The 69,709-nt window shown below is 52.2% G+C and overlaps 3 protein-coding genes across 8 annotated transcripts; 2 read left to right on the forward strand and 1 right to left on the reverse strand.

Annotated features, from left to right (window-relative positions):
- The first annotated feature begins 13,263 nt into the window (after positions 1–13,263).
- FOXF1 (forkhead box F1) lies at positions 13,264–17,336 on the forward strand. The gene is made up of 2 exons (XM_081118617.1): positions 13,264–14,269; positions 15,706–17,336. Exons 1-2 carry the CDS (start codon positions 13,297–13,299, stop codon positions 15,864–15,866), a joined length of 1,134 nt encoding a protein of 377 aa, XP_080974743.1. The 5' UTR covers positions 13,264–13,296; the 3' UTR covers positions 15,867–17,336.
- A 7,334-nt stretch (positions 17,337–24,670) lies between these two features.
- On the reverse strand, positions 24,671–53,310 carry MTHFSD (methenyltetrahydrofolate synthetase domain containing). Of its 6 annotated transcripts, XR_013997514.1 has the most exons (9): positions 53,223–53,265; positions 49,371–49,474; positions 47,902–48,015; positions 44,961–45,074; positions 42,753–42,843; positions 39,053–39,165; positions 38,640–38,765; positions 32,263–34,848; positions 24,671–30,004 (listed from the first exon to the last, which is right to left on the reverse strand). XR_013997514.1 is itself a non-coding variant. In XM_081117878.1 (8 exons), exons 1-8 carry the CDS (start codon positions 53,236–53,238, stop codon positions 34,360–34,362), a joined length of 1,167 nt encoding a protein of 388 aa, XP_080974004.1. In that variant the 5' UTR covers positions 53,239–53,310; the 3' UTR covers positions 24,671–34,359. The 6 variants fall into 6 exon arrangements, 5 of the variants coding, with proteins under 5 accessions (XP_080974004.1, XP_080974003.1, XP_080974005.1 ...); XM_081117878.1 differs by lacking the exon at positions 47,902–48,015 and adding an exon at positions 48,048–48,161 and having other exon boundaries at positions 24,671–34,848; positions 53,223–53,310; XM_081117877.1 differs by having other exon boundaries at positions 24,671–34,848.
- A 12,536-nt stretch (positions 53,311–65,846) lies between these two features.
- Positions 65,847–68,450, forward strand: FOXC2 (forkhead box C2). Its single transcript, XM_081117696.1, has one exon. It carries the CDS (start codon positions 66,096–66,098, stop codon positions 67,599–67,601), a length of 1,506 nt encoding a protein of 501 aa, XP_080973822.1. The 5' UTR covers positions 65,847–66,095; the 3' UTR covers positions 67,602–68,450.
- Positions 68,451–69,709: the final 1,259 nt, after the last annotated feature.

The raw sequence follows: 69,709 nt of genomic DNA on the forward strand, positions 1-69,709 counted from the left end.
TGGGTGGAGAAGAGCCGTGATGGGGGCGGGGGTCTCCGAGGTCCTCAAAGGCGCACGCGGTAACTGCCCCGCGCTCTCGTCGGTGCGCGGGCCTCCGGAGTCGGCGTTCACGCAGCTCTGGCCCCGGGTTCTCGCCCCACCCGCCCCGCACGGGTGCGTGTGCACGTTCCCAGGGTCCGCAGGGTCATCCAAGAGCCCTGGGTCTGAGCTTCGCTCTCTTCTGCGCGTCTCTGAACCCCCAGCTCACCCTCCCGCGCCCGCCCGAATTAAAAATCGGCTTTTGGGGACTTGAATGGGTATCAGCCCGACCCATCCAGGGACCCGGCTCCAGGTTTTGTCTTATCGGGGCACAGGCAGGCGGAGAACGGCGCGAGTTTCCCGTGCAATTCAAGGCCCCCGGCAGCACAGCTGGAGGAGCCGAAGCGGCAGGCGTCCAGGGGCCTTTCCCCCCTTTGCGTTACCGCGCAATCTTCGGCGTCCGCTCTTTCCTATTGCCCGTACGGACACGTCCCAAGCAATCCCGCCCTTTAAATGTCCCGGGTTTGCAGAGAGGGGAAAAAAGCGGTTCGAGGCTCCCCAGTTTCACGGGCCTTAGATTCCGGTCTAGGCGTCACCCTCTAGCGGCAACCCGGGCTGCATCCGGAGTCCAGACCCTTCCTACCCTCCCCTCTCCCTCGGATCGAGCCCCTGAGCTGCGGCGGTGTCCGAGCCTGGGCATCCCCACCGCGGGCCAAGGAGGGCGTCGGGGCCCGCGGCGCTCGCGGACCTGGTTTCCAGAAGGCGCGTCTCCAGGAGCGCGAGGCCGGGGTGCGCCCGGGCGCCCCGAGGGCCTCCATCTCTCTGCGCAGACACGCGCGGGATGAAGGCTGAATCTGCGCCGGCCGAGGCAGGGCCAACGGCGGGAGAAAGGGGCCCTCGCTGCCCCCACCTCCCAAGACCCTTCCCCAGCCTGCGCGTTTTTGGATTTGCAGCCCCAGCGTCTTTCTCCAGGCGCCCAGGAGCGCACCCCTCGCCGGGTAAAATAAATGCCGCGTTCGCGCCCGCAGAGCCCATCACGAGCCCAAACCGCGGGTTGAATAATTGCTCCCGTCGTCGCAGAACCAGAGCGGCAGCAACCAGCGGGGTTTGCCCGGGACCCTCTCCGGTTGCCGCGCCCGGCGCCGCCCGGGCCTCGGTGGGCGCGGAGCCACATCACGGCCAGGGTGCGGTCGAGGCACCCAGAACCCCGCGGGGGCCTGGCCACGCGGAGAGAAACTTGTGCGGTGCTTCCCGCGAAAGCCTGAGGGATGCACCGCCCGCGCCGAAAGCCAGTCCCTCGCCAATCGTCTTTTGGGGGGCGACGTCAAGGAGGCTCGAGTCACACCCCAGAAACCCGGAGTGAGTCCCGGCTGCTTCTGAGAGACAGAAGCGAATAGTGAGGGGCAGGTAGGGGGGAGGGGCAGGTGGGGGGAGAGGCAGGTAGGGGGAGCGGCAGGTGGGGGGAGCGGCAGGTGGGGGGAGCGGCAGGTGGGGGGAGCGGCAGGTGGGGGGAGCGGCAGGTGGGGGGGACGGGCGGCCGCCCTGAAGCCAAGTCCTTCCAAAAAACGCTGCTTTGCAAAGTCGCGGCTCCAAACGCGCGGGCGGCGGAGGGGGTGTGGGGACACTTACTACGGGTCTCTCTACAAAGCGAACTTGATTCCTGATGGAGCTCGTTCGCCCGGAGAAGTGAACCGGCCTTACTTCGCCTCGCTGGGGGCGGCGGCGTGCGGCCCCGGGAGCCCTGCCCGCCGCCGCCGCGTGGCCCGCGCCCCCTCCGAGCCCTGGGCAGCGACGCGGGAGGTGGCAGGAGAAGCGAGATCAAAGGGTAGACCTTGACCTTGGGACAGAACGAAATGTTGGAACTGTTTTGAGGTTTCTACCCCTTCAGGTAGCAGGTCTTAATACGTCTTCGCACGTGGGGGATAGAATTCTGCAGGTAATTCATTGATCATTATTAACAAAACAATACCCAGCATAAGAATTCATTGGTCCTCAGGTAGAGAAACGAAGTATATAGATGAAAACGAAGTGCCCCAAGGAAACTACTTTTTAAAAACGAACCCAACGGGGAGCTGGGTGCCATCAGCGTGTTCAAAGGGTTGCTGTGGGGCCCTGGCCGGGCAGCTCAGTTGGTTAGAGCGCTGTCCTGGGAGCCGAGGTTGAGGTTTGATCTCTGTTAGGGGCACATACAAGGACCTACCAGTGATGCGTAAGTAAGTGGGGCCACAAATCCACGTCTCCCCCCCCCATGCCTCCCTTCTTCCCTCTCCAAAATCGATAAATAAATAAAGTTTTGGTATATCTCCAGCATAGAGAAAGTATTTTTCAAAATAGAACGACTGGAAAGTTTGAGTGTCGGTTTTATGTTTTCACCTTTATTTGATATTTAAATTCTACAGGGCGGAAAGCTGTTTGTTGGTCACAAGTTGAACACTGAGCAAGGGGCAAAAATAATAATAGTGAAAAGGGACCGAGCCAAGTTTTAAACTGCAAGCTCATTAAGCCTAAGGTGTGAGGAGCAGCAGCCGGGTGGGGGCTCTGGAACCGCCCCAGGTAGAGACCTAGTGCCTGGGGGGCAGCGGCCTTCACTCCCGAGGAGAAATGCCCTGGAGGCCCGCTCCCAGGGACAGGGGCCCCTGGGCCTCCAAGGAGCTAAGTCAGGAGCTGCTCCAGTGCCTGCATTGGTACAAGTCCTCCTGCCTGAATTTTATGCCACACACACAAAAAAGAGCAGCAATATAGATTTCCCCTGAACACCCTGGGTGGGGGCAGTCTAGGGACTAAATGAGCCCCCCACCCCCCGCAAGTGGAAACCTGGCTGGAGAGTCCAGTCCACCACCCACCCTTCCTGGCATTTCTCAGAAAATAGACTGTTGGGGAGCGGTGCCAGGAAGCTGGGGTGCAAGCAGGGAGGCCTCGGATTCTGCACCCCACCCTGTGTGAGGTTATAGGGCGGGACTCGTTGCAGGTTGGAGGCTGCTATTTTGTTATTACTCGTGGTGGAAAGCTGGGTGCACACTAAACAGAGCCTCTGAGTTTGGGGGGAGTGACGGCCTCCCCTCTTCTTCCTGGATTTGCCAAAGGGAACCCAGAGTTGGGACCCTGCACTTGCCCTTGGGAGGAGGGAGGCAAGTGTCTTGCGTGGGTCCCACATTTATGAGCCCTCGCTGTATGCCATGCTGTGCCTTGCTCTCCTCTGACATGGGCTCAGTAAGAGCAGCTCCTTAGCATGGGGCTGGCACATAGAGCTCAGCGGTTCTCTAAGGACAATGCTGTCCTCGGTTAGTCTTCACACAGCCCTAGAGCAGAGATGCCTATATTTCACCATCAATCAAAGGAGAAAGGTGGCTCAGAGAGGTTAAGAAGCTGCAGAAAGTCACAGAGCAGATGGGGCAGGGAGGTGGGATTCTAGCCCAGGTCTTTGACAGGCTGGGCCCTGGTTAGGTGGCCACCCCACAAGCAGCTCTGTTGATGCAGGGGCCAAGCCTGGCGGGCAGGGGCAGGCAGGGCACACCTGAGACTTCACCATCCCGCCCAGTGTCTAGAAGCTGCCGCGAGCCATCGCATGGCCCAAGGAGGCTCCCCTCCAACCCTGCGCTCTACCGGCTGAAGTTGGTGCCGGATTTGAGCGACTTTCCTGTCCACACTGAGGAGGGGGAACTCACTGGTGGCAAAAACAGAGTCTACAGAGGGAGAGACTTATCCCCTAATTTTCTTCACTCCACCAAATCCTTGGTCCTGTCAAGCCAAGTCCACAGGCTAGATCCCCACAGGCTTTGGGGGACTGCCAGGAGAAAGGCAGGAGAAATCTCACTCCCCAGCATCCCAAACTCCAGTGTGGAAGCACCCCCAATTATATCAGCCAGGCCAACAATTACTCATCTGTGGAATCCTCTGGACTACCCAGAAGGAGGTACTCTCACTGCTCTTGTTCTGCCACTGAAGAAGCCAGGGCCCAGAGAGGTGAGGCCACCAGCCCAGGCTCACACAGCAGTGGAGCCAAGTCTCAATCAGACAGGTCCCACACTCCTAACCACTCTCTGGCTGGCTGGTTGGTTGGTCTGTTAATTCAACAATTCTGCCATGGACTACATTGGTGGCCCTCACACACCTAACCCCCCCCCACCAGACTCTGCGCAGAGTTCTCCCGACTTTACTCCTCTGGGTGGGTGATGAACGTACCATCCCCATTTTAAGGCAGGGAAACCGGCACCTAGAGGTTAAATCACTTGCCAAGGCTCTCGCTCCACCCTGCCCGTGGCCTCCTAGCGCTTCACTCGCCCGCCCTTCCCTGCTCTCTTGGGAAAGCCCCACGCCCGGGCTGAATGGGAGCAAGCCTGGGGCCCACTCCCAGGAGAATCGGATGCAGAAAAGCTTCAGTGTCTGAGCAGCCGCTGCCCGCCAGAGTGCCTGGAGCCCGGGGAGAAGTGTGCCTCTTCCTGTCCTCTCTTTTTCTTTCTCTCCCTCTCCCCCTGTGTCTCTCCCTCTCCCCCTGTCTCTCCCTCCTTTCTCCACCTTGCACACGCTCCTTCCTCCAGTCTGAGGCTCCCTGACTGACGCTGTCCACAGCCCATGGCTCTCTAGGTGCAGCCCCCACCCCCCAAGCACCAGACCTAAGAACTCTGTCCACCCACCTAAGACCTCTCTTTCTCTCTCTCTCCTCCCCCCTCCGCTTGCTGGCCATCCCTTTGTGTCTCTCTCACCCCCCTAGGCAAAGTCGGACTCTCACCACCTGTGTGCGCCTGTCTCTCTTAGGCCTCACCCTTTGTGTCTCTGACTCTAGGTGTCTCTGGGTTCTGATGACCAAATATTGGGCCTCTCTCTGGGGAGAGGGAGGGTCTCGTGGTCTCCAGGCCGCCAGTGCCTCTCTGTTCTAGCTCAATGGGCAGGCTGCCCGGCACCCCACCCAGCTCTGACTTCCCAGGATCTGCGGCACCTTCACCCGTGTCACATACACACGAGAACCGGCTCTCCAATAAAGAGCGCAGAACACAGGTCCAGCAAAGCCGTGTGTCCAGTACATCCAAGCGCAGACTCTTCCAGGGGTTTCCTGAGGCAACCCGGCTGGGACAAAAGCACCCAACCCAGACCTGGGGGAGGCGCGGGAGAGGGTGTCACTTCCATTTTCTCAGCAAACCCTGGGCGGTGGGCCGCGCCCTCGGGCAGGTGAAGCCCCTCCCTTCCTCCCTCCCTCCCTGAGTGGGGCAGGCGCTGAGTGCGTTTTGTTTTCTCGATAAAAATAACACTCGTTTGCAGTATCATTTTCAACGCCCTCTAAGTGGGAATAGACGGGGAGCATTACCAGCTCGAAAAGGAGACCAACGGGGACATTTTGAGGGCTCACGCGAGCAGGTTTCTGGGAGCAAATTGCTGCTTTTGATTAAGAAACAATCTGAGCACGTTCCCCTTCACCTCCCTGCTCTGCCTGGCCCTCAATTCCCAAGTGAGATCCACTCGGTTCCAACTCCCTCTTCCCCACGGGCTGTGTGTGTGTCTGTCTGTCCGTCTGTCTTTATTTTCTCTCTCCCTCAAATCGGACAAATAGAAAATACGTAGCCCCTGAAATGTACATTTTCCTTTTTTTCTGAAACTCAGACAGAATTCACTTTCTCCATCTACACTGCCCCCCATCTCAGAAGGATTTATTTCCACAGGGGGCTCCCCCCGCCCCAGCGACAGCCTTGAGTGACAGCCTCCTCTGTGCCACCGCTTAGAGGCTTTCCTCTCTCTCCTTCCGAGGATCCTTTGCTCAGAAACAAAACCTGGCACCACACACACACCCACACACACCCCACGCTGGAAGGAGCGTCCGGGGCCGTCTTTCTGAGCGCGGCCGTCCAGGCAGCGGTGACCGCCGGGCTTCAGAGCCTGCCTCCGTGGGAAGCAGGGCCGCAGCCGGGATGGCAGAGCCAGGACGCTCCACGTCCCGGGGCCGTCTGTTTCTCAGGGCAGCTCGCACTGCTAATGCCAGAAAACTCCCAAAAATCTCGAAGGGGAAGAAGGCTGTAAATTCCTGGGCTGCAATGTTGTCAAATATTTCATTGAAGAACGTCATGGAAAATGTGTGCTTTTGGGTAAAAGGGCCCAGTGAGGGGGCAAGCTCAGGGCTACAGCAGCGCAAGCACGGGCCTTTTTTTTTTTTTTTTTCTTGACCAAAATATGAACCTCTCCCTAATGTACAGCTGACAGGGAGATGGACTGCCAAGGACTGGTGCAGGGATAATCCCTCCCCTGCTGCTCCCCCAGCGTGGCCCCCGGTGGTCCAAACAGGTGGGGTTTTGTTTCTGAGCCCCACGTGCGCCAAGGGGGTGTGGCAGGGCTCTGTAGGCCAGGGGGTGATGCCTCTCTCTCCTTCTCACTTTGAGGTACCCCCCGTGAAGAGTCTCAGGGGGACCCAGAGTCCGGCTTCCTACCGACAATGGGACTGCCTCCGTGTGGAGTTGAGTTGAGCAGCAATGGGCACAAGTGGGCATGGCCCCCCAATATGTGGGCGTGGGCTCCGATCAGGAACTTTCTCAGTGGCCCCGGCACACCCAGGCATTGGGGCTCCTTAGCACACACATCTCTTGTTCCTGCATCGGCTCCGTGCCAGCTGCGGATAGAGGATCACAGGTTCCCGTGCTCGCAACTCCTCCAAGATCCACCAAGAAGGCTCCACAGCACTTCAAGAGCCGCCCACCCTTCCGGGCACAACCAAATTCTCCAGTGCAAAATGCAGTAGGGGAGTCACTTGGCTTCCCTGGGACCTGAGATCAACACAGAACCTGCGTCACAGGGTTATGGTCAGGCTTGCAGGAGCTGGGGATCACCTTGAGAGGCCTCAGAAGAGCACACCGTCAGGCCTCGATGCCCCCTGGTTGGGTGGCCTTTGCATTTTTCTCATTGCCTGTTAGGTTGCACGCCAGCCTAACCCGACAGCTTTCTGTTCACTGAGCCACCCCCTCCTGTAAACGGGCTGCCTGCAGCTCCAGTGGACGAGCTTCCCCGCCTAGAGCCCTCTCCTTGCCACATGCCCTCCCCAGGACGCACTGTCCACACACGCCCCATGACATTCTGTGGGCATACGCGTCGAATTGAACATATTTTACAATGTTCGTGTAAATCCAATATCCCCTGTCCATGCTATAACCCTTTATATCACACACACACCCTCCAACTGCCTGTATAGTTCTGTATTATATGGTCCTCCGCGCCTCCGATATTCCGTGTCTGGAATGCATTACGCTGAACATGCCCTCAGAATGTTCCGTGCGCCTAACTTGCCATACTCAACATATTTTACAAAGATCTGTGTCCAGAACACCTCCTATTGCGCTCGACTATTCCGCACGCGTGCACTCTGTTGTTGGGTATTAATGGCACATGCAGACGCCACCCTGCGCCTGCCTCCTCGGACGTTCAGCGCAGCCGACGCGCCACAGTGGCACCCGCGCGCGCTCCTGCGCCCAGCCCCGGCGGAGCACCCACCTGACACCACGGTGCCCGCCGACGCCGCCCGTGCCCCTCTAGTCCCACAGCTCCCTCTACAAATGGGCGCGCGTGATGTGTGCGCACAGCCAGAGTTTGCAGAGAAACAGCCCACTTCTTTCGTACACAGATCATTTTATGGGTGGGGGAGGAACGACGCCCTCTCTCCGCACAGTCCCTGGCCTCCGAGGTGCATTTTCCCCCGTGAACATCCCATCCGCGCCCCTCCAGCCTCCCTACGGAGGCCCCCCGGCCAGCCGGCTGCCCTCGCTGCCCAGCGCCTGCCTGGGGTCTGGGGACCAGCCCACACTACCTTGGGTCGCCTTTGGACGTCCTCTGGAAGGGGCTGGAGGGCGCAGGGCAGGGGAGGCGCTGGCCCGGCGCTAATGCGGAGCAGGGGCGGCGGCGGGCGCGGCGGCTGCCCTCGCGGTGGGTGGTCGGCGGCTGCCCCGCCCCCGCCCCCGAGGCCGGCGCGGGCACCATCCGAGCTGGATCTGGTTCCCTGCTCGGGTTACTGCGCGCTCTCCGCCCGGGCGGCTTCACTTAAGCAATTAGCCAGTAAAAATACCTTGGGTTTGGGGAGTGGGAGACATGGCAGGCGTGTCTGTTTTTACACCCCCGCCCCCCATTTGGGGGATTCCCGGGGCTAGCGCTTGGGCGCACAGTTGACTTAGGATGGGAAGGGGGGGGGGGTGTCTTTAAGGATCTTTAAGCTGAGAGCAGAAAGCTGCCACATCCCAGCCTGCATTTTCTCCAACTGCCCCTCAAGCCGATTTTGTTTGTTTGTCTGTCTGGATAGCCTAAGCCTGTCTCTGCACAGTCCTGTCCAATGCTCCCAACAGCCCTACGAAAAAGGTGCAATGGTTCGTACCATTTTTTTAGGTGAAGAACCGAAGTTACAGCATGGTGATACTATCTACTAATACTGTATCACGTCTGAGAATGTTGCTGACAGAGATTTCAAATGCTCTCACCACACTGTAGCTGTGTGGGGGACCGGAGGTGGCCGCTAACTTTATTGTGGTAATCATTTCGCAACATATAAATGTATTAAATCAACACATCACACACCTTAAACTTCAACAATGTTATGCTTGGTTTCTATACCAATAAAGCTGGGGCAAAAATAAATCCGCAACAAACCCTTCTCCCCCCCCTCCCCAAAAAAGTGAAACTAAGGCACAAACAGCTCATGCAGCATCCCTCCACGCTGGAGGCTGGATTCACATGCCCACGATGCTCTCAAACCTGCAGGCAGAGGGTCTCCCTGTCCACCGCTGACCCTCACCCGGCTTGACCCCGATCCTGCAGTTGGACCTGGATTTATACCCTGGCTCTGCAGGGTGACCAAGGACACAGAGTAACCTCGCTGAGCCCCATCTATAAAAGGAGGGGTAATATTGACCTGGTAGGGGCTTCTGTGAAGATTAAACAAGTATCTTTGGGGCGTTTAACCAGGGTCCTGGGGTCGTGAATAGGAGGTCCCAGGTTCGTGGTTGGGCTCCCATCTATGGACAATGGGTTCAAGGTATTTGGTAAAAACCGTGAAAATCATTCTACAAATGTCGCAGGTATGCCTCTTCTGTGTGTGGGGGGGTGGGGGGGTTGGGGGTAAGATGTAAGTTTCAACAGTTGGTCAAAGGGATTCACAGCCCAGAGAACATCCAAGGGGGTGTTAATAAGGTGGTGATCAGTACTTGGGCATGATTGGCAATTGATAAGTCCTATTGACATTGTTTGTGGTTGTTATTAATCACTGTCAATTTTCCAACAGGTCCGTCTCTCAGGGCCCTTGGCCCTCGGAAGCCAGGGGCACACCGGGAGGTAGAGCATTTCTAAGTCCCACTCTCGCCAGGTCTGGCCTGCGACGAGGCATCTGAGAGGGTAAAATGCAATGACAGTCTGTTCTTGGGCGTGGAGAGGAAAGATGAAGAAATGTTTATCACCACTGGCTGACCCAGCTCCTCACTGAGCCTCAGTTTCCCCACCATAAAAATGCAAGGTGAGTTGGGATTTCTCAGGGGCATCTTAAGACACTAGAGCTTAGTTCTTGAGCATGTGAAAAAGCCCTCCTTGCTTTGGCTGTGGTTTTTTTCAGAATTGAGGGGGGTTTTCCCCAAATTACAGAGCTAAAAGCTCATTCCTCCTCCCTCCTTTTCATGTCCCCCACCTTTACGTCCTGACTGGGTGGAGATCAAGGGTTGGGGAGAGCCTCCCTCTGCTACATTCCTGAGGCCCCAAGGCCACTGGGGCCCCTCTCCATGGGCATGGTAACTGCTGTCCTTCCTCTACAGAGTCTGGTTTGCTGTCAGAACCTGAGGGGTAAGTCGAGGCCAGGTGGGGCCCAACTCCACACTTCTTGCCCAGGAAGGCAAGAGCTCCCCCACCCCAAAACACTTAGGGGCCCCAAAACAGAGCGGTTGAGAGACAGGATGTGCAGGAGGGAGAAAGTGTCACATGGGGGTTAGCCAAATGAAATGTGCAGCCCCTCCCAACTGGAGAGGCCTCCGAGGAAAGGAGCATACTGGAAAAAGAGCCCCCCAACTTCACGCTCTATAGAGCCCCCTCACTTTGGAGGCGCCAGGTCAGTGGGGGAGGAGCGAGAGAAAGGAAGGCGTTCCTATCACTTTTTGGGAGCCGTGGGGAGCGCTGCACCCCTCTCTGGCTTTCCAGCAGCAGCCTCCCCCGCTCTTCTAAAGGCCAGATGTGCTCCCAGCAGCTGGTGGTAGCGACCCCTTCTCAGGGAACTTCCCTCCGGGCGCCGCCTGGGCCTCCTTGACTGCAGCTGCCGTTTGGCGGAGGCGGAAAAAAAAAAAAAAGTGGCGGAGAGAATGCGAGAATGCGGGAATGCGGGTGTTCGTGGACCTGTGCGTGCGCACGTGGAGCGGCTGTGCGTGCGAGTGCGTGTGCATGTGCGGCTGGCTGCGTGGGAGAGCGTGCAGCGCAGGAGTGTGTGCATTTAACCCACCGGGTGTCCTCAGCGGTGGGCAGGCCTGCGCGCCCTTGAGAGAGTGGGGGCCACGGAGCTGTGCGCGGGGTGTTCGCTTGCGGAGACGGCGTGTACTGGAGGCGGGCGAGGCGCTGAGGGTGCCTGGGGTGTGTGGAGGCTGGCTGGGGCCGGGGCAGTGGAGGCGGGTCTGCCACTGCGCGTCTACCTGCGCCAAGATGCAGGGACACACAGGCAACCGCGTCCTACACTCACCCTTTCCCCAGGCCGGCTGAGCTGCCTGCGAGCGGAGCCCGGCCGCGGAGAGCCGGGAGGAAGCGCAAAGCTGGGAGAGTGACTCTCCTGTCTCCAAGAGCGCGGCTTCGCGGGATCGGGCGGCGATCGCTGGCCAGACAACGCCAGCCAGCCCCCCAGCTCCTCGCAAGGACGTGCCAGGCGCCCCGGTGGCGACGAGGCGTCTAAGGCCGAGCGAACGAGGAGGGGCATCGGCAGGAAACAAGGAGGCCGGGGAACCGCGAGAGGCGGGTGGGCTTTGAAAAGCGCCGCGGGCCGCTCTCCGAGCCCAGCACAAGCCTCTCACCCCAGCTCGAGCCGGGGGACGGCGTCTTGGCTCCTCGCGAGGACGCGCAAAAACACCCCTCGTCTCCCTCCACCCGACCCAAGGCCCGGGCCGGTGAGGCCGAGCCTGGTGCCCCACAGTCTGCTCGCAAATAGCACTCACCTGGGTCCTTGTGTGCCGCCTTGCGCCCGGCTCCTGCGCCATCCAGCACTCGGCGCCACCGCCCCTCCACCCTGGTCCTGCCCACACCCCAGTGCTCCGAGGCTGGCGGGGGGAAAGGAGTGCCTGCGAGCCCCCTGCTGCGGGCAGCCCAGCGCTGTGGAGCAGCCGGAGCCCGCGCTCCCCGCCCGCGCGTCTTTCCGGAACCTGGCGGGGCGCGCAGTGTCAGAGGCCCGGTTGCGGCTGCAGGCCAGCCCACAGGGGCATTAGGCCAACTCCCCCCGCGCACGCGGAATTCTCTATTATTATTATTATTAAAGAATCCCTCAGAACATGTTTACATTGAACCGTATAAACTTCCTGCCAGGGCCTTTACCATCCATGAGAAATTGGAACCTGCTCTTGGAAAGTGGGGACATCACGGCTGCGGGGCCAAATAATAGGCGGGTTTTCAGTCTGTGGGGGAGCGGGGTGGGGGGGAATGAGGGAGTCAACTGAGCTACGTGTGGGTTCAGATCCGAGCGTGGCTAATGTACGCGTGAGTGGGAGTTGGTGCAAAGTTAAGCTCCTATGGGCCTATTGTGTGTGCGTGAGTGAGCGCATTAGTGGGCGCGCGCATGCTGGAGCGCCGTGTGCGTGAATGGAAACGCACCGACGGGAGCTTACACATCTGAGCCTGGTCATTGACAGGATTTGCCTGTGCATCGATGTATGCATGTGTGTGCATCGATGTATGCATGTGTGTGCATCAATGTATGCGTGTGTGCATCAATGTCTGCATGTGTGTGCATCGATGTATGCATGTGTGTGCATCAATGCCTGCATGTGTGTGCATGAGCGCAAGAGTGCACGAGTGAGTGAATGAGGGGGCCGCTTGTTCTGGGAGCCTGTGCAGTTTCGGTCCCCGAAGACCAGCCGACCTGACTTGCTCCCGCCCGGGCCCCGCGGAGCCTGAGACAAAAGTGGCAGCGACCCGCCCTGCGCTTTCGTTTTCCGCCGGCGCTCGGCCCCGCGGCTGCCCGCCTGCTCGCGAGCGGCTGGGCGAGTCCGAAAAGTCCCGGGCGCGGCGCAGTCCTTCCCGGGGCGGGGAGAGCGGGGAGGCGGGCCCTCCCGGGAACCCTACGCCCGCCGGCCGCGGGGACCGCAGCCGAGCCGGCTGCGCCGTGATGGCCACGGCCTGGAGGTCGCTGTCGCCGCTGCAGTTGCGATTTGCTACCGGTCGGTACCTGTCCGGGAAGGCCCGGGACCCGGGGCGCGTTCCCCGTGGCGCCGCCGGGGCGGGGAAGGCTGGGGGGGCCTGCGCGCAGCGGGGCTGAACCGCGGGCTCGGGAGAGCGCGTCCACACTTGCTCCCCAGGTGGGGGGAGGCGGGGCGGCGAGGGTGGGGGCCCTTGAAGCGGGGGCCAAAGGAGGGCAGGGTGGGTGGGTGGGTGGGGAGGAAACCGCTGGAGGGTCTTACGCGGGCCCGGGAGACGCGGCCGGGAAGGTGCAGTGAGCGCGGCCTCCGCCGGAGTCTCGCAGCCGAGCGCTGCGGGGGGTGGGGCCGGGGGAGAGCCGCTCCCCGGGAGCCCTGAAGTTGATAGCTCCCCCCCCAAAAAAACCACTGGTGCGTGTGTGTGCGTGTGCGTGTGTGCGTGTGTGTCTGTGTGCGCGTGTGTGCGCGCGTGTGTCTGTGTGCGCGCGCGCGCGTGTCTCTGTGTGTGTGTCTGTGTGTGTGTGTCTGTGTGTGTGCGTGTGCGTGTGCGTGTGCGCGCGTGTGTGTCTGTGTCTGTGCGTGTGCGCGCGTGTGCGTGTCCGTGTGTGTGCGCGCGTGTGAGGGGGGCTCTGGTCCCCGCAGCCCCCGCCCCCGCTGCCAAGGGGCTGCCCTGCGCCTCCGCCCGGCTCCTTCCTGGTGGGTGGGGGCGAGGGAAAGGGGGAGGAGACAGGGGGGGAGGGCGCCGGAGCGAGGGGGGCCCTGCGCCGCCCGCCGGCCGACCCGCGGCTCCCCGGGCGCAGCGGCCGCGCTGACGGCACAGGCGCCGCGGGCCCCGCGCGCGCAGCCCCCTCCCCCCCCGCGCCCTCCCCCTCCTCTTCCTCCTCCTCCTCCTCCTCCCGGCCGGGCGGCCGCGCAGAGCAGCGGCGGCAGCGGCGGCGGCAGCAGCCACCCGATGTCTGCGGCGCCCGAGAAGCAGCAGCCACCGCACGGCGGCGGCGGGGGCGGGGGCGGCGGCGGCGCGGCCATGGACCCCGCGGCGTCGGGCCCGGCCAAGGCCAAGAAGACGAACGCGGGCATCCGGCGCCCCGAGAAGCCGCCCTACTCGTACATCGCGCTGATCGTCATGGCCATCCAGAGCTCGCCCACCAAGCGCCTGACGCTCAGCGAGATCTACCAGTTCCTGCAGAGCCGCTTCCCCTTCTTCCGCGGCGCCTACCAGGGCTGGAAGAACTCGGTGCGCCACAACCTCTCGCTCAACGAGTGCTTCATCAAGCTGCCCAAGGGCCTGGGCCGGCCGGGCAAGGGCCACTACTGGACCATCGACCCGGCCAGCGAGTTCATGTTCGAGGAGGGCTCCTTTCGGCGGCGGCCGCGCGGCTTCCGAAGGAAATGCCAGGCGCTCAAGCCCATGTACAGCATGATGAACGGGCTGGGCTTCAACCACCTCCCGGACACCTACGGCTTCCAGGGCTCGGCCGGCGGCCTCTCGTGCCCGCCCAACAGCCTGGCGCTCGAGGGCGGCCTGGGCATGATGAACGGCCACTTGCCGGGCAACGTGGACGGCATGGCCCTGCCGGGCCACTCGGTGCCCCACCTGCCCGCCAACGGGGGCCACTCGTACATGGGCGGCTGCGGGGGCGCGGCGGCGGGCGAGTACCCGCACCACGACGGCTCGGTGCCCGCGTCCCCGCTGCTGCCGGCCGCCGGCGGGGTCATGGAGCCGCACGCCGTCTACTCGGGCTCCGCGGCCGCCTGGCCGCCCGCGGCCTCCGCCGCGCTCAACAGCGGCGCCTCCTACATCAAGCAGCAGCCCCTGTCCCCCTGCAACCCCGCCGCGAACCCCCTGTCCGGCAGCCTCTCCACGCACTCCCTGGACCAGCCCTACCTGCACCAGAACAGTCACAACGCGCCGGCCGAGCTGCAAGGTGAGTGGGGAGTCTGCCCGGGTCCTAGTCCTGGGGGGGGGGACCTCAGTGAGTGCCCCGCGCACCCAGGGCCCCAATGGGCTGATGGTGGACCTTGGGCGCGAGCCTGCAGCCGCTTCTGCGGGGTGCCAGCCCCACGGCCCTGGCGTCTCTCAGCCCCACCTCTCTCCCTGTGAGGGGTGAATGCAGCTCGGGCCCCGATTTGGGCCAAATGTCCTTGTTTCTCCTTTTGATTTCTGACTCCAGGCTGCTGGCCTTCCCCAGCGCGGCCAGGTCCCACCAAAAAGGCTCGGATCCAAATATCCTGAATCGCTTAGGCTTTCCCCCCCCCTCCTCGCACCTCAGCAAGTTCCCAGGATGGAGATGGGGCCCAGCCCCGGCCAGCTGGCTCACCCTCCCGGGGTGGTCACTCGGAAAGCTGCCGGGAGAGTGGCCTCTGCTCCTTGCCTGGGCAGAACGGAAGAGTTAGGCCCAAAGCCGCCTGGGCCTGGTGCGCGGAGGCTCAGCGCCTTGGCCTTTCGGAGAACCAGGCCTGGTCTCACGGATACTGAGCCGGGGGCATTTTGTGGTGACAGAGGCGGAGGGTCTGTGCCTAGGCCCAGAGCGAGAGTTGAGAATCATTGGAATTGAAGGCCCCGCAGACTCTTGTTTCTCAGGATCCAGGTTTTTGGGTCCCCGGGTACCCTCTCCCCAGCCTTCAGAAAGATGAGAACAACCTTCCCTCCTGAACTCCCCCGTCTCCGCACCCACCAGCAGACTTCTGGCCCAGTTCTGGCCAGAGCCTGGATTGAGCTTAGCAAGGGGCCTCTCAGGGGTCAGCTGTCAGCAGTCTGTGGGAGGCAGGAGCCTGGCCTGGTGGCTGAAAGGCCACTTCTGGGGTGGAGGGGGGGTTGACCTGCTTGGGCAGCTTCAAACTTCTGGGCTCTAGCTGCCCCGTGGCCCTGTTCTCCAAGGGGGGCTCTCTCTGGAGAAGCCGCCCTTCCCTGGGATGGTTCTACGCTTCCCTGCTCCCGGGGCCTGCCTCTCGCTGCACCGAGGCCTCCACAGCCTTTGGGGGTGGGAAGTGGCTGCCCTGGTACCAGGCGGAGGGCTGCCCAAGAGGTGGAGGCCACCAGGACCCTCCTGGCTCTGTGGACCCACCTCGGGCCCTACCCCACCTCTTCCTTTTTGGCCTCCGGAAGCCCCCCGGCCCCGGGCTGGGTGTCCAGGCGGGGAGAGGCCCAAGCGGCGGGTGCTCCCAGGAGCGGGGATGGTAGCCGGGTGTTCCAGGATCTTCCCCTGGGGCGCAGTAGCCCAGGGCCCCAGCAAGGGCCGGGAGCTCTGGGCGTCTGTGCGCCAGGGTGGAGAGCGGGGAGGGGAGGGCCCTGCGCCCAGAGAGCAGTGGGCAGAGCTGCTTCTCCGTCTTGAACTCTGGCCCCTTGTCGCCTCCCTCGCAGGCATCCCTCGGTATCACTCGCAGTCGCCCAGCATGTGTGACCGAAAGGAGTTTGTCTTCTCTTTCAACACCATGGCGTCTTCCTCGATGCACTCGGCCGGCGGCGGCTCCTACTACCACCAGCAGGTCACCTACCAAGACATCAAGCCCTGTGTGATGTGAGCCGGCGGCCTGCGGGGCCCTCCGGGCCCGGGCTGCCGGGAACGGGGACCTGGGAACCCGTCGCATGAAACTGCTCTGTTCTCGAGGTATAACCGTCGGCAGAAGAAAGGGTTTAACCCCTCCCCAGTCGGATTATCTGAAAAGGAATTCCCCACGGCAAAGACGGGGCGCAGCGGTCGGCACCTCCTCCCCTAGGCTCCCTCAAAAGTTTTTAAAAATGGTGGCGTTGAGGCCTAAGCTGACTGCAGCTGTTGGTAAATAAACATCTATTTTCAATCCGATTGAAACCGGCTGAGAAGGTGCTGTGTTGGGGGGAAACTCTCAACATCGAAACAAAAATTCTGCTGAGGTCTCTCCCTCCCCCCCCACTCACCCTTTAACCCTCTAATGGAGAAAGTGGAGGGGGGAGATTGTGTTTTTTTTGGTTTTTGTTTTTTTAAGAAGAAAGGCAAACGTAGGAGACCCTCATTATCAAATACTTTTATTTTTTGGTTGAGTATTTATCTTTTTATTTTTAAGTTCCCTCGGAAAGAATGTCTTGGAATGCGCAAGTCTCTTTTCAGAGCCGTCTTTTTGCAGGGAAGGGGGGGGCGGGCAAGGTCGCCTTGTCCCTCCCGGGCCTCGGAAGCCCTGCAGCAGCCGCAGGTGGATGTCCTTGCGGACGACTTGCGTTTCTGAAGCCACTGTTCGTCTTGAAAAGGAAACCAGTGGAGCCCCGAAGCGGGGCGGCTCTCCGGGCCTCTGCCATCCCTCCCTCCCCGGCCCCTGCGCCTTCCTCCTGTCCCTCCTCTGCAAGTCTCTTCGGTTCTGTTTCGAATTTTACTTGGACTTTTTCTCTGGAGGGTGTTTTTCTCACGAGACCCGGCTGTCTCCCGACCTCTACTGTAAACTGTCTGGTGCGAGAGCGACGCGAGCACAGCGCCCCGCGGGGACCCCGGGGTGGGGAGGCCCGGCTCCCGCGCGGATTCAGGATTGCGGTGACTCGGAAAGGTTAAGGCACTTTTTAAAACTATAGCAAGGCTCATCCTGTTATTTATTCTTTCTTTCCCTAGTAATCGAAACACCGCATAGGCTCCTCCGTTTATCAGTATTAATGGTGTAACTTTGTTGGCAATATTTGCCGGGTAGAATTTTTTTGTTTGTGGTTTTTTTTTTTTTTAGATAGCCATTGTAAATTTGAAACAAAGTGTCCAATTTGTGTAAAAACAAATTCCCATATGTTTTATATAAATATATATATAAAATGAAGGACGACCCCCTTTTTTCTAGTATCGTGGCTGCTGGGGTGCAGCGTTGGTGACACGTATTTTAAAATCTTCTGCACTGTATAAAATGACAAGTTGAGGATGTTTTGCCTTTTGTGTACTTTTTTTTTTTTTTCCTAAGAAAAGAACAAAAATAAAAATGTATAACATTTGTACATGGCCTTTGACATTGTATCAACTAGAAATAAAATCGCATGAGTATTTTATTGGGATTGCAGAATATCTTCCAAACCCCCCAACGTATGGACAGAAACTGGCTTGGGAGAGCTAGACGGTTTTTCGTTGTTGTTGTTGTGTTTTGTTGTGGGTTTTGGTTTTTGTTTTTTGTATTTAAAACATGGGTGATCCTCAATACTATTTCCCTTTTCTTTTTCATTTTTTTTGGCTAATCTTCCTCTTTTCACTCTTCATTTCACATCGAAGTGAAATCTGGACGTGAGCAACTATTTTTCTTGGCTTCTGTTTTTTAAGAAGAGCCCTCTGCCCCTCTAAATGTCATTGCTCTTTTTAAAGAAATAATCAAACGTGCTTAGAGAGAAACGATAGTCTTTCTCCCAGGGAAAACCATATATATATAAAAAAATAGATGAATATATAAAAATTATATTTTTACTCTTTTCCAACTCCAAGACCAATGAGAATTTTACTTTGAGCTTCAGACTTTACTGTTCCAATATTCCAGGGTTATAAATCATGAAAGGACTCTTAAAGTTTTCGGTAGGGGTGCGTGTGTGTGTGTGCGTGTGTGTGTGAGCCCTGCATTTGTTTTTCCCAAATCAAGAAGCGAGTGAAATTTGTTCCAAAAAGCGCCGCGGGTGGGAGAGCCAGGTGATCGTCTCCAATCCCCTACCATTTCCCCCTAAATCCTCAGGGGCCAAAAAAAAAAAAAAAAAAGAAAAAATTTGTGTTTAAAAGCCCGCGTCTCCTGCTGATGACCCTCTTTCTAGACCCACTCCCGCTTTTTGGGAAAACAAACACAATGAAGTTGCATCGTCGGTGCGGCCGTTCGAGACCCACCGCAGTTTCTCTGAACCTGGTTCTTCTCAAGTTTGACATTTTGGACGTGAGGGTAATTTCTCCGGTGCTCTGTTACATCAAAATTATCAATAAACTCGCCCGGGCAATTAATGTCCCAACCTAACAGCTGTCTATAAAACCGAGATAAAGGGGACAGGAAAAGACCGGTGACTCCGTGTCCCTCGGGGTCCGGCGCAGGGCAAAGTGTGGGGCCGGGTCTCCTGGGCGAAGCGCGCGCTATCGTCGCCCGCGCGCCTAGGACCTTGTGCTCCGGGAGTTAGGTTCCCAGGGAGTGGAGAAGGGGTCCTCCCTGGAGAGGCCACCTCTCCGCATCCCCGGCCTCCCATCCACGCCCCGAGAAAAGCCCCCAGGCCTCCAGCGCGAGAACCTCGCGCTTCCACCCAGACAACCTCCCAAGGCAAGAGCGGGGCCTCCTCCCTGCGTCGGAGACTGCGCCCCAATTAGCTCGGAGGCTCCGGGGAAGTGGGGCTGATTAGGAGAAACTCAATGCCAGCCCAGCCGGCGCGCTCCGGGGTCTCCCTCGGCTGCGCCTCCAGCCCCCCGGCCCGCTCGCTGGGACCCTTGGCGCGCCAGAGGCCTAGGTTCCTCCAGGTTGTGCGTGGCTTTGGCGCCGCCGCTGTGCCAAAGTCCAGGGCGCCGGCGAACCCCGGTTTCCTGTTCATCTCCTGGTGGCGCCTGCAGTTCAGCGGGATCTCCCAGCGCCTCCACGTCCAGGGTGCAGGGAAACCGGCCCGAGGGGCCCTGACATTGGGCCCGGTTCCTGGTTTCGGGCTTGACTGAGAGCTTGGGGATGACAGAAAAGTCCAGCCTTCCCAGCGAGGGGAGCTGGGCTCCAGTCAAACCCGAAAGGGCCAGATTCCGCGGGCAAATTTGCCTGCACACCCACGCCCGCGATTTCCCGCCGCCGCCGCCGCCGCGCGGAGACCCGCCTCGCTCTCGCTGCGCCTTCTCCACGGCGCGCACGGCCCGGCGCGCACCGGGGGCGCAGGGCGAAGCTCCCACGGCCTGCGCCGCGAGGAAAGCGTGCCCGTCACGTGCAAGGGGCCAGCTTAACATGTAAAGGCCCCCGTGAGTCTGGTGCGAAATCGCTGGCTCTGCGAGCACAAACGGGCATCGTCCTAGCACAGGGGCATCCCCAACGGGATCAATTAAAAATCTTTGTGCTACCTTTAGGGAGTTGGTCTTGAAAGAATGCGGTCCAGGACATGACCTAAATGTATGTAACCCGCCCCCCCCCCCCAATAATAAAAGGCCCAGAGGCGAGGAAGTAGGAAGAATGTGTGCGGATGCGACAGGGTTTCTGTTGGTGGATCACGAGTCCCGCAGATTTCGCGGTTCTCCACTCGGGGCGATGCCCGGGGCGCACCGGGGCCTCAGCAGCTCGCCCTGTGCACCCTCTGGCAGCAGAAGCGCCTCTCGGGGCCGCCTGCTCCCCAGGCCCAGGCTGACGGGAACTGCAGCCCGGTGGCCAGCTAGGGCCCGGAGCTCGCTCCCAGGGCCCACGGGGGTGGGGTGGGGGTGGAAGCGCCCAGCGACTGGAAGACGCCCAGGGTGTGCTCTCTGATGGGAAGCCGCCTAGCCCACTGAGGTCCCCTGTGTCCCCGCCGCTTTCTTTTCCCTTTGGGGCTGGAGGGCTGGGGATGGCCGGGCGGGGCTGTGGCACCAATGCCTGGCCCCCCGCCTGCGAGTCCCCTACTAGCAGGCAGCTCTCAGAAGGTAGTGGAAATACCCAGCTCGGGTCTGGGCTCGGCCACCACCTGATGGCCACCATTGAAGTCACCCCTGAGCCTCAGTTTTCTCATCTCTAATAATACTGTCTTCGAGGAGCTTTGGGGCGGCCTCACCCTACTCCGCAAGAGATCTGGCGGTGTGTAGGTGTGAGCAGGTGAGTTGGGTGGCGCACTAGCTGCAAGAATCCGTATTTTGTAAGGCCCCCTGTTCAGGGACTTCCAATCAGCACCCAGTTTGGGAACCATTAAGCTCCCCATCTTCTGGTATGAGCCCCTTGGACGCTCCCTCCCTCCCCAGGGAGGAGGAGGGCATCTGTGAGGCTCAAGACACGGAATCTTGATAGTGGGGTTGAGTCTGGGGCTCTGACGTGGCCTCACCGCACCCCCCCTGCCCCCAACCTCCAGGTCAGAAGGCCCCTGAGCCCCATGGCTGCACTTCTTTCTGATGGTGGTTCTCAGAGTGCAGCCCCGAAACCACCCTCATCAGAAATACTTGGGTGGTCTGCTCAAACTGCAGATTTCAGAGTGGGGCAGGGCATGGCGAACCACGGGATTGGAATCTGGAGGGGGTACCCAGGAATCCGCAGTCTCTACAGATTCCCAAGTGGTCCTGTGAGTGCTAAAGTTTAAAATTTCTCCTCCGTGGTCGTTTCTCTGGGCTCCCGAGAAAACCCCAGAGGAGGCAGCTCAGCGTGGCCTCTGCTGCCCCCTCCCGCCAGCAGCCCAGGGCGGCGGGTGAGTGTAAAAAGTCGCTGATTGAGAGAAGGTGGAGCCCAGCAAGCCCACTCCCTCCCGGCTAATGTTTACCAGGCTTACCGGGCCCTTGGTGGGCGCTTTTCTCTCTCTCTCTCTCTCTCTCTCTCTCTCTCACACACACACACACACACACACACACACGCCTGCTCAGTTCATCTCCAGTCTTCAGGTAGGTCCTGTTACTACCCTCCCTTTCTCGATGCAGAAACAGAGCTTGGACGGGTTAGAGGACTTGCTCCAGACACTGCTGGTAAGAGGTGGAATTTAAACTCAGACCCAGGACTTTCTAACTTCCAAGCCCATGTCCCTAACCATTGTATTACTTGGCTCCTCCAGCCACGGGGTCTAGCGAAAAAAGAGGGAAGCTGAAGCGTGGTCCATGACCAGCTTCTGCTGGCTGCCACTGGTGAGATCAGGGGCCACAAAGGGGTCCGGAGTCTCTAAACACAGCGCCTCTCACACTCCTTCCTGCCGTCAAGCTGGGGGGGGGGGGGTCATGCAGATGGGGTGGGGAGACTAGTGCCACAGCCACAGCTCAGACCTCTGACATTCACCTCCTCTCTAGGACAATGGACAGCTTTCATGAGTTTCCACCATGGCCCCTCATGAGCGCTCCCTTGACTTCCTTGGGCCCCCTTAGTCCAGCAGAGAAAAACTCCGAAGTTAAAGCTGACAGTGAGGGAGGCCAGCCGGGGCCGCACCTGTCTGTGCCTCCCTTGTTCTGCTGCTGGGATGTCCTGGGCATCAACATCTCTGGGTTCTGGGCTGTTTAAAGAACAGCCCTTGTTCGGCATCTCCTGCGGGCACACCCTGGGGCGGAGCTCTGCTGGGCGAGCAGTGTGGCCGGTCGCCTGCACAGTGGGGGGAAAGGCCGTGTCCCTTCACACTGGTACACTGACTTATTGTAGGACCAAGACACACCATGGGCCTTTAACAATTATATTATGTGCTTTGGGGATGGGCAGGGAAAGAGGGAAACTGATATTTGCAAGTATGAAATATTATTGGGACGAAAGAACAGAAAGACAGGAAAAACCACCTCAGATTCGTTCACTCAAGAGACACTGCACACCTACTATGTGTCTGCCATTGAACCAGACTGAGTTAGTGGCTGACATACCCCGGTATCATGGGTTGACAGGCCAGTGCACTGTTTCCAGCGTTTTCCAGCACCAGGACACTGGGGTGAGGGAGGGGTTCATGTCCACATCCTGAAAAAACGATGTCACCAGGGCCAAGGAAACCGGAACCAAAGCAGAAAGACCCCGGAGTGGGCACGGTCACCAAGGCGCCCCCTCCAACTCTCACAGTGTAGGCTGGGGATGTGGGAAAGAGTGAGTCTGTCCAGAGTGGACAAAGTCAGTGGGGCCAGGTGTGGGCCACACCCATAGCTTATTTTCTACAATGCTTTGTGTCAGCACAACGGCAGCGCAGGCAGAAACGTAGCCGGTGGGCAGTGGTCTGGGGGAAACAGTGGAGACAGACCTCTCTGAGCATCTTATTAAACTAGTGGCATCACACCGAGGAGGCATGGACCACACACCCGTGTCCAGGGTGCGGGGCCACAGGGCAGCAGGCCGAGTTCTCAGATGTCCCCTGGACAATCAGATGTGTTTGGAAATTCCCCCCAAAGCAAGCCATAGATCAGCCGTGTTTCTGCATGGTCACAGCGTGTGTGAAACAGGGGAGGCCGGGCATCTCTGTCCAAATGGTCAGAGGCTTGGTGAGGCAGTGTCAGACGTGGCCAGGGAGGCGTGAGAGCAGTGGGTCCCAATGAGCTTTCCAGGGGGCTTCTCTCCTCTCCAAGGAGCGAGAGCTCAAGGTCAGGGACACTCCCAGTGAGAGGAGAGGCACCTGACCGCCGGGGCATGTCACAGCCTGGCTGTTTCTATGTGAGGCAGCAGCGCCACCTGCTGTCTGCTTCCCAGTTTGTGTTGGGGCAGCAACAGAGACTGACAAAAATAAAGGGGCCAAGGAAAACCGATTTCCCAACAGCCTCGGCCGCACACCATGTGCGTAGATGAACCTGATTTTGGCGTTTCAGGCCCTTTGACCTTTGTTAAGGGGTAGCTGCCACTTTTGGGGAGAGGGTCAAACGAAATTAGTCTTTTCCTAATTACACAAATGATAGGGCTTATTTAAAATAAAATAAATAAACCTTAGGAAAACGAAAAGAAAGCAAACATTGCCCCCCCCCCCCGAGACAGCTGTGTGGGTCCCGGGAGAAGCAGAAAACAAATGCAGTGGTTGAAAGTGTGGGAGTCAGGGAGCTCAAGTTCGAGTCCTGACTCCACCTCTTCCTGACTTTGTGAGCTTGGGCAGATGCTTCTCCCCTCTGTGCCTCAGCTTCCCCATCTGTAAAATGGGAATAATGGTGGGAGCACTGCCCCCAAAGCACTGTTGTGAAGCTTAAATGAATTAAAATCTATAAAGGGCTTACAGGTGAAACTGAGGCACAGAGAGGGTAAGCAAGCACTCTGCCCAAGGACACCCAGCTTGCACACGTCAGAGCTGAATTTACTGCAAGCTCTGGTGCGCACTGCTTCAACACCACGTTCCCCAATGGTCAGGCATCTCTCTGGTGTTCCCCACAAGCCACTGTGGCTTCCAGTTACCCCTGAGGCCCTGTTGGTGGTCAAGAGATGAGCCATCAGGAGTTTCTCCAGAGGACAGGCTTCTCCCTTGCTGACTGGGAGAGACCCTGGGGCTAAGGCCAGCTCTGCTGTGTGACCTTAGCAAGTCACAGAACCTCTCTGAGCCACATCTTTCTTACCTGAAAAATGTAATAGTACCTGCTTCATGGGGATCTTCTAAGGGTTAAATGAGTTAATCCCTCCCTCTGAGACAGGGAGGGATGTTTAGTTTGCTCACAACTCAGCACTTTCAGGGCCTGAGTTTATTGCTTCCAAACTATCCAAAGTGCAGAATGTCCACATTACATGGTCACATGTCAGCTCCCATTTTAACCTTTGTGATTTATGGACGTTGAAAATAAAGGGGTCCATTCACAGGGAGAAATCCTGCCCTGTTAGAGGAGCAGGAGTGTGGGTTCCACTATTTAGAAGTCTTTGCTGGTTTGAAAGCTCGCCCAGGCGGTCTCAGGTGAAAACCTGGGATTACGGCAAGGCCTGGCAAAGTGATTGGGACTCATGGGGGGAGTGTGGGATGGGGACCAGCGGGGCTCTGCCTCGTACCAGGGAACAAGCCACCACAACTCGGTGCCTCATCTACAGAGGAGGCAAGGCTGGCCCAGTGCCTGTCACGCAGTGGGCTTCCAACAGGGGTAGCTATTGAGGCATGTGCAGATCAGAACTGAAGGGAGCAGGACAGACAAAATGCAGAGTGGACGAGCCGCTGACCACTGCCAGGAGCCTCCCCCGCAGGCTTCTGAACTGAGCAGACCTGGGCTCCAAGGCATCTCTGCCACTGGCATGCGGGCGCCCTGGGGACGTCGCCCCACTCCTGCACTCCTCTAGAAAGTGCCCTGGCTTTTCTGCCTCTTTCTACCTTAGGAGGAAAAGTGAAGACAATCTGCAGCGAAGGGTGGCAGGGATAATTCTGGCTTAGACTATGATCTGCTACAATTTAAATCTCATCTTCATGGCCAGCCAGCGGGGGCACTGTGGGCAAGGTAACTCCTCTATGCCTATGAAATAGGGAGTCCCTCAAAAGTGATTGTAAGGACTGAAATTATGTGCTTGTGCTTCTGTGGATACAATTTTCCATTCATATAATATATCTTCAATAATGTGTATTTATATATACATGCATCATATAATCTACATGAGTATCATTATTTATAATATTAATGAAATTATGCAACTGATTATTAATGAGGAACAAATCATCTTCCAATCTTAAAGCAGCAAAATCATTCATTTCACTCCTGGCAGCAGTGTGGGGAGGGCTCATGGGGAACAGCCTGCCTCTGCTCCAGGAGGCATCACGTGGGCCTTGCCACGGGCAGCTTGGGCTTCCTCACAGCATGGTGGCTGGGTTCCAAGTGTCCCTTGAAGACAAAACAGAAGCTGAGCATTTCCTAGGCTCCTCATGCAAGCGCACAGTGTTGCTTCTGCTGCAGCCTATCAACCAGGCTATCCCAGAGCCCAGATTCAAGGAGGTGGGCATAGGCTCCTTCTCTAGAGGCAGGGAATGTCAAAGCACGTAGGGGCCAACTTTTACTACTCCCACAGCATTTAAAACAGCTAAATAAATCTGAGCTATTATTATAAGGAGGAAGCTTCAGCAGGCCATAGAAGCCAATCCCGCTGAGGGTGTGACCCCCTCCTTCGGCTGCAGGAGAAAAGGGCGGGGTGGTCATGTAGGCAGCACCCATTAAAGAATGCTGTTGGGAAGTGGTTCTGCATCCACCTACACACTAACCTCTCCTCCTGCCTGCACGCGTGGGGTTCTGTGTAAGACTTATTTTGAAGAAAGATGTTCCAGGAACCCCTGCCTCCAAAGGAAAAAACATGTTGAAAATGAGTGGAGTCCATGGTCCATAAGTTTTAGGAGTATCTGTTCTATTTGGAGCATTGGTTAGATTAGATCCAGGCAAAGGGGAAGTAAGTTTAGCAACACCCGTTTGGTTATTTGTGCTGGGGGCAGGGGGAGTGAAAATCAGAATCAAAATTTTAGAGAGTCATCTGCAACCCAGGTGCTTCCTGGGGGGCTGTGGGGGAGGGCAGGTGATGATGTGTGGTGATGCTCCCACAAAGATTAGAGGTGCAGGAAGGAATGCTCATTTTCGCTCCTTTGGCAAAAAGCTTCACCGCCCCATTGCAAATAAGATCACTGGCCCCAGTACATTCACACGCAGGATTGCGGGGATGGGCACTGGTGTCTGCCAAGGGGCTGGCGGAGAGGGGTGCTTACACCACGCTTACCATCCTGGATCTGGCTTTTGCTCTTTTTAAATGTTCCCATCTGACATTTGATTCCTCTCTCCAATCTCTTTGCCAAATGTAAGTTCTTTTGCGGTTTTAGCTTCACTGGCTCTTTTCTTGGGTAGTTGTTCTCAGCCTGTTTGCCACGTTGTGTCATCAGCAGCTTCTTTCTCCTGTGGTGTGTGTGGCGAGATATGTGTGGGTCGATGGCCAAAGGACACTGGGAGGGCAGAGATCCAGAGTGGGGGGCAGGGTCCCACCCCTGGAGCGGGGGGGGGGGGGCAGCTGCTGCTCAGTGGCTTAGGTGCTGCTTGCTGGGCTGGGGAGGACCGTGTAAACAGTGCTATCCTTGCTCTGGAGAAAGTAATGGAGGAAAGCAAGCAAGGGTGGTTTTTCCGGGCAGAGACCAGGACCCAAGCACCAGCTTTCCCTCTGCCAGGTTTTGGAATCTTGAACAAGTCCCTCAAGCCTTTGAGGACAGCCTCATTTGTCATAGTTCATGCAGGTAAGGAATTCTTACCGCAAGGCTGAGCTCTCACCCGCTGGGTCGTGCAGCCCTGGCCTCAGGGCGTCTTCAGCCCAGGGGGCCCAGGTGTGAGAAGTGGGTGCAGAAGAGGGAAGAACACTGGCTTTGCAGCAAGATCTCTAGTAGGTGCGGCTCAGCTCTGCCAGAACAGATCTCTAGTAGGCTGTGGGACCAGGTCGGAGGAATCACTTCATTTTGATCAGCCTCAGTCTTCTCATTTGTAAAAGTGGGGAGGGCACTGTTTCCCACACCACAGGGCCAAGGTGGCGGGGGCTGGGGCCTGGCCCACAGGGGAGATGGGATGCTTGTGCTTGTCCATACTGGGAGCCAGACTCCAAGAACCAGGGCACAGATACGCTCCCCCCTGTGTGTATCCGTGCAACACAAGCACAGCCCTGAGCATTCCAGAGATTGATGTGAGAAGTAGACAAAAAACATTGTGAAGAATGCTCATCCTCGCTATCGTTCCAAAAAAGACTTCAGTAATACTAACTAAAATCACCATGTGTAGTGACAAACATTAGGGAAGCACACACAGAAATCACAACGGCTCTGTAAGGTGCTGGGGCTACTCTTTTTCTTGATCTTTTCTAACTGTTCTAAAATGCTTGTTTTTAGAGTTCTTCTGCACCTTTATATTGGTGGGAATCCTATGCAAATATTCTTTTCAACCAACAGCAGAACTGGGTCTGTCCATGCAATACTTTGATGGAAGAACAAGAGGTTTAGAGGTGCTTATTCTTTAAAAAATATATATGTTATTGGTTTTTAGAGAGAGGGGAAGGGAGAAGGATAGACAAAGAAACCTTGATTAGAGAGAAATAGCAACTTCAATTGGCTGCCTCCTGCACACCCCCTGCTGGGGATCGAGCCAGCAACCCAGGCATGTACCCTGACTGGGAATCGAACCAGTGCCCTCCTGGGTCATGGGCGACGCTCAACCACTGAGCCACACCAGCAGGCAGAGGTGCTTATTCTAACCAACCACGCCTCTTCATCACACTGAGAAAACAGTTGTGAACCACTTACATCATTCAGATGACCTCACGTACAGAACAGAAGCCATCTATGAAAAAGCCCTGCAGAATGTCAGCGCAGATCCCCGCCCGTCAGCGCCTGCATCACAGCCTGCAGCTCAGCCAAGCGGAGCAGAAGCCTCAGCCAAAGGATGCCTGGGTGTGGCCAGTCGGCCGTGCGTCCCACCCATTTTCTTGGGCAGTACGATAGAATTTAGGGAAAATATGTGGAAGGAAAGGAAGGTGGAAAAGAATGGATACCAAAAGTTTGGTTTTCCTCCTGAAAATGAAAATTCTTTTCCAGATGTTAAAACTGGATTAGAAACTTCCTTCCCCCTTTAGAGTAGAAGTGTTGCCAGTGGAAACTGGGTTCTTCCACAGAGTCAGGATAAAAGCATTTTGGGGACCCAGGCATGGGAGGATGTGTAGTGGTAAGATTTACTGAAGGAAAAACAGAAGACTGTCTCCAGGTGCCTGGTGTCTCATCCAAGACCAGGTGGCTCAGCTCCGTGGCTGTGGAAGAAGTCCAGCCTTGTCTTCACCAAACCCAGAACAGGGACCAGCATCCAGAGATGTGCCATCACCGGGCATCGGAAGGGCATCCGGAGCTGCCATAGTCCAGTCCAGTCCAGGCCAAAGCTCAGCCCACCTCAGTCTCTGTCCCCACCGGCTAGCTGAGTCTCTGTCCCCGGCTGCGCCCTGGCCGCCGCACCCAGGCCCAGGCCTGGAGCCTGCCCAAGCTTGGGCCCACGCAGCTGCCGGTCCACACGGCTGCAACGACCTGTGCTTGGGGCCTCCCGGCTGCTACCCGGAGAGAACACTCGCACACCGGGCAACAAGCGAGCAAGGGCAAGTTACTGCGACAGGCCTTGGCTAAGCTTTGCTTCCATTGCCTGGGCTTGGGACAGAGCCCGCTTCCTTTCAAACTAACCACTTTCTCCCCTAGTCCCTCGTGTGCTTGTGCTGGGCCCTCCTCCTACCCAAGCTCTTTTCAAGATCTTCTAGGGTGTCAGGCCCTCATCCAACCCTACCCCATTCTCAGGCTAGATGCCGCCCCTCTGTGGTCGCCATCTCGGCTCCCCCTGCGCATGTGCCAGGCAAAGGACCGTCCCGTCTCTCCCTGGTAATCCTGGCTAAGGGCGGGTTGCCCCCTGGGAGACTGGAAAGCTGATCTTCCCCGGACCAAGTCCCCTTTGGCAGAGGATGTGGCTTTCCCCTGGGGTGTCTGAAGCTGTGACTTTCAGATTTAATCAGGCGCAGGCAGTATAGCTCCCTTCTCTTTTGGTAACTCCTAGCTGCCTACGCTAACAGCATGACAAGAATTAGGTGCCTGCTCCCAAACTCCACAGAGAGGCAAAGAATCTTCCACGCTGACGGGTTTGTCAACTCCAGTTAGGGGCAGCCGGATCGGCTGGCCATATTTTTATATATAGCTAAGGTTTGTTGCATTGGGCAGTTTTGAAGAGTCTAATACTAAATAAGCGCATGGAATGCACTAGTCAGTTTCCCTACTTGGAGAATATTCTTCAGATAGCTCATCTTGGGGCCGTTTGCACCAATCAAAACCTGACATTCTGAGAGGGAACAAAGGAGTAAAGTCCTCCTTAAATCCAGGGACTCGCTTATGCAGCCCTTCCCTATCCCAATGTTATAAGACATTCTCTTGTACTATCTCCAAATTCTTTTGTATTTTTTACGTCTATTGTTAGCCTGGATTTTATTTTTATGTGTGGTATGGAATCCAAGCTGCTCTATTTACCCTTCAAAACAACAGCCAGTAGCTCCGATTCCATTTCTTAAGCAGCAAGTCCCCCACTATGAAGTTACTCTTATTTTCTAGAATCCCACCGGCTTCAAAACTTTCTACTCTGTTTCACTGATGTGCTGCTTTGCCAGCACCACACTGCTTTAAGCACTGACAACTTAGGGTGGGTTTTGATATCCAGAAGGCAAATCCCTTTTCTTTGTTGACTCCTCTTGAGCATTTACTATTCACCTTATCAAGTTCCAGGAAAACATCCTTTGGGATTTTGATGGTCATGTATAGAATGCCTTAACACAGGGAGAAGTGATAATTATAATATTGAGCCTTTTCATCTAGAACACAGCGCATCTCTTTATTCAGATCTTTCATCATATCCAGGAAAACTTTATAAGTTTAGCCATGTGCCCCCTGGACTGTTCATTAGGTGTATTTCTGAATTATTACTGGTTTTGGTTGCTATTGCGTAAATAATTTTTCAGTGAGTTACTGATACTATACGGGAAGGTCGCTGATCTGTATGCTTCCCTTGTTTTGGGTTTTGAGAACTTTTTGACATGAAGTCAAATCTTCCGCTGCAATAAGTTTTGTTTACTTTTCCCAGTGTTTCATACTTTTCATCTCTGTCCTCTTTGTGCTAGTTTCAGGAAGAATCATGTGGCTTAATCTTCCAACTAATTGTATCTGTGTCTCTCCTGCCTTCAGTGTGACTACTTAAGTTTAATTCACGGTGTCTTTAATTTCTAAGACTTGCTTTTTTTCCTTACTAGTTTACTCTTTTTTTGATGGATATGATGGCCTTCTAGTCACCTTCTGATTCCTGTCTTGACATTTCCACAAGGGTTAGATACTGTTTCAAGATGCTGGCTTGCCTCAGTGATCGGAGATTCCTTATGTCTGCTCCTATCTGTAGGTGAGGGCCCAGGGCGCAGTGCTGGTGTAAGTCTTCTCTCCAGGCAGGAATCCTGTTACGGGACATTTATACACACACATTGGTTACAGAAGTCTGTGCTCTGACACTACCTTCTGCAGTTGAGGGGAGCCCCTCCGTTTTGGATGATGGGTGGTCTTGCCTTCCATATGTCAGCTGCAGCTGCCACTGTCTCTTCTCCTGTTCTCTCACCTTCTTGCTGACTTTCTTCTCTCCTCCACACCACATCTAATATAAATGTCAATGTTAAAAATCACATTTTTATGTTTTCAAAAAATATCTTTACCTATCCTGCTCAACTCCTTTTCATTTCTGCCTACTTTCAGCAAGCTTTCTTTTGATAGCAATCTACCCCACAGGGCTTTTAATTCTAGAGCTCAGGATTTCCTGTGTACTTTGAGATCAGAGCAGAAAAGGTAAAATATTGACGTGAATTTTTCATAGAAAAGTGGAAACTGTTTTCTCAGATTTTTCATAAGTACAGAGCAGGCACTGTCTGAAATTTGCTTGTTTCCTGGAGTAAATCTTTTTCATAAATGCTCTTCCTTCACATTTCGTGTGTCAGATCCTTTTACTTGAGTCTGAAAGGGCCCGTGTTGATCCGTCTGCTCTTTACTCACTGTACTCAGATTGTGTTTTTCCTAGAAACTGGCTACACGGGTTCTCCTTAGGCGCTGTTTTTTTACTTGTGAGCTATCACACACTTTCTCTCAGATATCAACAGAAGGGACTGTTTCCAGTTCAATGGCTGAGTCATCTGAGGGCTGGGAGGAGCTTGGCTATGGCTCACCAGGCAGGGGAACCTAGGTGATGTGTGCCTTCTTCTGTCTGGAGTCATCTCCATAGCCAGGGCCCCCCCTGGAGTAGAAATGGCAGCTTCCTATCTTCATAAACGTGCTCTCCAGCAAGCTCAGTGCTGTGGTCATCCCTGCCTACTTCTACCAGGTCTCTTTTGTCACCTGGGGAATGGCCATCACCACCAACATTCACTGATACCCCTAAGGCCCCAGGGCCTGCTGCTCATGCTGCCTCAGACTCTTGCCCTCGATGCAAGGGCAGGAGACAGGACCTCTGGATCAGTCCTGAGTTCTGACCCACTCAGAGCTGCTCTTCCCTGTCCGAGAGGCAATCAACGGGGTCTCTGGGCAGCTGGGCCACATGGCCCTCCACAGAAAGTACACAATCATGAGCACTTGCTACATGCAGACCACACATTTTGCAGCATTATTTCACCTAACCTTCATGAATCTATGACTATTTGTAGAGGAGCAAATGGAGTTCGGAAATAAGTAACTGCCGTGGCACAGCATACCTAACATTGGCAAAACTAATGCTCCCATCAAAGCTGTTTGTGTCTGAAGCTAATCCTAACTGTTCTAAAACTGCACAGAAGACTGAAAATAAATAAAAGGCGATGTCAATCAAGGCAGCTTAAATGGTGGGGTGATGGGTGATAGCCCTTGACCCTTCTGATATTCCAAAATTTCCACAATGGCTATGTTTACTTATTTAAACAGAAAAAAATCTAAGTGATGATGACCAGTGAAGCACAAAAGAAACAGAATGTCAGAACTGGACAGGCCTTAGAAACCAATGACTCTGACCCGTTTGCTCCAAAGATGAGAAAGCTACAACCTGGACAAACCACATGACTTGCCCACAGCGCAGGAACTGTGAGCAGAGGCCACAGTGGAGCCTGCGCTTCTGGGCTCCCAGAGTCCAGCACTCATTGTGAGTTTCTGGAAACTGTGCAGCTGCAGATTTGGCACGAGTAAAATCCACTGGCAAAGCACACCACCATTTAGGAAAATACAGGATGGGACCCACAAATCAAGACAGCTCCACTTAAAAGATGTCTATATTTCTCAGCACCTTGTCAAGGGGTCATTTTCCATTATTTTACCTCATTACCATCATGTAAATTATACAATTATGATCTTGACAAGTACTCAAGAGTCTTGGGAACAAAAAGCTGAGTCACTGAGCACTTGTCCTGTAATCTGAGTGTTCGTTCTTCCTGGCAGCTCTGAGAAAGACCATCCAAGGCCAGCCTGGGGCAGGACGGAGGAATGAAAGGCGGGTATGGGCTGTTACATTTGGGCTTATATTTCAGGCATGTGGTCTTTAGTTTCCCTTACTAATTTTCCACAAATATAAAAATGATAAACTCATTCAGATTATCTGTATATCAATAAACTGGGATTATTCTGGCTGTGAGTGACAGAAAACCCAAGCGACCTGAATTAACCAAGAGGGATCAGTGTTGCCCAGCTGGCATGGCTCAGCGGTTGAGCATGGACCGATGATTCAGGAAATCAAGGTTCGATTCCCAGTCAGGGCACATGCCTGGGTTGTGGGCTCGATCCCCAGTAGGGGACATGCAGGAGGCAGCTGATCAATGACTCATCATTGATGTTTCTCTCTCTCTCCCTCCCTTCCACTCTCTGAAATCAATAAAAACAAATTTAAAAAAAAAGGGGGCTCACTATTGATGTGTGTCACTCAGCAGTCAAGCAGGACGGGACCGGGCCTTCCAGTGCTGTGATCGGGCTCTGGTTTCTCTCTCTAGGTCTGGATGGAGTCGCTCCGTATTTACCAGGAGTTGTTCTCGCAGCTGGGGTACAGCGGGGAGGGAAAAAGACGGGGAGACACATCTCCTGCTCTCCTGGAGTGCTGTTCCAATGGCAAATTAACAGTAACAACATCGACAAAAACTAAACGAGAGCACGCCAAACGCCGGGGGTATTCTGGAAAACACAGAAAACTAAAACAAAGAAAACCGAGTGAGGAGTTCAGATGGCCCGGCCGCTCCTCCGACACCGCACCGAACGCCCAGCGACCAGACCAAACCGGCCGCGCCCGCGCCGGTGGGCAGCTCCGGCCGGGAGAGGGGCAGCCCGGCCCCAAGGCGGGAAGGCCCCGGCCCACTGCACAGAGTTCTCCGCCTTCATTTTATTCCTAACAACTTAGAAACGGAGTCTGAACCGAACGAGCAAATGTAAGGAGCGCGGAAGTTAATAGACGGAAACCTCGCTGAGCGGAGGCCTAGGCCGGAGGAGCCGCTCACGCGGCGCTCCACGCGCCCCGCCGACCCCGACCGGACCCCGCATCTCCCGGGCGGGATTCGAGCGACTGCTGCAGGCGAGGAAGAGATTCCTTCCGGCCGTTACAGCTCAGCCAATGGGAGGCTGCCAGAGCCCAGCCAATGAAAAGTCACCGCACTTTCAGCCTTGCGTCTCCTCCAATGGACTCTTCGTTTACATCGGCTCCTCCCAAGTCCTGTCCGCGGTTCCTCGGGCTGCGTGTGTGGTTTGCGTTAGACCGCGCGTCCTGAATTGCGGTTCTTTGTTGTTCCTGAATAAAGCCATTTTGCTAGAGGAATGTCTGTTTGTTTAAGGTCAACAGGATAGGTTTTTCTTTCCAAAGTCTCCACAGTATTTTCATTGTAAAACCAGTAAGAAAATGCTTTTTCCCAGGGAGACGGAGTACCTTGAGAACATTTTCCTGAAAGTGCGTGAGAGGCCCGGCCTCTTGAGGCATAATAATGTACTTAAAATACACTCAGTGAGACCCTCAGGTGAAAAAATGAAATTTCCAATGCACGTACATTTGAAAAAAAAAAATCACTTAAATGCTTATTTTGACGTTGTGCCCAGGATCAATTGAAAAAGCGCTCTGTTTAGAAAGCATAGTTCAGCCAAAATCCAGCTTGTTTTTTAGGAACAAGGAACAAGAGGAAAAAACTCGGAAAACAAGGCACTGGGCAAATGCGAGTGTGTGAGCATTTGCAGGGCTCCGTGACACAGGCCTGCATGACTCACTTTCCAGAGCCAGCCCCTCCTAGAGACAGCGCTTCCTGCCGTGGGCAGGGGCAGCTGGCCAGGAGTGGAGAGTGAAGCCCAGAGGTGAGAAGGGCTGGAAAGGTAAGGAGGGGGCGGAGGCGAGACCACTCCACCAAGGGTCCCTGTCACATCAACTCACCATTTCTGACACCAGGACTGAGGTGAGACAAGTGGTTTGTACCCAGGAGGCTGTTACTTGGCTTCTGTGATTTGAATACAGCCCCCCCTCCGCTGCCCCACTCCCGCCCAGTAGTGCCAGGCCAAGGGTCCTGGGGCATGAGCGTGTTTTCTGGTTTGCCCCACTGTGCTCCTGCATTTGGTCCCTGCAGGACCTCTCCTGGCAGGATCCTCTGTCTGTCCTCTCTTAACATCCCACTCCCCTCAAAACCAGATGCAGACTCTCCTAAATCACTGACACCATTTACTCCCACCTGTTTATTGCTCATTTGGTCCCCTAAACCCTCTCAACTGCTGTCTCTCCAGAGAAACCAGCATGGCTATAATATCCAGTGCGCTAAGGGAGCATGATAAACCAGAGGTGAATCCATGGAGTTTTCAGCCTCCTAAACACAGGAAGTGTGCTACTGGTTAATTTCCCCTACTCATCAGATCACCAGGCAGGAACTAAAGGCTGTGACTTCCTAGAAAGGATGAACTTTGTCAAAGCAGCTCATGTAGCAACAGCTCAGCTGCCTCCTACTATCCGCATCCTACTATCCAGGCCTCTGAAGGTCCATGTTGTCACAGGTCAGATGGTTGCGTAATGGTCCGGGTGCAGCTCTCCAGGTCACTGGCCCTCTGCTGCCTGGCCAGCGCCACCCTCAAAGTGTTGGTCCCCAGGTGTAAGCCCTGCAAGCAGGAGATGGCCTGCTGGGCCGAGGCTGGGTCCTGGTAATGGAGGAAGGCCCTGTGTTGTGGCCCCTGCCAGGTGAGCCGCAGTGGGGCTGCACCCCGTTCTCTGAGGGCTCTCTTCAGCTCACTCACTCGGGTATCCTGGGGGAGGTTCCCGATGTAAACAGTGTTAGAAGGCACATCCTCCCCCTGCACGGAACCTGACTCCGGCTGGGGTGGGTCCCAGGGTCTTCTTACAGTGCTTGGTGGAGCTGTGTGCTGGCCACAGGTTTCTAGGTGCTGGTGCTCATCCTGAAGGGTAACATCTTTCCCAGCCTGCTTCTCTTGGGAGCGAAGGCTTCTGAGTATTGGGATTCTCGCCATCATCTCACAGCTGATCTGAAAAAGTAAAGCAGTTCCAGCTATTCTCAGGGTGTCCAAAAAGAACCAGGACTTGGTCATGAGGGAGGAGAAATGAAAATCCCACAGGCGCCTCTGCCACACATGCTCTGGACAGACATCTCTGTCTGTGCATGGTAAGCCATGTGCACCAGTGGACTAGATGCGAATGAGCCCACCTGGCCCTCTGTGATGTGGGTCCCCCATTGTCTAAATTAGTAGCTTTGATTCCCCGGCTTAAGGCATGCCATGGCAGCTGGCAAGAACGGGAGGCTTTCTCTGTTCTCCTAGAAGCCCAGAAAGCAGAGAACCGAAGGCCTCCTACACAGAGGGAAGTAGCTAAGGTAATTAGTGTGAGGGTTACAGAGTCACAAATGGCACCTCCCCTGCCGGCTCCCCAGGATAATGGTTTTTGTGGCCTGCATACCTGTCCCCTCCCCCTGATCTCAGCTGTTGGGCAGAATGAGGTCTTTAATAGGCCACAGGGATCTCTCCCTCCTCTTCTCTAAGCCTCCACTGAAAGAGCATTTCCAGAGAAATGTGTCACTGAAAATGTGGAAACAAGGCAAATCTGAAATAAAACACCACCTTTCAAAACAGCTCTAGCAACGAGTCTAAAATAACAAATAACACACACACACACACGCAAACATTAAGTCTCGATGGATAGGACTTCTATACATAGGGCATCTTTGGCTTTTTGACCTAATCAGTCAACAGATATTTCCTATAACCTGCAACAAAGGAAGCAGTAGGTGTCCCAGTAAGTGAGGCTCAACCGTGGAGCCCACCTGAACAGACTGGAACTGCCTCTATTCGGCTGCAGTGTGGAGACCGCTGGCCCCGTCGGGTGGGGCAGTGACACTGGGGCTACTGGTCCGATCAGGCTGAGCCTGGGGCAGAACTAGTCCCATATTCTCAGAGGAATCATGAGGCAGAAAAGGGCAGAAAAACACTCTTGAGTCCTTTTGATGACCCTCATTCTTTAATGGTGCTTCTGCCTTTCTTTTGGGTGTAAAGCATATAAGTGATTAGTCAAAGAGGCCAGCAATGGTCCAGACTCGGCTTCCCCCAAATGTGGGCATGTCAGAGACAGATCAGCCCACAAGGAGATAAGTGCAATTTTTCTACCAAAAAAAAAAGTTTTTCTTTTCAATTTTATTTATTGATTTTAGTGTAGAGAGAGAGGGAGTGGGGAGAGGAACACTGATTTGTTGTTCCATTTATTTAAGCATTCATTGGTTAACTTTTGTGTGTCCTGACTGGGAATTGAACCTGCAACCTTGGCGTATTGGGATGGCACTCTAACCGACTGAGCTACCAGGCCAGGGCAAAAATAAACAGTTTGACTAGTATCAATGTTCTAGTTATATTCAGAATCATATGTACCTTAGAGCGATGGTTCTTATCCTTGGCAGGGTGTCAGGGACCTTTGAGAGAAGTTGGGGTTCCCTCCCTGGGACTCTTCCACAATTCTGTGTGCAATTCCCAATGTCTGTCCATGGACTTCCAAACCACAAGAAGTGCGCAGGCCCCAGGTTAAAAAATCAGTGAATTAGAGTAAGATTTACAGAGGCACAAATGCCTCAGGAGAGTCAAGTGCCTTCTTGCAGAGTTAATTTAGCACCTAGTTCTAAGTGCATAATACTCTCCACCTCGGCAAAGCCTTTCTGAGGGTCAGAGCCCTCTCCGACCAGACACTGCCCTTGCTCCCTGGCGTGGCCATGTCAAAAGCCCCTGCAGGGGGCACTCATCCTCTCTGGCCTCTAGAATGGCACACAGACTCTCAGCTGCCATGGAAGGATGGCACACAGACAGCCTTGTTCCTTCTAATGTTGCCCACTGTTCAGATACAAAGAAAACAAAATCATGTCTATGCTATGGGATATCCACAAGATGGGACTACTCTTTTCTAATTGAAAGGAACTATTCACACTGTCCCTCTGCAATTCTTTTGAACTGATTCATCGCAAAGTGATTAAACTCACAGACCAGTGCTCTAGAAAAAAATCCCAAAGTTTATCTAGGTCCAACCAACCTGACTCCTTCCCAAGTCCCTGCTCTATCTTCCTAAATCGTTTAGGTTCTTGTGTTCTTTCAGAATATTTAAAACCAATTTACACTGGCCATAATTAGGTTCTTAAGTTACTAGCTCTGGTATTTAGAAAGGATGAGCAAATTAAAGACTGCATTTGCAATCAGAGAAAAAGCTGGACTATACCTACATGGAGGAACTAAATGTTATTCCACTCCAAGCAGCAGCGGAAGGAGCCAGCAGGCCTCACCTGGTGAGTCCCACTCCAGCGCTGTCTCGGCTGGGTGACCACCCTCAAGTGCTGTAACTCCCGTGTGTTTTTCCCTGGTGGAACCAGAGGGCTCCCTCAGGAACTAAGTTCTCTCAGGAAACCTGACCCACAGGGCAAAGCTCTACACTTAGGCAGCAGAAATTCACTCTGAAACATGCCACATGAGGCAAAAATCCATCCTTCTGCACACATCATGGGCCTGGCACACGCACCTACTATAACCAGCTGAAGAATAATTTAATGTTTTAACCACACACTATACACTGGCTGGAAGCCTATAGCTCCACCACACTGGCACATGCTCGGGTCCACTGTGGCCCCGCAGCTGACAGAAAGGCCTCTGTGTGCCAACCAAAGGCTGGACGTCACACTCGGGACAGGTCCATGACAGTGCTACTGTTTTTCCTGGCTGGCAATTAGGAACATTTGTTACATTTTGCCAACTTGCCATGTGCAATGAAAGATGTTGCTTGTTAATCAAACATAAAAAAATATTTCCACCCTTCTGTAACTAAAAAAATAGTATAAAGCAAATTTGATTTTCTTTTATATGCTATAATCACGCTTCACTGAAGCATACAGATATCAGTCACTTATAAGTATATACTCTCTTTAATGATTACATTAAAAACCTGTCCCCTATAAATATATGGTAAGTCCAATAAAAATCAGAAATTGGACTCTCAAGGCATTGGCTGCCAACCCAAAAAGAAGAGAGTTTGGTTCTAATCTTACCTCAACCACACACTGGCTTTATGATTTTGGATAAGTTACTTTCTTTCTGGCTCTTGCTTTACTTGCCCAGAGATAAGGAGACTAGGATGGGCGTTCTTTAAAATCTCTCTCATTCTAAAAGGCTAGGGCAGGTCTGAGCAGCTGCTGGCAAAGATAAACAGAAACACCAGAAGTGTTTCTAATGTGAAATACAACTCACCAAAATGATTAGTTCTCTGGCATGAGACTAAAGCATATTCACTGATGAAAAGGCTTTGAGGTTCCTCCAAATGCCCAAGGTGAAAAAATTCTAGAGTAAGCATGCTCAAAGGAGTATAAAGCCAGAAAACATGTCTTCTTCCACAGATGCCACCCAGGCCTTGAAGTGCCCATTTAGCTTTCCAAGTACAGTCTCTCAAGTATTATGCTATAAACCAGTTGGCAAATAAACTCAAGTCATTAGCCCTCCTAGTGGATCAGGTCATTTCTGAGGTTTATAGCCAGATGTCTTGTAGAGGGAGACCTTGAACCTGGCTGCTTATCAGAATCCCACAGGTTTGCAAAGTAGATTCTTAGGCCCATGCCTAGAGACAGTGATCAGGAGCTGAATTAGTCAAAAGCTCACAGTAACTCTAACGTACAGCCACCCCAGGCCTGGGGCAGCTGCCATGCCAGATGGAGAACACAGTGAAAGAGGAGATGCCTCTAGGATATGGCCCAGCGCTGGCCACAGGATGCTGCGGCTGCCCTCGATGCCACATGGTGACCCACCTTAGACCACGTGATTCCAGTTGGCTTTGGGCGCTCGCACCCCGTGGCGATGACTCTCGTTGGAGTGAGAATATAGTCCACTGTGAGGTCGTGATCCTCCAGGAGCGCTTCAGGTATGTCAATGACCTGGTCAAACAGAAATGGGTAAAGGAGCTGATAGGGAATATAGTTGCAGTTGTGAGCACTGTACTGCACAGTGGAGGGACGAAACTCCCCCAGACCCACTGGGATGAAGCCCAGCTGCCGCATCACTGAACAGGTCCAGCCCCAGCTGATCAACACCACTCGTGACACAGCAGTTAGTCTGTCTCGGACTATCTCTCTTTCTCCCACCCTTCCCTCTCTCACTCTTTCCCTCCCCCTCACTCTCTCAGAGGAGCACGGCAGTGGCTCTGCTTGGCCATAGGAAGCACCTGGCAGTCGTGGACGATGGTGACCACTGGCGTCCCCTGGCTGACTGCTCCCATTGACATCATCATGGCATATTCAAGATCAGCATAACCTTCTCCCTTCCCAATTCTCCAGCCTAGGAGACAATGCAGAGAATCAATATCTCTTTAGGGTCTGGGAAATCATTCAGGAGCAAATTTCATTATGTCACAGTGAAAGGAGAAACTTGGACCCAATATCCCTGGCCCTTCCATGGAAACTAACATAGTAACCCCATAGGCAGCCCACTGAAAATGGACTTACAGGACTCAAGGAGGAATAACACTGGATATTACAGTGGTTAACACACAACGAACTGAGAATTGAACCTTTCAGACATGCCACAAAAGGAACCTGAGCTTGCATTTATGTGAGATTTATGTCAGCAAGACTACATTTAAAAATAACAAAAGAGTTGTTTTTTAAAGACTAAGAACAACTTCCTACTAAAGGCAAAATCTTTTCTATCTCTTTCCCCTGCAGGGAAAACAGAAACTCTTAAATCAGGGATATGTGATTTAGGACAGCATAGCCTTATCTTGTAAAATGTACTGAAGAGCTGCCCAGCTTAACCCTACAGCTCCTGAGGGAGGGTGGTTTAAGCAGCACTAGTGCTGTTTTTGCAGATTCACAAATGGCAGCACCACAAAGAGATCAGTATCTGAAGCCAAGCAGGAGGAAAGAAAGCAGCAAGACAGTAAACATTAAAATGCCTCTGGCTCCCAAGACGAGCCGATAATGTTGCTCTGGGTAGCAGCCCATGACAGTGCAGAAGTTCTGACTCCTATTTAACATCAGCATCACCACAGAGAGAGTAAGCATAGCTGTTCGTGTGTCTTTCTCAGATTCAGATCTAATCATGTTTCTTTTACAATTAAAAGCCTTCAACCCTGCATGCAAAGAAATAAGAGAAAGACAGTTCAGCAGAAAAACAGCAAAGGATGTGAACAGTCCACAGAAAGATGGGCAGATGAACAGCACTCATGAGAAATTTTCAACTTCACTCGTAACAAATGCAAATCAAGAGGCACATGAAATATCATCGGCTAGGTAAAAAATGAAAGTTGGATGATTCTAGTTATTGACACAGGAGTGGGGAGAGAGGCAAGGCATATGGTGCTGGGGATGTGAGGTGGGCAACCTTTCTGGTGGGTAATCTGGAAACATCCATCAGGATTTAAAATCCTCCCTCAGGTTTGGTAATTCCTCTCCCATGGATAGGAATCACCAAAGGATGACATAGGCCATGTGACAAGACAACATCTCACGCTAGCGCTACCCATATGGCATATACTCTCCCTCTCCTGTCCCACCTGCCTTATAAACAAATGGCATGCAGGAGCTAGCCCTGATGTCATTTCTGAGATGATGCCCTGCTCGAGGCTCACAGGTCCCTCCTCTGACCCCATTCACGTCTGTCCTAATTTCCACTTCTGACACTGAGCACATGGTACTGCAGTTCAGCTATTCAGGCCCAGGGCAGAGATCACCCTGTGGGCCTGGATCCTGACCCATGGTAGGCATGCAGGAAAGGTGTGCTCATATGCACCCACCCTGATGACACAGCTAAAGTATCTGTAGCTGTGCACAGGGAAAGCAAAGAATAAAGAACTACAACATCTCACATACTAGCTCAGAGAACTGGGAAAAGACAGGAAATTTAAGGTGAAGATATTAAAGAGGAGCATTTAAAAACACCAAGCTCAATGATTGACTTAGAGCATCTCTCCCCAACTATTTACTGGGAACCTCTCCTGAACAAAGAACTTGACTTAGGCCAGTTAATTTTCAAAGAGAGAGCTTTGGGGATGAGCATCTTATAATAGTATCTCTCTTTGTCTTTTAGAAGGCTGGGAATAGCATAAATAAAGAATACATTAGAAGGATAAATAGCAGATTAGTGGAAGCTGAGGAATAATTCAGCAAATTAGAAGACAGTAGAAAAAAGCACTCAATCAGAAATCCAAAAAGGAAAAACAATTAAAAAAACAGGAGGACAGTTTAAGGGAGCTGTGGGACATGAAACATAACATTAGCATCGTAAAAGTGAAGAAAGTGACCAAGGGATAGAGAACCTGTTTGAAGAAATAATGGCAGAAAACTTCCCTAACCTGGTGAAGGAAAAAAAAATCACACAAGTTCAAGAGCCAAAGAGAGTCCCAAGCAAGAAGAAACCAAAGAGGCCCACGTCTAGACACATCATAACTAAAATGCCAAAAATTCAAGACAAAGAGAGAATCTTAAAGGCAGCAAGAGAAAAGCAATTTGTTACCTACAAAGGAGCTCCCATAAGACTGTCAGTTGATTTCTCATCAGAAACTCTACAGGCCAGAAGGGAATGGCATGAAGTATTCAAGGTAATGAAAGGCAAGGATCTGAAACCAAGACTACTATATCCAGCAAGGCTATCATTCAAAATAAAGAGTTTCCCAGACAAAAAAAGACTAAAGGAGTTTATCACCACCAAACCAGCATTGCAAGAAATGTTAAAGGGACTGCTGTAATAAGAAGCAGAATGCTTGATAAAGCTCCCCTGTAAAGCTGTCTGGATCAGGGCTTTTGTTTGCTGGGAGGTGTTTTTTTTATTACTGCTTCGATTTCATCAGTCGTAATTGGTCTATTCAGGTTTTCTGATTCTTCCTGATTCCGTTTTACATGATCTCACTCATATGTAGAATCTAATGAATAAATTAAACTGATGAACAAAATAGGTCCAGAGACACAGAAGCATGGAACAGACTGAGGAATCTCAGAGGAAAGTGGGGGTGGGGGAGTGAGTGGGAAGAGATTAATCAAAGGACTTATATGCATATGTGCATAACCCATGGACACAGACAATAATAGTGTGGTGAAGGTCTGGGGCAGAGAGGGAGGTGGATGTGGGGTGGAGGGGATCAATGGGGAAGAAAAATGGGACATCTGTAATACTTTAAACAATAAAGATAAATTTTTAAAAAATAAACAAATAGAAGGCTGCAAGGACAGAGAACACTTTCCTAGTGGGGGCCCCAAATCACACTATGTAAGTGCAGGTCTGATATGGGCTAATCCCACCTGGAACCACTGATCCCACCAAAGAATAAGCAGATTGTTTTCAAACAGCATCAGGCTGGGCCTGGGGTAGAGCAATGCAGAGGGGGAAGAGGTACCTCGGAAACCACAGGGGCCCAAGTCTGAGGGTGATCTGGCAGAGCATAGACCCCGAGCTGCTCACCTGCCTGCACGGCAAAGCACAGGCTTCGCAGGCAGGTGCAGGGCACCCTGTCTTGTCCAGGAGGTTGCTGCTTCATAACAAAAACAATGTTTAGTACTTAATGTTTTTCCATTTACTGGAGGCTCTCCAAAACCAACTATTTACTGACACACTGCAAATAAATTCAGCTCCAGTTCCAGCTAACTTAAGAACAGAGGGAAAATCTTTCACCACTCAAGGAGAGATGATCTCAACTTTATTTTTCCTGTTAAGAGGGGAAATACTGTAAAAGTGGTGAGTGGGGCCAGGAGTGGGAGGGACAGAGTTAACTCTTCAAAATGAATGGTAGATGTACTGGTTTGGGAAGCCAGGCATGTGTCCAGAAAGCTGACGTTACTTACCATCAGCATCTAAAAGATGAACAGGGAGCTGTTGGAACAGCAAGCTGCAGGGTAAGTGGTTGCATCATGAGTGTCTGTTTTTAATCTTACCTTTTTCAGAAACGGCAACGGAGCCCACCATGACTAAGTCCACCAGGACCCTGGAGTCCAAGCCCACGGGAACGCTGTAGTTCCTCACGCCCTGCAGACAGACAGGGAGCTGAAAGCTTCACTGGCAGCGAGTACTTGCCCCACCTCCTAACTCACAGGCGAGCTGGAGTCTGAATCAGCATCCTGCAAGAGGCAGACAGACACGCAGGCCTACAACAAACACTCAGCATCTCAGGAAAACTATTTTAGGATAATTTCCCACAGTTTCTTCCCTAGGAAAGAAGCCAGGAGGAACTGACAGCACACATGGATAGAATATTAATTTCATAATATTTAGCAAATCAGTTTTTGCTATGACATAGAGGAGAAGTGATTAAAACCCAGGCTCAGGAGGCCCGCGGAACTGGGCCCAGATCCCTCTTTGCCCTGTGACCTCGAAGGAGGAGGCTCTCTGATCTTCAGTTTCTTCACCTTTAAGACAGGGAACCCACCCCAGGACTTGTCAGACTGGTGTTACAGTGCAAAGACACCCGGAGGTAAAGCATTTGACATGTACACACGTGTGTGCCACATTAATTCAATATGAAATGTGGAGGCTGTTACCTTCACATATAGCGTTCTCACTTCTGAAATATTACTGGTTCAGCCAAAATGCACAGAAAGTACAGCCATGTGTACTAACTAACGGGGCCTGTGTTAAACGAATAGGAAAGCTGATACAGTCAGGATTCCGATAACAAGGGCTACAGGTAAATATAGGAAACCAAACTGGGACCATGTACGGAGCAGTGCTGGCAGAAGCAGTGCTGGCAGAAGTGAATCACTGGGTAGGGTAGTAGGCCCTGGCCCTGTCTACAAGTATGACGAGCCACTTACAGGATCGATACATGTGATTAGTTTGGGGGACTTCCAACAGTCAAACCAGTCAACAGCCCATGGTGGTCCCACTGCAGGAAAGCCTGTCTTTTCTTAACCTCACAGTGGCCATCCACACCCCTTGTCCCCAACTCCGTTTCTATGGGCTCAGTGTCTGGCAGCCTTGGTGAGCAGACAGCTGTGTGGGATTTTCTGTGGTGTAACTCTGTCTGTCTGTCACAATTCCTCTTCCCTCGTTCAGTCAGCCTCACCTCCTAAGTTTAGCCAGGCAGAGCATGAGCAACCAGAAATCTCCTGATTCTCCAAAGCCATGTTCAAATCATGTGATTAACACACTTTTCTGTCTGCCCACAGTGTGGTTACCCAAACACTCCTATGTCAGAGTAAATACAATGACAATGGTGACAGACACGGGTGGTTGGGGCGTGGCAGTGGCAGGGGGCTGAGGTGGTGAAGGACAAATTCAGAGCCTTATTTCCAAGAAATGAGACACTATTAGAGTCTCCCAGAGAATTTAGGCACTGTGGCAGCATTTCTGCCACTAAGCTTTGGCAACTGAAATAATGATCACACTAAAATCTGCATCTGCACGTGGACATGGCCTTAAGTGTTTCTCTCCCTTTACCATTTTCCCTATGCCATAAAGTAAATGACAATCTCTTTGAGGTTCATGACTCTGGATCTCTAATTTAGAACTGGTGAGGGAATTTCCAATTGAACACACATATATATTTTTTTAATCTTCACCCGAAGATATGTTTATTGATTTAGAGAGAGGGGGAGAGGGAGAGATAAAGAGAAGGAGAGAGAGAGAGGGCAATATAGATGTGAGAGAGAAGTATGGACTGGTTGCCACCCATAAGCACCCTGACTGGGGATCGAACCCAAAACCTTTTGGAGTACGGGACAATGTTCCAGCCAACTGAGCCAGCCTGCCAGGGCTTCAACTGAACATATTTTGGAAATTCTACCATGTGTCCCCAATTGCTCTGGTGGCATTTGATAAAACTCTACAGGATGCTGAACATCACAGATTAACATGAGAGGGCGCCAGAGTACCAGGTACTGTAACTTGTTTTTTTCTTTTTTTAAACAGAATTTATAATTTGCCAGGTTGGTGCAAAATAGAAACCAAGTTACAAAAATGGAATCCATGTATTCATAGTTTTTCTACTTGGCTCCCTTAATGACAGGATTGCTGAATACTTAAACATCTCTGTTCATCTGACTTTGTTAAAAATACTTTGTGGTGTATTTTATGCTATTCTAACTCATCAAGTTGCAGCTGAGAACAGTTCTTTCCTTGGTGAGTGACTTGCTTCCCCCACTTACCTGAGAGGTGGCGCATTTTCTCAGGATGTCTTTAGTTGCCCCCGGGGGTGGTGTGATCCTATTAAATAACCCTGTTCTCAATCGTGGTGTTGGAACCAACAATGTTTTCTTGCTCTTTTAAAAGAAAGACAATCAATAAATTACAAAACGAAATAGGAACTTTCTTGTCTACGTTTTTAACATTTCAGGAGTGGAAACAAGTTACTATTATCTGCAATTTTTTGGTGTATGCCAAGGAAATTACTTGTTTGCAAACAAGTAAATAATGCATAGGGGTTAATTTTACTTAGAGTCACTACTTCACCCCGCCTAAGGATAAAAAGCAGGGCATTCATTAAATGGCTAATTCTACTTTATTGCAAATGAAAATTGTTACAGGTAAAAAGTGACAAGACAAATCCAAACAAAGGCCTGTTCTTACAAAACATCCTACCACAGCTTTCCTGTGTCCCCTGTTCTCAGCATAAGTACTATACAGTTACTGTTTTAATTTGAAACTGTTCGCTAGAGCTACATTAATGATGTTATTCCATCAAGCATTTATATCTATCTAGTCTGCTGTTCAATAAATCACAGTCTAAGAGGTCAGCACTTGATATAATCAATATTTTACATTGGTGTGTGCCAACGGCTCTTTACTTTCATTTAGTTCTCATATTGTGAGTATCAGAGGACACAGGGCTTCTCAAAGTGGGGACCTGGGCAGCAGCTGCAGAAACCCCTGGGGACTTGTTAGAAATGATCAGAAACTCTGGGGGCGGGAACAGCGATGTGCTTAACAAGCCCACCTGGTCAGTCGGGAGAACCCCCTGCTCAAGGACATTTCTGTAGATCACGAAGGGGTGGGTCATAAGGCAATCATAAAATTTATAAAATCTTTTGTGTAAAAAATTGTATATTTTAGTTTTTGTGCAGGAGATAACAGCCTGAGACCAATAAAAGACCTATAAAATCAGTTTGGCTTACTTAAGTGAAGGTTTTTCAACCACAAGAGAAAACCATTTCAACACAAGTAATGACCACATACTGTTTTCCTTTTGAGTGTGAAATAGTGTTGAGTCCATCTCACCCACAGTCTCCAGAGGACTCTGGTATACTGCAGACTGATTCCAGTTACTCCTTTTTCTGGAAGCTACTCACCACAGTTCAGTGGATCTCAACCCTAATTGTACGTTAGTATTACCTGCGGAACTTTAAGATTTCCAGAGGTCCAGACCCACTCAGAGCCTCTGGACTCAGAACCTGACAACGGCAACAGATCATCTCCTAAGTTCCCTGGAGGGTACAACGTGCAGTGAGGGTGGGGAAATGAAGCCAAGGCCAATGCTCCTCAAACACCATCAGGTGTTTATTAAAAACAGAATCCAGAAACCAATTCGAGGCCTGGGGTTGAGCCTGGGGAGCTGTGCGTCCCCAGGTGCAGTCTATGGCCGTGTACAGCACCGTCCTTGCCTGTACTCAGGTGGGACTGGGGAACCTGCAGTTTTACCTGCTTCCTAAGTGATTCTTAACCCACTAAAGTTTCCCAAAACCACTGATGAGTCTGTGGCTGTAGAGTATAGGGGCCACAGGTGTCACTGTATGTTTTTTACCACTACGGTCCTGTGCCCAGAGGAGCTGGAAATGCAGCTTTGCTATTTATTTCCCCTAAATAAATGACAGTGAGGACTCGGCTGTTCCACCCTGTCACCTGGTTGCACTCCTCTCACACACACACAAAGAGCTGGCTCTGGTTACTGGGTGAGTTGGAATCCTGGTGAGTCATATATCTATTTCTGATATGTGACTTAACCAAGACCGTGTGTGGTTTCTTCAGTGCCATGCGGGAATAGAGATCGCTCCTATAGGGTTGTCAGGAGGATTAAACGAATATAGGGAAATGTGTACACAGAAGTGGGCCTCACACATACGCGCCCACTGTGGGTCCTTCACTGCTGCTGCTGCCACCTCTAGTTCATCAGGATGGCTTACTGATGGGAAATAAGGCTGGGAGGAAAGAATGCTTCCCAAGAGCCTGAACCAGAGACTCCTCTCGGGGCTGAACTGCAAAGAGAAGACAGAATGATTTCCTACACCAGACAGTTGAAAGAACCAGAGCAGGACCCCTACAGCCTCCTCATTCCCTGTAAAATTACTTCCTGGTATTCATTTCACCACCAGATGAAAGGTGCCCTGCACAACCACGGCTTCTCAGGAGCGGAGGGAGGGCCGAGTCACCACACGAGGCCTGCGACATAAGGCACAATTCCAGAGACTCTGCACCGCGGCACTTAGCACCGTGTTCCCACTATCAGCAGCAATTTGTTTCAGCAAAACACTACCACCCCATTCATAAAATCAGTGGTTATTTGAATGTTATTTTATAGTTTTGTTTGCACCTAATTTATAGGCTTATTTACATTTTATCGTTGTATAAGAGCTATGAGCATTACAATTTATACCAAGTTTTAGGTTTATGCTTATTGAATTATAATAAATTAATTTAAAGCAACCCTGGAGAAATTTTTTTTCTTGAAAGGGGGCCTATATAGCTAACAAGCACTGTTCTAATTTACATATTTTGGGGACTCATTTATCAGATTCCTTACTCATGGGTTACCATGGTTCAAAGAACTGTAATATTACAAATGTAGAAGGAAATAAACATATTGTCATCTTTCCCTTCTGATGAAGCACATCAGGAATAAGAATGCCTCAGTGTCATCATTTCGCTCGTCCTTTATCTTTAAATTCATAAACGTTCCGGACTCTGACCAAATGGCTGCTGAGCAAGTGAAAGACTTCTGGACCGTTCCTGGAAAAATAACCCCAGGGCATGTTCTGCGTGGGAGGGAGTCAGAAGAACCTGCCTGCTAAATACTGGACTGCACGCATTTACCAGCCACCTGGAGATCGCCTCCCAGTCAGTGGCCATGGCTCTGGTGCAGAGAAATGGGATTACCTGCAGTGCCAGCAGCCGAACGCCTTCCAGCGGTTTATCAGGGTCCACTTTAACTTCCTGCGCTCTGGCAAAAACTTCAAGGTTGCTGATGTTTTGGCAAGCCAGATAAGAGCCCTGGTTAGGTGAACAGACAAAACTGCACTTACGTCCAGGACGAAGAAGCGAGCACTTTTCTGGGGAACATCAGGGTTGACTTTAATGGTCCTGGCCATTTTGAACGCCTGCAAGCGTGGGAAATGCTCGGCGGCACGAGAAGCACCCTATTTTTAAAGGCAATTGCAAGTTACTGAGAGGACAACTGCAGCCTGAGCATCTGCTCCAGCATCCCACCCAGATGGGCGGAAGCACTAATTGTGAAACTAGATTAAGAGTCACCCAAAGAAACATCGAAGAAAGCAGTCAGGGCAGAAAGGGGCTGAGAAAGCTGGCCTAGCCCCAATTTATTACTGAAATGAAACATACACTCCCAAAAGTGTACAAATCATGTGTAAGCTTAATGAATTTTCACAAAATGAACACACCTGTGCAACCACCACCTAAATCAAGACAGAGCACAGGGATCAAGGTCAGAGCACTAACCCTAGCCCATCCCTCTCCCAGTTGATTTCCTTTTGAAAGATTATTACTGACCCTGCGCACCTTCCATCTGTTCCCTGTACTTCATGTGTTATTTCTCTCCCTGGAGTAATGAGCACCAAACCAAAACAAAGTAGCAACAAAAACCATCCAAAAGAACAGTTTTTTCAGGACTCAGTTAAGGACCAGAGAAGGGCCAGGGCTTGCTTTTTGGAAGCCAGGCTGGGAAGAGAAAGTCCAGCCAAAATAAGGGGTGATGGCAAACAAATGGACCGTGTCCTTCGGGCCTGACATAGCAGTGTATTTTCAAAATGCTTTTTTTTCTCTTGGAAAACATTTATGCCAAAGATTATGGCTGTGTATGTTGCCTCTTTCAAGCAAACTTTTTTCTATTAATACTATCATAGAGAGATATGGTTGACTGTCTTCTATTCTGAACAGCTGGGAAACTGAGGCCCAGCGTCATCAGGGACTGCTGAAGCCTTCCTCTTTCCAAAGGTGCTAGCAGTGGGTGGGGCTCCCATCTCAGAGCGCATCACCCTTACTGTCCTCAGGGAGCCAATTTTGTGAAAAGGCACCACAGTAACATGCTTTTGGCCAGGATAAACATTTCACTCTGCCCCAAATGGTAAACAGTAGACTGAGTGCTACCAATTGACAAGACAGCCAACCAACCCACCCTGCCCAGAAAAGCAAGAGGCTCTGAGAGTGAAGGTTAAGTAACAAGGGATGTCTTGAAATACACAAACACCCCAGCCTGGTGGCTTGGATTTCACACCACCACTCTCACCGAATTTGAATCTACCGTGAAACAGGATGGTAACTGTATTACTAATGCTACCCATTTAGGATTATCCTGTTTCCCTTTTGAATGCCCCCGGATGCTTCAGTACCTTGAAGTTGGGAATCCTGTGATGAACAGGTCGGGGAAAGTCAGCTAAATTTTGTGATTCCATGTAGTCCCAGATCTGCTCACGAATGTCCTGTTTAGAAACACCTATTGCAACAAGGGTGTCTGATTAAACAGAGGAAAGGAATTACACAGTGCATGCATCCCAGGTCCTATTACATGCCTGCTCCAGCTGCAACCTCTACTCTCTACAGGCCAGACCAGGACCTAGGGCTTCTGATCTCTACATCATAAAATCAGGGTTAGTGGTGAGTTCTACACTCAGGACAAATCGCTAAAGTCCAAAATAGAGTAAACTCAATATAATCCCAAGGTTTAACCCAATTCTACTAACCTGTAGCAGTAGAACAAAATATAACCCAAACCATGTAACCCAGCGTTTCCAGGGATGCAAGTTCTGCTTAGTCAAGCACTGCCATTTAACACTGTCTGTTTAGTCTGGAAATAGCCATGATTAGGTTACTCTTGCTATAAATCTAGGAAGCTTGCCTTAACCCTAAGTGACTTGTAACTCAGCTATTATTTGGGATTATCAACTATAATCCCATTGTTAGTGTGGGAATCTTTTCTTTCACATCCAACTTTGGAAATGCAGTTTTAGGCAACAAACATACTTAGATTGGGGCAGTCCTAACAAAATGTGCATTAACTATGTGCTCCTATTGGAGTGAGGAAATATAAAAAGCAGTTTCCAGTTAAGTAGAGAAAATGAAATCAGCACTTTTATAGACACATTTTAAAATGTTCACTGAATTTTTTAGTTGGTTCAAAAAGACAACCTTGTACAGAAGTTTGTTTCAAATCATTTTGATACCTACTACTTGGTTTGTTTTCATAACAATTTATTATACGGTGAATTATGAAGCAATAAATTTCTTATGTGGTAATTCACTGGTATACTTTTACTACCAACCTAGAAGTAGATTCAGTGCCCAAATGTGACTTCCACCGAAGAGAAGTGCTATCTATCTACCCTATGCCACCCAGAAGTCCCTGCAGGGATATACGAGCATCGTGCTTAGGGGATGTGCATCTCTGACACTGGCAGCAAAAAGCTGACCTCTTCTTTGCAGAGAACGTAGATGTTGCTCACCATAACTAAATACACTCAGACTGTGAACCTGAAGTCCCACACACAGTGTGTGTGACTGGGCACCTCTCATCACTTGGGCAGGAAGGAGAGGCAGGTTTAACCTCTCAGGTCCTCAGTCTCCCTTAAATGAGTGGAGGCTGCTCAAAAGTGACACAAGGGAGCAGCCCCAGAGCTAAAGAAAGCTGGGAGTCACCTGGCTGGGCAGTGGGGTGGGGATGGCAGCTGGGCTCTCACCATAAACATTTCTAAATTGAATCATTTGAATAAATTACATTCTAACAGCTTACATTTTTTGGTAAATGAGTTTTAAAAACATTCAAAAGGATCTAAAATGAAAAGCCTCTCTCCTCACTGTCCGCCAGGTACCAGGTCTTTCCCCAAGGCAATCAGTATACCCGTTTCTTCTAGTGAATTCTTCCCCAGGTATCTCCGGCTTCACACATGAGATATTTCTGTTCTCACCCTCATTGTCTTTTCCTCACAGTGCACTATCCCTACGGCTACACACACTGCTCTACACTTTGTTGTTTTTACTTAATATCGTGCAGATTAGCCCAGAAGGCATATAAAAAGCACCCTCATATTTTCTGCAGTTGCACAGTACTCCACTATATCAACAGGTGAAAATTCACTCGAGCAGACCCCTACTGACGGGTAATAAGTAGGTGATGTCCAACCTTTTGATAGTGATGTATGCTTTTACATCCCTCCGTCCATTTTGCACCAATCTGCTAACCCTCTAAAGGGCCACAGCTAAAGGTTTCCACTGCTTATGCTCTCAGGCCTGGTGGGAGTGGGCCAGGAGGGAGGTCCACAAGGGAGACTTGTGCGGCCCCATGCCTGTTTGTTCATTTATGGAGCAGCGTGCATACAAGGCACTTTCCAGTCAGACCCCAGAGCTTCCTGGAGCCCACTCTAAACATTGCTGGTGCCTCTAAGCCTAGAAATAAAAAATGCAGACTCAGATATGCTCAGGGAACACACATTTCTAAAGATGCAGGCCAAGATTACACTGCTGTCAGCCTACACAGGGCCACTTAGGCAGCTTCTAGTACTCAGCTGTTCTTTCCTGCTGAGGGCTCTGTACCTCCTGGTGTCTGCTGGAAAGCCTGCTCAGCTCCCTGTCCCTCCGGCAAATCCTCTCTTAAAGGCCCAGCTTTGGCGCCACCTCCAGGAAGTCTCCCCTCCATTTGGCTCCACCGTTCTGTGGATGTTTTAGGGTGTAGAATGAGCTGGAAAACCCTGCGGGCGACTCCAGCCTCATCACCAGTCACCCCTCGCTTCTAATTAAAAGTGTCTCAACCACTCACTGTTGGTGCCAGGCCACACACACCTGCCCACCTCTCTTTCAGGCCTTAGTACTTCCTCTCCTCTCCCCTCCTTCCTCCCAGGTCCAGCCCCTCCTCTCCCTTACGGACTAGCTGAGCTGCCACCTCCCCCAGAAAGCACTCTCTGAGTGCTCAATTTTAGACAGATGTCCTTCCTTTAAGAGCCCAGGGGCTCTGGCAGGGTAGCTCAGTTGCTTAGAGCATCATCCTGATATGACAAAGTTGTGAGTTCAATCCCCTATCAGGGCACATACAAGAATCAACCAATGAGTGAGTAAATAAGTGGAACAACAAATCGATGTTTCTCTTGCTCCCTTCCTCTAAAATAAATTTAAAATAAAATAAAACAAAACCATAAACCTCAGAGCACCCTCACTGTTTGCTTGTTTCTGTTTTTTGGGTTTTTTTCTCCACACAGAAGCAATTACATTGACACAACTATCATAAGGCTATTCCATTATCACTTTCACTAATAACCCAGAGGTCCTACAATATCCCCAACACCGTGTGGGACAAAAAATGCAAAAATTGGGGCCCCTGCTCTGGGGAGTCAATCACAAACACTGGAGTGACTCCCACTTAGAAAGCAATGGGCTAATTGGGAGGGGAGGGAGAGAATAAAAGGGCACATCCTTGCCCTTGGGAAGTTATGAAAACATGGGAAATGATTAGGATAATAGAAAGCGACATATATTAATGTGTGAAATGCCTGAACCCTGTCCTGTAGCTGCGGGTCAGGTCACCTTGGGTTTCACTCTCCCTTCTACCTGTAGCTCTGAGCTCAGTCCTGGCACTTGGCAGCATCCCCCCAGGTCTTTCTCATCTACTCTATTATCAGCAACCGTTCCCCGTGCAGTTTTCACGCTGCACGTGCACTAAGGGCAGGAGTGACACACCCTGGCGCACGCACCACGCGAGTTACATCTAGTGTGATCCTTGCCAGGCAATCCTGCAACCAATCTCCAAAGCCCAGGGGCTCTGCACCGAGCCTCCCCAGTGCCTGGTACGCCCGAGGCCTCACAAAGCGTTTGCTAAGAGGACAGTGATTAAGTGCCCCAGCGTTTCGGTTAAATCGGGGCCCAGTCCTGCCGCTACCGGCAGCTGAGCGCCTCAGTTTCCCGAGCCGTAAAGTGGAAATGCTATGGGAGGGCAGCTCTCACCGGAGCAGCGGTGACGGCGGGACCGGAGCCCAGGGGGTGGCCCTCCTTCCTCTGACCCATCATCTTGGTACCGTGCCGCGGGTTCGACCCGGCCCCCGCCACACCCCCCGCATCCCCTGCCCGTCTTTCGGGTGGCCCCCCCGCGCCCCGCTCCCCTTTCGGGTGGTCCCCCCGCCCTAGCCCTTGTGGCCCCTGCGCCCCCGCCCCCAGTGGTTCCTCCGCAGCCCCCGCCGCTCTCTCCCGCGGACCCTCACCCGCCCGGGGCTCCATGGCGACGCGATCAGTGCGCGACGCCTCCCGGACCGTGTCGCATAAAGTTGCGTCACGCGCGCGCGCCCTCCCGCGCCTGCGCGCTGGCGGAGAAGGCGGGACGGCGGCGGCGGCGCGGAGCCCTGGCGGCATGGGGGCGCCGCAGGGAGGACTCGCGCGCCCGCCGGCCGGCGGCGATTTTCCGGGAGCACGGCCGCGCTGAGCGCCTGCTCCGACCTGCGGTTGCTGGGCGCTGGGGCTACGGAAGTGGACGAGCTCCTGCCAGTCCCCACACACCCCGCCGCCTCTGTTAGTCCCGAGGCCGCCTCCTCCGGGAAGCCGCCTTGATTGCTACCCCCCCGAATGAGATTCCTCTCCTCTGAGGCCTCCAGACCGGGCTCAGGAGGGGTTACCTGTTTAAAATGTCAGTTTGCTGGACGAATTCACTGGGTCTGGGGTCAGGTCCACCCCAGCCCCTGAGTGAGTCGTAAGGAGGCTCTGAGGCCGCACTTTGGGCCCGCACCCCTTAGGTTTTACCGTGGCCTCTGCATCTCCTGGGGACAGGAAACGCGACAGCCTGCGTTTGCTCCTCCAGGTCAGTCACTGGTTTGTTCTCTTCATTCATTCAACAGACAGGATGAGTCAACCTAAGGGCTATTGGAAGAGATGAGGCTGAAAGGACAACCAAGTCCATGGCCTCCCTGCCTCCAGTCTAAGTGGAGAAATGAGGAGGGTCAGTGTGGCCCCGCATTCGAGCATTAGGAAGATAAGCCCTTCCCCCAAAACAAGGGGGGGAACCAAGCCACTAGTAACCACTCTCTGTGAGGGATTTCACACCCTTAGCAATATTCGGGGTTTCATAAGTACTCAGGAAGTGGTACCTACTTTTCAAAATTATATATCCAATACTTCATACAGTCCTTACAACAAACTTGTTAAATAGACAAAGTTTTGTTTTTTTAATCCTCACCTGAGGAGTGAGGATATTTTTTCCCATTGGTTTTAGAGAGAGTGGAAGGGAGGGCAGAGGAAGGGAGAGAGAGAAACCTTGATGTAAGAGAGAAACATCAATGGGGAGCCTCCCACACACACCCTAATCCGGGATTGGACCTGCAACCTGGGTATATACCCTGACTGGGAATCGAACCTGCCACCTTTTGGTGTACCAGACAACACTCCAACCAACTGAGCCACACTGGCCAGGGCTAGGCAAAGCATTTTAATACTCACTTTACAGATATGGAAAATGAGTTTCTGGGTGTCCCAGTGACTTATTCAAGGCTCACAGAACTGATCCTATGCCACTTGCTTTCATCAGATGGAACATAATTAACAAAGAGTAACAAATAACGCTAGTAATGTGCCAGGCTCTGGGCTAACTGCCATAGGGATCACATCTAAGTATAATCCCCACAACAACTGTAGGGGGCAAATAAGACTGGCATTCTAGAGAGGAGGAAACAGAGACTCAAGGTATTGAAAAACCTTGTCCAAAGCCATCCACATGGGAGGGCACAGAGCATGACGTAACCCCGATGAGGTTATTGCAAATCCGTGGCTCCTGGTCACAGCCCTGCGTGCCTGGGTGGTATCCAAAGCATTAATATATAAAGACATGAACAGGCCTTAATGCCACATGAAAGTGGCCATGTCTTTTAGCAGGCTTGCAAAAGGAGAACAGAAGCATCCCTATGGACAACAGGGGGTTACAAAATGAAACCTCTCAGAGAGGTTGGGTGTCCTTTCCCAGTTTCGGGAAAACACAATAGATCTGTGGAAATTTTACGCAAGTTGACCTGACCCCAGCAGCGGAAATGTGCAAGACTCGCTGTTAGCCAGCTGTGCTCAGAGCAGAGACCAGGCCGATAACCAAGAGCCAAGTCCCTCAGGTGGCCAGGCTGGCACGTCCCCCGCTAGTAACAAAACACCGAGGACAATCTCCCCTAGTGGTAATTTTAGAAAGCAGGAGGTGCTAGAGGAAAGGACATTCTATTTAGCACTTTGACACCAGTTTTTCAAGTTAGAAGTGACCCCCAAAGTCCAGGCACTTACAAGAATAAATAATTATAAAGAAATTAGCTGGCTCTCTTGTAAAAAGATATTCTAGAACTTTAACCCAAATGCTTCAAACTTGATTATATATGTAAATTTGCATTTGATCACTTGAGGAGTTTTAAAAATAGACTTTATTGTTTAGAGCAGTTGTAGCAAAATTTAGAGGAAGGTACAGGAGTTTCCATACATCCGCCCCCCACACAACCTCCCCCACTATCAACATCCCCCACCACAGCAGTACCTTTGCTGAAATGGATGAACCTACATTGACACATCGTTATCACCATTAACTGAAGGTTTGTGTCTTCCCAAAATTTATATGTTGAAATCCAATCCCCAGTGTGATGGTGTTAGGAGGTGGGGCCTGTAGGAGGTGATCAGGTTATGACGGCAGAGCCTTTATGGGCCTCCACCGAGCCTCCGAGCCCCTATCACCTTTGAGGACACAGCGAGAAGGCTGGCTGTGCACTAGGAAGAGGGCCCTCACGTTGATCTTGAACTTCCATGCCTCCAAAACTGGAGAAATAAATTGTTGTTTAAGCCACCCAGTCTATGGTGTTTTTGTGATGGCAGCCCCAGCTAAGATAGAACCAAAGTCCACGGTTTATGTGAAGGTTCACTCTTAATGTTGTACATTCTGTGGCTTTGGACAAATGTGTAATGCCATGTATCCACCCGTGTAGTATCACACAAGCCCTCAGTGAGCTCTCTGGAGATGTCAGCTTTCCTTGTTCCATAACAATCCTGCTAGATGACAGGCGAAGGCACGCGTTGAGAGGTGAGGTCCGGTGGGGTTCACCCAGGGTGCTGGGGGCTGAGAGCTAAACCTCCCCCTGGCTGTGCTCCTGCCCCCGATGCTTCATACGTATGGGCGTAAAACATTAAACGTCACATTTAGCTTTCAGCTCTCTGACTTCTCCCTGCATCATACTCACACACACAATTCCTCAAGCTGTAACGGGAAAAAAAAGGGGAATAATTCTGTAACAATAAAGGCTGGCTCCAGAGAAGCTTGAAGACTCCCTTCCACTTCCAAACGACATCCCTATCAACTCCACCCTGCCCTTCTCCTCCTGCCGGGTTTTGTTCCTGGTTTTTCCATCCCAGAAATGCCGCCCCCCACCCCCAACTTTCACAGATCAAAAATCCCACCCCGAACTGGCCTGGGGACTATTAGGAGGGAAGGGTGGGGTACCAACAAACTCCTCTAACAAAGCAGGGGATCAACAAACAGGTGGAAGGAGCAGTGAAGGCAAAGAGGCGTGTTACTTAAAGGCACAGAAGAGATCTGCAGGGGAACTGGAAAAAAAATCTCCACGGGAAGCTGCAGGGGCGGAGGAGGGGTCTGGCATCCTCAGGTGAACCCAAGTGATAATTTAAAATATATGCACTTTGCAGCAAGGACAACCGGGAACCGAGTGGGTCGTTTTCAAACACCACCCCCAACCCCGCCCCGCACACAGGAACCAGCCAATTTCTTCTAAGTAAACTTATTACCATCTTTAAACACAGAGCGGGAAGGCAGAGGATCATGCAGATTGTCAGCAAGGAAGGAAATAGCAGCAACGTCTATTTTTTCCAGAAACACTGGTACCTGCCAGAAGAAACAGTGAAAGAAATTAATGGTCGCTGTGAGTGGAGGAAGGGGTGGCAGGGAGATGATCTTTTCATTTTAGCATTTTTCGTGCTATCAGATTTTTAACCCTGTCATGTATGATGCTCTGCTCATTTAAAATCAGTATAGGCCCCGGCCGGTGTGGCTCCATGGGTTGGAAATCATCCCGGGCACCAGCAGGTTGCTCGTTCGATTCCCAGTCAGGGCACATACCCAGGTTGCCTGTTTGACCCCCAGTTGGGGTGCATGTGAGAAGCAACCTATCGATGTTTCTCTCTCCCTCTCTCACCATCTCTAAAATCAATAAAAACGTATTTTAAAAAAAGAATTAATTAAAAAAAATTTAAAAACCAGTATAATTTCTCCATATTTCAAGCTGCAAGCAGCCATTGAGTCTCCCGTTTCTGGCTCTGCACAGTGACGGAGCAAAGCAAAGCTTCCTCCTGTGCGCCCCCTTCGCTGGGAACTTGAACAGCACACGGTTGCTTGGGGCTGCGCCTACTACTTAATAATGTAAGAATGTTTAACAAGCTCATAACCCAAAGGGTGTTTGAGAAATGTCCTTTTCCCCAAATTCAGGTTTGCCAGATTAAATACGGGATTCCCGTTACATTTGGATTTCAGGGAAACAATCGGGTTTTTTTTTTTTTTTTAGGATGCCTATGTCCCACGCACAACGTGGGCATCTGTATTTTTATTGGCTAAATCTAACAGTGTCCGGCGTCAAGGAAAAAGAAGGCCGTTCGAGTGTGAAGTTTGCCTTACCCAGGTCTCAAGGCCCAGCTTGCCTGCTCACTTCTCCAAGAAGCTTTCCTGGATCCTATTTCTCCCCTGTCCCAGCCTTAGTTCGCTCAGCCCTGGCCCTCCCTTGGTGCCTTGGGGCCACAGAAGGGACAGCACCTCGAGCTTGGAGCTCCCAGGTCCACAGCTCCCCAGCGGCTGAGTCTGGGCAAGCGGCTGGAGAGCTCCACGCTGCGCTTCCTTCACCTGCAGGAGGGGGGGATGGCCCGCTGGCACCTGCCTCTCAGGGCTGGTTATGAGGGCAGTGCCTGCGGCAAGGTGAGGGCTCTGTGCGTTTGCTAGAATTAAAGTTTCAGCCTGTGAGTCCCTTCGAGGACAGCCTTGCGCCTGCCACAGTGCAGGAGCCAGGGAGCACTGGATGGTGCGCCTCAGTCCGCAGGCAGCCTCTGCCTAAAGTAAGTGCCAACACATGTTTGAATTCAAGCCTGGGTCTGAACTGCTAAACGGCAGACTAGCCTATGGTTATGGAGACAGGGAGGGGGTGTCTCTGAAGTCCCCAGGTGACATCCATTTGTTCAGTTTATCATTTCAGAGCATGGAGTCCATGCCGAGCAGAGCGCTGGGTGCTGGGTGCAGTGGGGGACACAGGGCAGACCAGGTCCTTGCCTGCTTTCCTGTTGCTCACGTCCTGGTGGTGGGGCGAGGGTGGGGGGCAGAGGACAAGCAGGGGAATAGGACCATATCAGACAGGGGAAAATTAATCAGGATGAGGGATGGGGAAGGGCAGGAGGAGGAAGCATGTGGCGGTTGGGGGAGGCCTCAGAGGAGGTGGCAAGGCAGTAAGGAACCGAGGGAACCAGGCAAAGGGCACAGCAGAGGGTCCAGGCTGGGCTGGTGCACATGTGCAATGGTCGAGGGCCAATAGGAGAACGTCCTTGGCTTTCTTGGGATCCCTAAAAGTTAAGAGCAGCCAGTGCCAGCAATGGTCTGACCCCCAGGGGAGCCACTCTGTGCTGCTGACTTCATTCTGTCCTTGAAAGGTCCTTCTGGAGCCTCCCTTGGTTACTGCCACCCTGAGACCCGGCAGTTGCTTTGAGGCACCAGCCAAAGCTGCCCCCTGATGGCGATTCCAAACCTGGCTTATTCCTGGGGCTCAGCACACCCACCGCACAGGCTGTAAATTTGGTAAAAAACAGGTCACCTCCTCACCCCCCTGTCTCCCTGGCCTTGTCCAACAATCTCAGCCCTGTCTGCACCTCCCGGGGAGCAGCGAGCTTCACAGGCTCCGATAATGAGTCACGGGCCCTACAGGGTTAATTACAGGGTTTCAAGGTAGTGATATAAAAAGCTGACATTTCGTAGACACTGAGTCATGTGTGTACAGAAGTCACGCCTCCATGCATACACTATTGACTGTGTATATATAGAACATTATATATAGAAAATTATATATAGTATGTTTCCATATAGACTTTTTATTTATATAGGAGTTTCTATTTTAACTTTTTAAGCCTCCTCTAACTTCCAAGGCCCTAACCCTAATTTCAAAGAGACAGCAAAGTAATGAGTTAGTTATTTTAGGTTGCTAAACCTCAGTTTCCTCATGTGTTCAACAGTGATCTTAACGGTATATACCCCCAAAGAAGATTAAATGAACTGTCATGGACAGAACATCTAGCACAGGCTTGGAACACATTACATTTTCTCATATATCAAGGAAATCTTGGAAGAGTCATACATTCATTCAATACACGCTTCTGGTGCACCTATCGTGTGCCAAGGTATGCAAGGCGCTGGGACTGCAGAGGGAGACAAGGCAGAGTCACTGCCTGCCTAGGGCATGTGTGGAAGACATAAGGCTGCTAAATAAGTGTCAGCCGGGGTCTGGGCACAGGGAGACCGAACTTCCTGTCCCCTGGGGGTGTGGAGCCCATGTGACCAGCTCCGGCCAATGAGTTTTGAATGGAAGTGACACGTGCCACTTCCAGGCTGGAACACAATTCCCAGGGCAGAGTCTCCCTCTCTTGTCCCTGCCAAGATGACAGGAGAGACAACCTTTGAACACTCAGGCTTCTGATTTGGATGAGTAGGGCCCCCTCGGAGCTGAGTGAGGTTGGCTCAAGATTCATTCACTGAGACATCTCTCCTAGCAATATTTTTGCCGAAATATCTCCTAGGGCAAAGGAAACAGAAGGAAAATAAACCAGTGGGACTACATCAAACTAAAAAGCTTCTTCTGCACAGCAAAAGAAACCATCAAAATGAAAAGGGAGCCCATTCTATGGGAGAACGTATTCGCCAGTGATACATCTGATAAGGGGTTAATTTCCAAAATATATAAAGAACTTACCCAACGCCAGGAAGACAAATACGCCAATTAAAAAACAGGCAGAGGACCTGAACAGACACTTCTCCAAAGAGGACATACAGATGGTCAACAGACATATGAAAAGATGCTCAAAGTCACTAATCATCAGAGGGATGCAAATTAAAACCACAAGGAGCTAGCGCCTCACACCTGCCCCAATGCAGCCATTGTATCAATAAATCAACAAACAACAAGAGCTGGCGGGGTGCGGAGAAAAGGGGCCCCTTGGGCACTGCTGGTGGGCGCGCAGACGGTGCAGCCACTGTGGAAAGCAGCATGGAGTTTCCCCCAAAAATTAAAAACGGAGCTGCCTTTTGACCCAGTGATCCCACTTCTGGGAACATATCCTAAGAAGCCTGAAACACCAACCAGGAAGACTCTATGCACCCCCATGTTCACAGCAGCGTTACTTACAATGGCTAAGATCTGGAACCTGCCCAGGTGCCCAGCAGATGAGCGGATAAAAGAGCTGGGGGACATCCACACCGTGGAGCCCACACGGCTGTAAGAAGGAAGGAATTCTTACCTTTTGAGACAGCCTGGATGGACCTGGAGAGTATTCTGCTCCGTGAAATAAACCGGTCAGAGAAAGACAAGTGCCATATGATCTCACTTATATGTGGATCTAATGAACAAAATAAACTGACGAACAAAATAGAACCAGAGACATGGATACACAGAACAGACTGACAGAGGTCAGAAGGGGGCGGGCTGGCTGGATGGGACGAAAGGAGGCCAAGAGAGCAGCCAAAGGACGAACACGCGTGGACAGGGTGGTGAGGGCGAGGGGGCGATCTGCCCGGAGACGGACAAAGGGACAGAAAATGCGGGACTTCTGTAATAATGTCAAGATTAAAAATAAAACATAGTAGAAGATTAAGTCACTGAGACTTGGGGTGTTTGTTACCGTACATACCCCAGCCTTAACCGATTGATACACCCTGTAAGCAAATCAATTACGAAGCAATATAGATAAGGGCAACTATACAGGATTTGTACGGAATGGGGAGCACAGAGAAGCATGTCATTAATTCTCTTTAAGAAGAAGCATGTATAGCTGTTTTTTAAAAAATATTCTCGTGAAAACATCTACAGTAGTCGGGTATCTTGCACCTTTGACTGTATTAATCGTAGCAATGTTTGAATGATAAGGCAGATAAGTTTTTGAGAAAATCAGCTTCTTTTTTCGTTAACAACCACAACTTAATGTGATAAAGGTCCATGGCTGTTTTTCAGAAACTTCCAGAACACAAGGAGAGGGGACACCGGGGTCAAGTTGGGTCCCCACATTAGGGCTTGCAACTCTTCCACAGAAAGATGCTTTGTGTGACACCCCCTTTTTAAGTTTCAGAGTAGCAAAGGTGTTTTTCTCTCTCTCTCTTTTTTTTAATTCTGAAAATTTTAAACTTGCAGAAAAATTGCAAGAGTACCCAACGAATACCCACATCTCATAGGTTCCGCAACTGCTCTCATTTGACGACGTTTTAGTCCATTTCTTTCTCCTCCCATCAGTTCCCCTTTCTCCACCTTTGGTTGAATCTTTTAAAAGTGGCGGAGATGATGACTATTTATATTTTGACATGCACGTTTTGAAAACAAGGACATGCTCTTACTTGACCACATATAATCATCACACTCAAGAATTTTAACCTTGATAAAAAATAATGATCTAATATGCACCCCATTTTCAAATTTCCCCACGTACTCTCAAACCTGCCCTTTACTAGTTGTTTTTTTCAATGTTCTTCATCTAGAATCAAATATTGCATTTACTTGTCAAGTTTCTTTAATCTGTTAACCAAGAGTAGCCCTCACCCCTGTTATATTCTTGCTCGTGACACCGCCCTTTGTGAAAGGCACCATATCACAGAAGCTCCTTGGAATGGCCGTGTCCGAGTCAAACAGGCTTGGACAGCTGTCATCACGGACACACTTTTTGTCCTGGGGAAAGAGAACTGCTAGGCGCTGGCTGCAGGGCATCTTTAGGAAGCAGCATGGACTCTGTTTAGCCCAAGGGTTCGTCAGACCCCATCGGCTTGTGGAAGCCTGGGACTGCTCTTATTCCCAGCCCCTTCCCCCAAATCCTAAGGCATCTCGTGAGCCCAGAAGGGAAACATTTGAAGGATGTAGGGCCAAAAGTATTGAGTATAGTGAGAATACACAAATCTCCTTTCACGTGTCCTCTTTCAGTTCTGCTGTGCCTCAAAACCAGAGGCAGCCGCAGGCACCTTGAAATATCTCCCTCTCCTTAAAGCCAATGCCCTTACACCCAGTACGAACATTCTTCTGATGAATTCCCTGAAACACATGCCGCGCCTAGGGCAGAAAGAAAGCTGCCCTGGGAAGACGTAGAGGAGCAATTTGTCCAACAACCCTGCAACCTAAAAATAAAAATAAAAAAAATCAAAAAAAAAATCCAGGCTTCTTTCTAACCACCTAAGAGGCACAGACTTTATTTGCTTAAACACCAAGAGACTCTCCCTAGAGAGGATTCCTTGCTCTCCTAGCTGATTCAAAGACATTTCTGTTTCCCAGCAGATCATGTTCTTGAGACATTGCAAAGCTATGAAAAGTGTGTGTGTGTGTGTGTGTGTGTGCACGCGTGTGTGTGTTTCAACAACACAGCGCACACACTTTATTTACGGTCACCGATTTTGAAGGCTTTATACCTGGCGTGCAATGCTAAGTTGCATCCATAAGGTGTCAGCACCTTCATTGTAACCAGAATGGTCGGATTTTTTTCGTTTTTTTTCTCTTAAGAGTAGTTTCTCCTTTGGCCTCAAGGGGGTGCCAACGCTCCAGGTCCCCCCGAGCCGCGTCCAGGTGCAGGAGCCGGTGGCGCCCCGGGGAGCAGGCGAGGCGGCGGCCGCGCGGGTCAGGGCGACTCGAGTGTCCTTTGCCGTCACCGTCGCTTATTATTCTAGAAGCACACAGGGCCCTCTGGGGCCCGATTCCGCTTTGGCTCGCTGACAGCGAGGCCAGGAAAGGAAGGAATCCGCAAGAAATTAGCAGCCCCCAATCCAAAATACCCTAGCAGGTTACAGAAAAGATCGGAAATATGGTTTTATTTTTGCAAAGCCCAGGTGTGTGGAAGGTGTTGTTTTAATAACCTGAACAAACATTTCTCCCGGAGTCCTACTGAGCGGAGAAGAAACCTAATTCCAGGGGCGAAGGAAAATGTCTCTCTCACCTTTTCTGTCTTGATTGTAAGGATTTCTTCCCTCCTACTCCCCCCCCCACCACTTTTTTTTTTGGGGGGGGTACTGATTTTGACAACTCAACTTTAGTTCTTTTGAGATGACACTGGTTTAAACCTGGACACCCCTGTAAATGCAAACTTAGGCAGGAACTGATATTTTTAAAATTTATTTTCCATGGTCCTTAGCTATTTGGGGTTTTCGTCTATAGCGTGATAAAGCTCTTTTTTTTTTTTTTTTTTTTAAGCACCTCGTAAAAGCAGAGTAAATAATATTCCTCTAGGAAGCCTACAGACGGAGGAGTGTTTCTGGATCAATAGTTTGCATTTCCAGTAACACTGTGAGCAGAACTCAAGAGTGCCTGTCACGCACTCCGGAGAAAGGCACTTTTTTTTGCCAGAGTATTTAAAAAAAGAAAAAGAAAAAGATGGATGTGAACATACTAGAGGTATTAAAAAATAATAAAGCTGTAGTAGGAATTGGGGGTGGGTGAGAGAACTCGCACACCTCTCACCTGCGAGCGAAGGACTGGGTAGCTTTATTTTACGTCGTTGCAAAAACAAACAAACAAAAAAAAACAACAAAAAAATCAAACTACAAAAAGAATTCGGAGCAGTCGTAAAAAATATAGTGTTTCAGGAGTAGAATATTCAGGGTGATTGGAACCTGTTTTGTACTTTCTCTTTGATTCTGAATTTCTCACGAGACAACGTCCTTCGTAGATAATGCACATCAATATTTTTTCTTTTGTTCTTTAACTGAAAATAAATGATGAGCTGTCTCCCCCCCCCCCCCCCCCCCCCGCCCCGTGTCTTCTGTTCACCGCCCCAGACCCGAGAGGGCCGGTGGAGCCTCTCACCCTTTTCCTGGGAATCTAACAAGAGTTGGGAGGGGAAGGAAACCTGAAACAAACGTTTTATCTGGTCTTCTGCCTTACCCAACCGGATGGACAACTTCCAGAAGAATTCTGAAGGGCATTGCGCCCCACTTACGGGGTGGGGTGGGGTGGGGGGTCCCGCCCCTTCAGGGGGAGCGGGCGAAGGGGCGTCCGATTGTTCGAGGTGTGGACGGGCTGAACACTCAGCCCACAAATAAACAAACTTCCCGGGATTCCTAGAGAGACGCGGCAAGCTGGGACGCACGAGGACCCCCCAGCCTCTCCAAGCCCGCGTCCGGGACAACGGCATCTCTGGGGGTGTCTCACCCGTTTGCAACCGGCTGACCGCGTCCTCCCACGGAGCCCCGGTGCCCAAATCACCTATCGAACATCAACCGACCGAATGCAATTGAAATATTAAAACTCAGCATGGAGAACCCCAAGGGGGCTTTGCGCCGGGTTGCGCGAAGGAAAACCGCGGCCCGGGGCGTTGGGAACCTGCGCTAGGGACGCGCGTCGTGGGGCAGAGTCTCCGCACGGAGCCGCCGGGTTTCTCCGCTCTGGGCAGAGGGAGCCCGGCTCGCCCCGGCCGGCCCGGGGCTCGCTGCATTGTTCCCCGCGTCCCGGAGCGCGGGGGTCCGCTCGTCCAAGGGGTTTCTCTCTCTGGGTAAAAGGGAGCTGGGGTTGGTGGGCTGCAGGCGTCTACGCGCGAGGGGCAAGGGGGACCGAGCAGAGTTGTGCACCGTCCTCCCCAAAGTCCGCAAAACTGTGCACAATGTCGCGGTGAGCGCCCGAGTCCGCGGCGCGCTTGGAGGGTCAGGGTATCGGGACGCCGCTCCTTTCCCCCGCAGGCGCTGGGGGCGAGGGGCGGTCCAGTTCTGTAATTCACCCCCCAAAACCTCCATCGGTTATTCTCGATGGCCCCGAAGCTAGAAACTCCCTGTTGATTATTAATTATTTGCTTAAATAATAACATCCAGGGGAGGCCCTTTCCATGCCAAACCGGCGCGTTTTCTTTGAATCCATTACACCTGGGCCCCCGCAATTAGGAAATCTAATTATTCGCCTCATCACTCATTAATAAGAAAAATAGTCCCAGGGTCTTTGCTACTTACAGGGTCTTTGGGGAGAGAGAGATTTTACTACATTAATCAATTCACTTTTATATTTCAAACTAACTTTTTTTTTTTTTTGCAAAGGAGCGTCTTTTCTTTTTTTCCTTTTTTTTTTTTTGCTCTGGGCACGTGGGGCCACTAACCAAAATGTGATAATAAAATAAAATTTAATAAGATATAACTCTCTTCTCAAAAAAAAAAAAAAAATCTTTTCGCGTTAAGGCTGGAGCTGCGGGAAAGCCTGGCCCCGCGCGGCTGGGTCTTAGAGCCGCCGGATTCCCCTCGCCCTGATTGGGCGCCGACTCCCCACAGCTGCCTCGTCATTGGTCGCGAAGTTCCCGGAGGGGGCGTGGCCGGAGGAAAGTAAAAACTCGCTTTCAGCAAGTCTACTTTTGAAAATTTTCCCAATCCCTAAAAGGGACTTTGCTTCTTTTTTCCGGGCTCGGCGGGGCAGCCAGTCTGGACCCCGGCTTGCTGACCCTCAGGGCTACCGACCTGCCGGGGGGCTTGGAGAGCCGCCGTCCCCCCTCCTGGCACGGACCCCGGGGCCGGCCTCGGTCCGCCGCGCGGGTGGCGCCTCCGCCGCCTCCCCAGCCGCCCGCCCGGGCTGCCGCCGCCGGGGGCCGAGAGCCGTCGCGCGAGCGGGGGCCGGCGCCGCGCTCGCCCGGGGCGCGCCCTCCAGGATGCTGATCCGCCCAGTGCGCTGAGCGCGGGCGTCCCTGCTCCGTCCGAAGGCGGACGCCGAGCTCCGGCGCCTCCTCCACCGCGTCCCCGAGGCTTCCGAGCACCCGGGGCTCCTCCCGCCCGCTCCCTCCCTCTCTCCCTCTCTCTCCCTCTCGCGCTCTCGCGCTCGCAGGGCCTTCCTCACGGTCCGTGCGAACCGGCGGTGGCGAGCCGTCTCGGACGCAGCATGCAGGCGCGCTACTCCGTGTCCGACCCCAACGCCCTGGGAGTGGTGCCCTACTTGAGCGAGCAGAATTACTACCGAGCGGCGGGCAGCTACGGCGGCATGGCCAGCCCCATGGGCGTCTACTCGGGCCACCCGGAGCAGTACGGCGCGGGCATGGGCCGCTCCTACGCGCCCTACCACCACCACCAGCCCGCGGCGCCCAAGGACCTGGTGAAGCCGCCCTACAGCTACATCGCGCTCATAACCATGGCGATCCAGAACGCGCCCGAAAAGAAGATCACCCTGAACGGCATCTACCAGTTCATCATGGACCGCTTCCCCTTCTACCGAGAGAACAAGCAGGGCTGGCAGAACAGCATCCGCCACAACCTCTCGCTCAACGAGTGCTTCGTCAAGGTGCCCCGCGACGACAAGAAACCCGGCAAGGGCAGCTACTGGACCCTGGACCCGGACTCCTACAACATGTTCGAGAACGGCAGCTTCCTGCGGCGCCGACGGCGCTTCAAGAAGAAGGACGTGCCCAAAGAGAAGGAGGAGCGGGGCCACCTCAAGGAGCCGCCCCCGGCCGCGGCCAAGGGCGCCCCGGCCGGGCCCCCCCTAGCGGACGCCCCCAAGGAAGCCGAGAAGAAAGTGGTGATCAAGAGCGAGGCGGCGTCGCCCGCGCTGCCGGTCATCACCAAGGTGGAGACGCTGAGCCCCGAGAGCGCGCTGCAGGGCAGCCCGCGCAGCGCGGCCTCCACGCCCGCCGGCTCCCCCGACGGCTCGCTGCCCGAGCACCACGCGGGCGCGCCCAACGGGCTGCCCGGCTTCAGCGTGGAAAATATCATGACGCTGCGAACGTCGCCGCCGGGAGGCGAGCTGAGCCCGGCGGCCGGGCGCGCGGGCCTCGTGGTGCCGCCGCTGGCGCTGCCCTACGCCGCCGCGCCGCCCGCCGCCTACGGGCAGCCGTGCGCGCAGGGCCTGGAGGCGGGCGCGGCCGGGGGCTACCAGTGCAGCATGCGCGCCATGAGCCTGTACACCGGCGCCGAGCGGCCCGCGCACATGTGCGTCCCGCCCGCGCTGGACGAGTCCCTGTCGGACCACCCGAGCGGCCCCACGTCGCCCCTGAGCGCCCTCAACCTCGCCGCGGGCCAGGAGGGCGCGCTGGCCGCCGCGGGGCACCACCACCAGCACCACGGCCACCACCACCCGCAGGCGCCGCCGCCCCCGCCGGCTCCCCAGCCGCAGTCGGCGCCGCAGCCCGGGGCCGCCGCGGCCCAGGCGGCCTCCTGGTATCTCAACCACAGCGGGGACCTGAACCACCTCCCCGGCCACACGTTTGCGGCCCAGCAGCAGACTTTTCCCAACGTCCGGGAGATGTTCAACTCCCACCGGCTGGGGATTGAGAACTCGACCCTCGGGGAGCCCCAAGTGAGTGGCAACGCCAGCTGTCAGCTGCCCTACAGATCCACGCCGTCCCTCTACCGCCACGCCGCCCCCTATTCCTACGACTGCACGAAATACTGACGGGCCCCGGCCCCCTCGGCCTCGCCGCCCCGACGCCACCCTCCCGGACAGTGCAGGCTCGCAGAGACCAAAAAGAACCCAAACGCGCCCACCAGCTTTTTCTCAGACCCGGGAGCAGAGCGCGCGCGCCAGCCTCCGCCCTCGGGGAAGCTGCAGGTAACTTTAATTCGCCACCCTGTTTGTGAGAAGCCCCGGGTGAAGGGACGCAGCCCCAGGAAATGAATCTTAACGCCCCCCTCCCTCCCCTACCAGAATGGCTAAAGCTCTCCGCTCCATTGGGGTTTCCAAAATTAAGTTATGGACCAACTCCCATAGCGACCCAGTCAATGACTCTCTGTAGAGACCTCCATAGGTTTATGGGGATCTCTATAGATTTTGTATGTGCTGTGTGTAATTTTAAATTTCTCTAACCGTGCTGTACAAATGTGTGGATTTGTAATCAGGCTATTTTGTTGTTGTTGTTCAGAGCCATTAATATAATATTTAAAGTTGAGTTCACTGGATAATTTTCATCTTGCCCAACCATTTCTAACTGCCAAATTGAAAATTCATAAAATCTAAGTGGGGCTTTCCCCCCCCTGTACAATTACGAGATATAATTCTTTTCCCAGTTGTAGGTCTTTTACAAAACAAGAAAATAATTTATTTGTTGTTGTTGTTGTTGGCTGAGAAAGAAGTCAAGTATCTGATACTTTTTATTTACAAAGTGTGATGGTTTTGTATAGTAGATTTCTCCCTGAGCATTCCTAAAAGAAAAAAAAAAACTTTAAAAAATTTAACTTCACCTGTGTTTTGTCTTATGTGGTCTTAATTGTTGTACTTACCTTAAAATAAACCCATGTTGTTTTTCTGCCCAAAAAAACAAAAAAAAAACAAAACAAAAAACCCAGTGTGTTTGTCTTCTCGAATTTAAAATAACAACCAAGATGGGTTTGCAGATCCATCTGTTTTGATTATTTGTGTTACACAGGTGGGTAAATGTGTAGACAGACATATATAGACGATCACAGAAGAATGGGGCACTTCCCTATTATCTTGTTCGTGACAGAAAAGGCTTTCGATTAATTCGAAATTTCACCCTGGTCCAGGCAACCCAGAAGCAGTCCTGCGTGGACACGACTGCCTTGAGGACTACACGCCGTAAAATGTAATTTGCTGTAATGCATTTCGCTAAATGCAGAGAAACATGCCAAACATGACTGTTTGTCAAAGCAAACAGTGCCATTCCATCGGACTGTCCATCCGTCCCCAATTTAAGAAGGGAAGGAAAAGTATTTTCAGTTAGCTAATTGCAAACCAGGGGGAGTCCTGCTTTCCCTGGATTTCCTAAAATGCGGACTCCCTTACCTACTCTGATGGTTTTCCAGAGAAGAATTTGAACTGGGCTAGTGGAAGTCCAAAGGGGACTGAGTCTGTAGCGTTTCATGACCATCCCGATAGTGGCCGGATCAGAGGTGGATTTCAGATATCTTTACTTCTGGATTTGATTTCTAAATCTTTACCCTATTGCAGTGAAAGATCTTAAAGCTACGTTGCCCTTCAAAAATAATTTCCAATGCGTTGAGTTCTAAATGTATCAACCTTTTCAGACTTTAAAGAACAGGGAGGTTGTTTTTCTTTTCAATTTTGATATCTCCTCGTTTAAATTTTTAATAGCAACACAGCTCTTGTGAGCCGTGGCCAAGGGGAAATGGCTTTGTCATCTGTTTCACTGGCTGAAACCCACAACTCTCCTGCCGGTCTCTGTGTCTGAATTTTGAGGCCCGAGCTCCAAACTGGGGAATGTTTCCCACTCCGGCAGGTGAGCTCACCAAGGCTCCTTGTGAACGGAACATTTCAGGCCAGGATGATTTCCCAAAAGCTGATTTTCCTTAATGCAGTGGCGTGGAACATAACCTGGATGTCGTTGTATTGTTGTTTTAAACGTGGCATTTTTGTCTCCGTTATGCTGAGATAGAATTGGGGGAAGTTTGAACATAATAATTTCCCCATAGCTGTGACACCGATTCTTTCAGTCTGTGGCCCCAGAGGTGGCATGTAGTTAAAAAGTCGAATTTTGTTCCTTTTCGTAATGCTCAGTACCCCATGCTCCACTCCAGCAGGCCCCC

This window comes from Miniopterus schreibersii (genome assembly GCF_964146895.1).
Source record: "Miniopterus schreibersii genome assembly, chromosome: 18".
Classification (NCBI taxonomy): domain Eukaryota; kingdom Metazoa; phylum Chordata; class Mammalia; order Chiroptera; family Miniopteridae; genus Miniopterus; species Miniopterus schreibersii.

Coding starts and splice junctions, on each gene's coding strand:
- FOXF1 (XM_081118617.1), top strand. CDS start 13,297: ATGTCTGCGGCGCCCGAGAAGCAGCAGCCACCGCACGGCGGCGGCGGG. Junction 14,270..15,705: donor CGCGCCGGCCGAGCTGCAAG/GTGAGTGGGGAG, acceptor CCTCCCTCGCAG/GCATCCCTCGGTATCACTCG.
- MTHFSD (XM_081117878.1), bottom strand. Junction 45,075..48,047: donor CTCGCTTCTTCGTCCTGGAC/GTAAGTGCAGTT, acceptor TTCTTTTAAAAG/AGCAAGAAAACATTGTTGGT. Junction 34,849..38,639: donor CTGGAATCACGTGGTCTAAG/GTGGGTCACCAT, acceptor TTACTTTTTCAG/ATCAGCTGTGAGATGATGGC.
- FOXC2 (XM_081117696.1), top strand. CDS start 66,096: ATGCAGGCGCGCTACTCCGTGTCCGACCCCAACGCCCTGGGAGTGGTG.